Source organism: Quercus lobata, chromosome 2 (genome assembly GCF_001633185.2).
Source record: "Quercus lobata isolate SW786 chromosome 2, ValleyOak3.0 Primary Assembly, whole genome shotgun sequence".
In the NCBI taxonomy this organism is placed as follows: Eukaryota; Viridiplantae; Streptophyta; class Magnoliopsida; order Fagales; family Fagaceae; genus Quercus; species Quercus lobata.
In genome coordinates this window covers 22,920,112-22,992,200 of record NC_044905.1, presented here as the reverse complement: position 1 = coordinate 22,992,200, position 72,089 = coordinate 22,920,112, and the positions used below count along the sequence as shown (strand labels likewise).

At 36.5% G+C, this 72,089-nt stretch overlaps 6 protein-coding genes across 6 annotated transcripts in view; 3 read left to right on the top strand and 3 right to left on the bottom strand.

Moving 5' to 3' along the window:
* Positions 1 to 333, bottom strand: part of LOC115961401 — a 747-nt gene extending 414 nt beyond the window's left edge. Inside the window, exons 1-2 of the mRNA XM_031080392.1 lie at positions 174 to 333; positions 1 to 92 (exon numbers count right to left, since the gene is read on the bottom strand). The exon at positions 1 to 92 is cut by the window's left edge and continues 414 nt beyond it. Of these exons, the coding sequence (XP_030936252.1) occupies positions 1 to 92; positions 174 to 333 (252 nt within the window). The remainder of the gene's footprint in view (positions 93 to 173) is intronic.
* A 17,274-nt stretch (positions 334 to 17,607) lies between these two features.
* Positions 17,608 to 27,914, bottom strand: LOC115961393. Its single transcript, XM_031080383.1, has 4 exons — positions 27,911 to 27,914; positions 25,888 to 26,327; positions 23,787 to 23,987; positions 17,608 to 18,441 (listed from the first exon to the last, which is right to left on the bottom strand). The coding sequence occupies exons 1-4, from the start codon at positions 27,912 to 27,914 to the stop codon at positions 17,608 to 17,610; spliced, it is 1,479 nt and encodes a 492-aa protein (XP_030936243.1).
* A 1,308-nt stretch (positions 27,915 to 29,222) lies between these two features.
* Positions 29,223 to 31,034, top strand: LOC115961384. Its single transcript, XM_031080377.1, has 3 exons — positions 29,223 to 29,769; positions 30,565 to 30,736; positions 30,980 to 31,034. Exons 1-3 carry the CDS (start codon positions 29,223 to 29,225, stop codon positions 31,032 to 31,034), a joined length of 774 nt encoding a protein of 257 aa, XP_030936237.1.
* Positions 31,035 to 38,367: 7,333 nt separating this feature from the next.
* On the bottom strand, positions 38,368 to 39,913 carry LOC115961369. The gene is made up of 2 exons (XM_031080363.1): positions 39,623 to 39,913; positions 38,368 to 38,559 (listed from the first exon to the last, which is right to left on the bottom strand). The coding sequence occupies exons 1-2, from the start codon at positions 39,911 to 39,913 to the stop codon at positions 38,368 to 38,370; spliced, it is 483 nt and encodes a 160-aa protein (XP_030936223.1).
* A 9,662-nt stretch (positions 39,914 to 49,575) lies between these two features.
* Positions 49,576 to 50,651, top strand: LOC115961358. Its single transcript, XM_031080354.1, has 2 exons — positions 49,576 to 50,407; positions 50,524 to 50,651. Exons 1-2 carry the CDS (start codon positions 49,576 to 49,578, stop codon positions 50,649 to 50,651), a joined length of 960 nt encoding a protein of 319 aa, XP_030936214.1.
* Positions 50,652 to 67,929: 17,278 nt separating this feature from the next.
* Positions 67,930 to 69,444, top strand: LOC115961342 (cytochrome P450 94A2-like). The gene has a single exon (XM_031080341.1). It carries the CDS (start codon positions 67,930 to 67,932, stop codon positions 69,442 to 69,444), a length of 1,515 nt encoding a protein of 504 aa, XP_030936201.1.
* The last annotated feature ends 2,645 nt before the right edge of the window (positions 69,445 to 72,089 follow it).

Here is a 72,089-nt window from a genome sequence, read left to right as displayed (position 1 = left end):
CCTTATTTTCTTCTCTGGTGGCTGTACGCCTGAACAGCTCTTCACTGGTACTATAGTCAACACTCCTTTCCTTCTTCCTGCAATGAGCCTCTCTGGGGCAGCATGAATAACTTCAATTACCCCTACAGGGGGTGGAAGAGGGTTCCCCCTTTATCGAGTATCTTGCCCCGTACCTCTGTCCCTTGAGTCCAGCACAAATTCCTTTAAATGCTCGGCCTTAACCAACTGCCCGAGGTGATCCTTCAACACCTGACATTGTTCGGTAGTGTGACCTTTGTCCCGGTGATAGGTGCAGTACAAATTCTGATTCCTCCTAGATGGGTCTCCTCCCATCTTATTTGGTCACCGAAATTACGGCTCGTATTTGATCCGGTCAACAATCCTGTGTACCGGCTCCTTAAATGTCACATTTACTTCTCTTATCTGTGTTGCCGGTTCTTGAATCGTCAAGCCCCCTCGGGATCTGAGCGGAAAACCACTTTGTCGGGGACGATTCATCATCGGCGCTTTGCCCTTACTTTGCAGCCGGTCATCCTCCAGTCGTTTATATTCCTCAATGTGTCTCATAAGCTGCCTCATGTCTTCGGGAGGCTTCTTAGTTAATGACTCCCATAGTCCGGAGTCCTTAGGCAACCCCATTCTAAAAGAGCTTGCTGCAACCTTCTCATTATCCCCGCCTATCTCATTGTATAGCTCCCAATATCGGCTAGCATAACTACGAAGGGTCTCCCCTGCCCTCATTTTTATGGATAAAAGCACATCTACCAGTTGTGGTACACAGCTGCAAGTCATGAATCGAACGCCGAACTCCTAAATTAGCTCAGAAAAGCTATGTATGAAGCCCTTTTGTAGCCCATTAAACCACCTCAAAACGGTTGGTCCTAAACTCGGAGGAAATACCTTGCACATCAACGCATCGTTATAAGTATGTAGAGACATCATCTGAATATAATGACTAACGTGCTCTACTGGGTCTATTTTCCCGTCGAAGCAATTGAACGGTGGGCGGGTAAACCTGCTCAGCATTTCAGCCCATTCGATATCCTCTGAAAATGGGGACCGAGCTGCTTTTCGCAAAGCGTGACTCATAGCATCCATGGCAGCATTATGAGGCCACCTTTCCTCCAGGGAGACTGAATTCCTAACTACATGCTCCCGTGAACGTGAGTGATCTCGGTGTTGCCCTGACTTTCGGGAGCGTGACCGGTCCCGATGTCGTCGAGATCCCCGTGAATGCGAACGGTCTCGATGCTTACAGGATTCCCGGGAATGTGAATGACTTCGCTGTTGACGAGAACCGAACTGATTAGACCCCACCCCATATCTATTTCCCCCACTGTCGACTCTTCTGTCTTGGTAATCCCTGTCCTTTCTTCGACACCTGCCCCTTGCCTCCAGCTCCAAGTTTCTGACTAGTCTGCGTAGTCGTTCAAGCTCTCCATCTCTCTCCTCCCTTTGCCTATGTCCCGTAGCACCAGAGACTATCCGTTGGGTCTGGTATGATCCCTCTCCCATGCCAAACATTTCTTCTTGTTGACTGTGCTCCCTATCTTCTTACTCATCTTGCCTGTGCTCTCGCCAGCTAGATCCCCGAGAAGATCCTACGGATCCACTTTCCGCGTGCCTCTCCGAACGTCTTTCAGACATTTTTCCTGAGCTTGAGTCCCTTTAGAACCACAACATTGTAGGAGAGCCCCACGGTGGGCGCCAATTGTGTGCGCCAAAGATGAGGTTAACTTACTTGTATAGTGAGCTTGGATTTCCTACTTTGGGTCATTTTAGACACAAAGACTCAATGAGATCACTTCTCTCTCTCTCTCTCTCTCTCTCTCTCTCTCTCTCTCTCTCTCTCTCTGTGTTGCTTTTCTTTTCTATACTCTCTTTGTCTCTCTCTATTCCTCTCCCCAAAATTCCAACCCTTTCTCTTTCTTTAGCTTCTCCTATTTATAGCCAATTATTAGTGGGAGGGTTATCATTACTTTAAAAACTAGTGCAATGAGAGGTCCAATGTCATTAATTGTAAGTGGGCGTTTAGGTGAGAGTGGCTTTGGAAATGGTTCCCACTTCAGCAAATGTGCTCGGCGGCGACGTTCCCTAAGGCACTGTTGGGCACACAAAGGGTGGTGTGACCGAACAAATGCAACCTTGCTCGAGGACGACTTAATGAGCAAGATGCGAGCTAGAATCGGATGCCTGCTTCTTAGGCCTTTGAACAACACTCAGCTTGGGCTCGTAGCTTTTGTGGGCTCAGGGCGGGATCCTGAGCAGAGCAAAGGTTGGGCCCCTGGGTCATACTATTGACCCATAGTCCAAGGCCCAAATGGGCTTGGATATACGAGGCCGTACAGTACTCTAAACTTTAAAATTTAATAACCCACACCCTAATTTGGTTTTAATTTTCAATGTTCACCCACCCCAGGTACATATATATATATATATATATATATTTTGTGTTCATGTACAATGAACACAAAGAAGCCAAAAAAATTACAAAGGGAAAGTATTATGTATATAAAGGAAATGATATAAATGTTACAATGAAATCACCTTTCTTAAAACTCAACCAACCCATCATCGCACACCCTTGATGCAGTGGTCATTCCACAAGTATAAATGCTTGTGGGGTGTGGGGGGTAAGGGCTGGAGTTCAAGTCTCTAGGAGGGAGTTTCATACACATACACTTAGATTAGGCTAGAGTAGAAATTCTATCTTGTAAAAAAAAAAAAAAAAAAAAAACTCAACCGACCCAAAATTATAATAGCAATTACACCAAGTAACATGAACTTATATGATAATTTGGATGGTGAGTAGATATAGCAAAATAATTTCAAATTATTGTATTGATGACTATATGTTAAAGTTTAAGAGTGCATATTGCAAACACTACTGTTTTTTAGGGTTAATAGCTATTGTTAACCCCACTTTTGGGTGAATTGATAATTGTTAACCCTTCTTGATTTGAAAATCATGCGCCAACAATCAATGAAAACTAAAGATAATTTCTCCACTAAATTAAGAAGAGTACAATAAAAAGAAGGGTCATGCTAACGAGTGCCTTTAGGGTATTTGTTAACAATCTATTTTAAGAAAGTTTTGACATCACTTTTATGAGAAATGAAAAAAGTTGTCAAAACATTAATTTTTTTTTTCATAAAAATTTTCTTTAAATGGATTATTAACCAATGCCCTAAGGGCATTTGTCAGCATTTTCCTATAAAAGGAATTGAAAGGAACAACATTGATAGCTCAATAGGGTGCAAGTAAGCGAGTAACAAATCATCTTGTGAACCACAATAGCATAGTTTTCAAACAATACCTAATCATAAGCAATATGGATGAAATTTCACCACAACTTGACAAAACACAACTACCAAATAGTATTTACCAATTAATTGAAATGGAAGTAAGGCTGCCACTTTAGTCCCTCTTCTTATTCTTCAATGGACTTTCTTAGCATAGTGTGTACCACTTCCTATTAACCCTTGCTGACATGTCTCACATTTATTGGATTTTAATACTGCTAACATGGTATCATTTGATACTAAATAGATTTTTTATGCACAATGTGCTTGGGGGGTCTAAGGGGAAAGGGTTCAAATTGTAGGGTTAGCAGCATGTTATAATTATTTCTCAAAAAAAAAAAAAAAAAATACCTTCTCTATTCTCTAACCTTACCCTCATACTTTTCATAAAAGGCTGGTGTAGTAACAAATTCAAGAAACAATAATGTGTTAAACTTCAAGGCCGGCTCAATCACTAGGCATATTAGTTTGACTTTTGTTACTCTGTTAACAGGGACCATCGCCTTAATCTCCAAATCCTTCCCTGTGAGTCTATCCAAAAAAACTGGGATTTGTTATATCACTTATCTTTTTCTTTTTTAATTTTATCCTAGGATTTTTTTTAATATTAATATAGAACCGGTTCCTTTTATTTTAAGTATTTATTTTTATATTTTTTTAGATATGTTGTCACTTGTCATAAGTTATTATGCTTTTTAAAAATAACAAATATTTTAATCAAATCTGAATATCCATATAAAATTTAATATAATGAGAAAATATGAATTTAGAATTTACTTTGTATCAATATTAATTATTTGATAAATTAATTTTTAAGATATGTTCATTTAGTAAAGCTGCAATCTAAATTTATAATTTACTTTGTATCAATATTATCTTATTGATTTATGTGAGAAATTAATTTTTTAGATATGTTCATTTAGTAAAGCTGCATTCTTGCTTTGATAAATCAGGTTTTATTGTTTTATTCTTTTAAAAAAAAGTTCTATTATTTTATACTTTAAAATTTATTTTAATTAAATTATAGTTTTCCATTATAAATCATGTTTCATTTATTCATATATATTTTTCAATTATAAATGCCTATTAGAAAATATCCATTTATATATATATATATATATATATAGAGAGAGAGAGAGAGAGTGAGAGAGAGAGAGAGATGAAAAAAAAAAGGAAATTTATCTATGAATAAATTTGTTACTAGCATTTAAGAAAACACAACAAAACCAAGAAAAATATATTTTAAATAAATATAAAAATTAAATTAATATTATTTTATTAATATTTAAATATAAGATAAGAAAAAACCTCACTTAAAAGTTTCGCCTTATACCCCAAAATTGGTTAAGCTAGCCTTGTGTTAAAGAGCTAAAATATTCAAGCTAAAACTAATTCATGGATATGGCAAATCATTACCTATGTAGAACACAAGATGCACAAGTTTCCCCCACAATAGTTAAAACCCATGAGCCAATAGCCACTTAATTTATCACATCATTCAAAATAGAGGGTTAATATAAAATGTTGATAATTTGATTTCAACCTACAATTTTTCTTCTCCTAAACCTTCTCACCAAGCAATTATCGCACGACTTACACTCTTCCTCCCTCAATATGCTACACAAATTTCTTTAATCATAGATTTGAAATGTTATTCAATAATTATAAAACTAAAAAGGTACTTATTCAAAAGCTTATAAACTAAGAGGATGTTATCTTTTCCACAACTTTTCCAATACCAAAATGTTTTCCACTAATGAAGAATCCAAGGTTCAAGATTCCGAAATTTCTTTTTCATTTTTTAGACTATCCCGATCAAGGATGTCAATACCGTACCGGAGGCCGTACCGGTTTGGCCACCGGTACGATATATTTCGGATACCGGTCAATACCGGTGTACCGTTTCGGGTTTACCGCTATTTTTTATATTTATAAATATATATATATATATATATATATATATATGTATGTATGTGTTTGTGTATATATATATTATAATAAATATAAAAGTTTACCATAAAACATTTCCTCAATTTAGAACTAATTATTCATGGTTTTAGACTTTAGTATCAATTAAAAGGGAAAAAAAATAAAAAAATAAAATAGAAAGCTTAAAAGTTACCATTGCATACTAAGAAAACAAATAATACTAATAAGTTAATACAAATAAGTTACCATTTTGTCCTAACAAAAATTCAAAAATTACAAAACTTAAAAAAAAAAAAAAAACTTTTTTCTGTACCGGCCGGTACGCCCGGTACCGGCCGGTATTGCCCGAAATTGGCCGGTACGGCCGGTACGAGGCCGGTACGCCGGTATTTTTTCCGGTACGAAACAGGAGGGTCGAGTGTACCGGATTGTTGGCCGGTACGGTATATTCCGGCCGGTACGGCCGGTACGGTACGGTATTGACATCCATGATCCCGATACCTAATATTACCATCATTCAATTAAATATTCCCAAAATATTAGCACACTGAAAAAATGTGATACATTCCCACACTTCCTCCACCTCAAAAATTCATAATGTGGTATTTAAGTTCCTTTTCTTTTACACGAGCTCAAATATTCATAACTTGGTATTTCGATTTCTGTTTTTCGTACACCCCTCATTCGTACAGAGCTGCGCCTAAGATTTAAGAAAATCAAAAAATTTTAAAAGTGAAATTTAAATATTCTAGCTTATCATTTGCTACAATTCCTCGATTGGCAACCAAATAAAGCACGTGTTCCGGTGTTTAACAAAATCACAATTCAAAATATAAATAAATAGATCTGAAATTATTATTAGACTCCTATAAGATTTGAGCACAGAGGTACAAAATAACTAAGAAAGGAATATTTAATCGGGTAAAAATTCTGAGCCAATTGCTTATCATATTTACCACTTTAGGAGAGAATATCTCCTGAGACGAATGTGACCCACATGTCATTGAGACATAGGTCTTATGAGACCGTTTCATACAAGAATTTTCTCCACTTTATAGAGCTTAGATTTGTATTCCAAAATTTACATGGGATTTTTTTAAAAACTTTTTATGAAAAACGAAAAATTAATTCATTGTTTTAAATGCAAGGGTTGGATTAAGGGTGTCCTGTTACTTGCCTTATCCTTTCTTGGGAGAGGGGAAAACTATTGTGAGGCTAAAAAGGGGGCAGGTATGAGATACTTTCTCCTTGCCATCAATAATATGAGAGAGAGAGAGAGAGAGAGAGAGAGAGAGAGAGAGATAATATTTTGGAGTCTTTTGGTTGAATATTGCAAAAAAGTAAGTTTGTTTGTGATATGAGAACTGTTGAAAGTTCTTTAGCGAAATGAGGAAAGAAGTAAATTTTGGCTACACCGTTGCCGAAATTCTAACAAAAAGTATGAGAAAGGAGAAAGAAATGATGTGATAGATTGAGTGAAAAGAAATTTGAATTCAGTAACCTCATTACCTAAATTTCTGCCCAAATTCCAAAGCTGCCTAGATGAAGTGCTTGATAGATGAGTGGCCGAAAAGGAAAAAGCAATTGTGGTAACCAAGTTGCCAAAATTGTAGAGGAGGTGAGAGAAAATTTATTGGGAATTGTGGCAATGAAATTGCTGAAAATAGAGGAGAAAAAAAAAAAAAAAAGGAATTATGGCAATCAAGTTGCCGAAATTGGAGAAAATAGGAGAGAGAAAAATTGATTTATGGCAATGAAGTTGCCGAGAATTGGAGGGGGAAAAAAAAGAACTGTGGCAACCAAGTTGTCAAAAATTGGAGGAGAGAAATATTTTACCAAATTCTATGCAAGTACATAGATTCTTATTCTCCAAAAAAAAAAAAAAAAAAAAAAAGAGAGAGAGAAGAAGAAGAAGAAGTACATAAATTCTTATTCTGTGTTAATGCTAATATGTGAATATGTTGTAGAACCTATTCATGCATGCCCCCGAAGAGAGAAAATTATGGAAGAAAAAGATGATTGATGTGCTTATACACTGTAAAAAAAAAAATTAAAAAAAGAAGAAGATTTTTTGCATGATTTGCCACAAAGAAACAAGATTCTTGTGTTTGATTCTTTGTAGAGATTCTTTACTGACGCATTGACAAGATAAAAGTAAAAGTGAATATGTGTTTATAGTTAAGTAATTTGCAAAGAATCAAACACAAGAATCTTGTTTCTTTGTGGCAAATCATGCAAAGAATCTTTTTTTTTTTTTTTTTTTTTTTTTAAATTACAGTGTATAAGCACATCAATCATCTTTTTCTTCCATAATTCTCTCTCTTCAGGGCATGCATAAATAGGTTTTGCAACATATTCACATATTAGCACTAGTATAGAATAAGAATTTATGTACTTCTCTCTCTTTTTTTTTTTTTTTTTTTTTGAAAATAAGAATCTATGTACTTGCATAGAATTTAGTAAAATATTTCTCTCCTCCAATTTTCGGCAACTTAGTTGCCACAATTCCTTTTTTTTTTCTCCAATTTTCGGCAACTTGATTGCCACAAATCAATTTTTCTCTCTCCTTTTTTCTCCAATTTCAACAACTTGATTGCCACAATTCCTTTTTTTTTTCTCCATTTTCGGCAACTTCATTACCACAATTCCCATTAAATTTACTCCCTCCTCCCCTATAATTTCGGCACCTTGATTGCCACAATTTTTTTTCTCCATTTCCTGCAACTTCATTGCCACAATTCCCATTCAATTTTCTCTCTCCTCCCCTACAATTTCAGCAACTTGCTTTGCCACAATTGCTTTTTCCACTCCTCATTCGGGCATTTCATCTAGGCAGCTTTAGAATTTGGGCAGAAATTTCAGTAATGAGGTTACTGAAATTCAAATTTCTTCTCACTCCATCCATTGCATAATTTCTCTCTCCTCTCTCATACTTCTTAGAATTCAGCAACTGTGTTGCCGAAATTTGCTTATTTCCTCATTTCGTCAAATAATTTTCAACAGTTTCCATATCACAAATAAACTTACTTTTTTGCAATATTCAACCAAAAGACTCTAATATTTTTGGAGTGATAAGAAAATATGTACACAAAAATAATTATATAATAGGATATGTAGAAAAATATTAAATTCTAAATACAAATAATTTACAAAAATATTAAATAAAAAAAATATATACATTCAAGTTAGGGTGGCTTGAGCAAAACCCATCCTCTTGTCACTACTTTGGGGTTATTATCCCTGCTCACTATATTTTCATGAAAAATTATTTGTCCTTTGTTACGAAACACTCTATTAGCATTTCTATCCAAAATAAAGCACTTTTATCTCAACAAAGAAAAAATCCTACCAAATAGTCACTAGTTTTCTTTTTGTTTCAGCATAAAACATCTTTTGAAAAATGTTTAGTTCTTTTTCAAGTGTTTAGGGTGGCAAAAAAATTTAGTCTAACCGAAATCATTTTCTATTGACTAGGAAAAATACTCTTTTTAGAACTAAAAATGTTATGCCCCTTATGTAGGGGTGTGTATTCCACCAACTCAACCCAACGAAACCAACCCAACCCAAAGCCTAGGGTTTTTTCATGGATTAGTGGATTAGAATTTTTGTAAGCCTCTAGAGGGGTTAGGTTCGAGTTAGTAATTCTTTCAATCCATCTAATCCAACTCGAATTGAGATATACAAGAGCATGTTTGATAAACTGTAATAAACACTATAATATAATAGCTATTTCTATGGCTTAGATATTCGGTAGTTTAGTTATGTTTTTATTTTAGGGAACATGCATTTTTTATAAATAGCTATTCTTTAAGATTCTAATAGCTATGAATAGATATTCTAAAACATGTTGTAATAACTATTCATGTAATAATTTCAAAAATTAATATATTTCCAAATATACAAACTTTCCATATGCATATAAAATTATAAAAAAATATATCAAAAAAAAAAAATTCTCTCTCAATTTTTTTAAATAATATTATTATTTTTTTTAATATATAACTGTATAAGTAATATATTTCCTAATTATAGATCTTAAATTTTATTCTAATTTTACAACTTAGAATCAAGCCTATGAATAAGTTTAATTATTCTATTATAAGTTATAACACATTTATTCTTAATAATAAAGATTCTCAATAAAAAAGATTAATATTCATGTTGTAATTTTCATTCATTGTGCCAAACGCGTTTTAAGTGTATTTTATTACTATTTTTTTTAGTTTGATTTATTTGGTATTATGATAATTATTTTAATGAATTTAGAATATAATTTTGCATGTTATGGGAATTACAATGATTTTATTGGGTTAAGAAATGAGAATCTCTCAACCCAATGAGATCAAATTGGGTTGAAAAGCCCTCCTACTTCATCCATGCACACCCTCCCTTTGATATCTCTCTCTCTCTCAAGAAATGAGAATCTCTCAACCCAATGAGATCAAATTGGGTTGAAAAGCCCTCCTACTTCATCCATGCACACCCTCCCTTTGATCTCTCTCTCTCTCTCTCTCTCTCTCTCTCTCTCTCTCTCTCTCTGTGAAATAAACAAAATACAAAAAGCATTAAAATTGATTATTAAAAAAAAAAAACTTAAAATTTTCTAAATTGACCTAAACACCCTCACATGACTAAAATAACCCCCCCCCCCCCCCCAAAAAAATGACAAAAATACATAATAAAACCTTCAAAATGATAGAAATACCCATAAATTCTCTAAAATTGTCAAAACCTTTAATATGTTTGGCTCAATTCATTTTATACTATATATTTTTGGGGTCAATTTAATTCAATTTTGATTTTGACTAAATTGCATTAAACATTTTACGCCTCTAAGCTAAAACTAGTTTTGCGCACAAATTAATGTGACAAGAAATATGCTTGATGTCATATAAACAAGACAAAATAAATTTCTTAAATACTTTTTTGTGTAGCATTTAAAAGTTCACGTATCATTTTGCAAATCCAATGTAGTAAAATTTGTGATATTCCTAACATTACTCTTTTTCAAATGGTTATCTAATTGGCGTGTTACCTTTAAGGCATATAATTGCCAAATTCTAGCACTAACAAAAGAAGAACAAAGAGTAAAGCCCGAGTCATGAGAACTAACGAGCAGTGCATCTCCAACATTCTGCAACTCAACGTTGTATTTTGTTGAAAAGGTTAAGCACTCTGGTTCTTTTCCCACCTTTTGATTTAAAAAAGGCACGAATCTGCAATGTTGGTTGGAAGCATGGCTCACAAACAAACTATTAAATTTTTTTTTTCATCACCTGCCTTAATTTTCTTCTATCCCTCGATCAGGTGAGAATTCAGAATAAATATATAACAGCATTAGCCTGTGACAAAATACATTACAAAAGCAGAAATCAGGAGAAAACGTATAGATCATGGATAGATACAGGAAAATATTTAGATATGCTACTACCACATCATGAGTCACTCATGCACCCTCTCTTGGGAACAGGCTCAGATGCTTGGAACTTTTTAGATTAATCTTCATTAAAAAGGCCCCAAGAAAATCCCAACTTGGAGATTTGAGCCACCCCTTTCTAGTCATCTTTGCAAGACAACACTGTTGATCAGCTCATAGAACTGTAAAACAAAATCGCATTCCTATTATCAGCTAGTACAAGTTAAGATATCAATCTACATATCCATGTATTAGTAATCTAGTATTGCAATTAGTGATTTCCACTCATTTGTCTCCAGTATAGATCAGCTTAACAAGAAATGTGTCTAAGGGGTCCTCTTCAGCTTACTTTGATAAGGCTAGAGATGCAACTGATTCCATCCTCGCATCTTTCCTGTATAAACATTGTGTAACTATGCCCCCTTCAGGTCAACAAAACCACTTGGATTTTAATAAAGGTACATGATTTAGTACTATGAGCATTAGATTGACATCAAGACTCAAAATTGACTGAATACTCAAAATTGACATCACCATCCATAGGATATACTCATCATTTAAACATCCTAAGGAATTTCAATGTCAGACTTGAAAATTCTTGAGCATCATAATCAACCCACCGCTCCATTAGGTAATCAAATTCCATTCAAACATCTTATCGCATGGCTTATTTATTTGTTATTGGTAATTACTCACACAGGTGGGTCTTGAACCCAAGACCTCTTCCTCCAATGTGCTCTTACAGGGGATTAGGTGCCACTTGAACTTGAGTTCATTAGCATCCCTTTGCAAATTTCTCAACCCAATTTTAGTCTAGGACCAATGTGAACTCAAGCTGAGAGATATTGCAAATTCAATTTTCAGGCCACCATTTACAATGGTCCATCAATCACAAGACAGTAAATCTACAACTAACTTGGGACATTCACAAACCTGTCTGAAAAACTTAGTTCATGCAGTGATTTTTATTTAGTGACATCAATGCAAGAAGGGCAGCATTAAGTACAAGGAAGAGCAACTCCTAAGAACCCTTCTGCTAAGTGTAAAGCATTTGCAGGCATTAAGATACAAGACTCCTGAAATCAAAGGAAACAACAATGAATAAAAGATCTAGTATTCATCATAGTGTAGATGAAATGCCATTATCATATTCATCAATGGCATTGTTCTAAAGATACACCACCTTATCTGACATGAAAATATGTATCATCATATGATCCATAAATCCTTGTATCATTACAACTGCTAGGGTTAAAGGTAAAATTGTTTGACTGAGAAGTAGTGGAATATAATCCTTATGAAAATCTGTTACTGCAATGAACTAAATTGAACTTACTTGAGCACTCAAAGAAAGTTTAATTATAAGACCGGACATTCACAAACATCCACCATATACTGTAAAATCAATAAAATATTCACCCAAAACCCACTTCAGATCCCAATCGTAGAGCTGATAGAAGAACTAAAAAAAGCTTGACCTGAAAACCAAATGAAAGTTGTAGATGGAAATGACTTCATGTCCAAACTCCACATATCAAACTAATTGATTGCTAAAGTGCATCCAACTGAAGAAAAGAAATCGCAGTTGCTTCAATTAAAAACAAAAACAAAAACATAATATGATGAACACTCTGATCAATATCAAAGCTGAAAAAGGGAAGCAACAATAAATCAAAAATAAAAATAAACATCACAAGGAAAATACTCCTATCCACATCCATATCTTCCTTCAAATAACTGAAACTTATGTTCACAGAATTGGGATAACAGACATTTACATCATTATAATGAATAATAGGATAGTTATTATTATTTTTATTAAAATTAGTATAGTCATTATAGTTATAAAGTGGAACATTTTTTATATATTAATTAATTTTATAATATATATATATATATATTATGAATAATTTTTTAGGGAAAAACTGTAGTTAAAAGGGTAGTTGACTTTACTGTCGCTTATAAAAGTCAAAAGCCAAAATACCTTGTGGGCCGGGTAGTTGACTTTAATGTCGCTTACAAAAGTTAAAAACCAAAATACCTTGTGGGCCTGATCTCTGCACAAACATCTACTACGTAAATGCTGTAACCTTTGTTCCGCACTCAATTCCTGGCAAAAATGGCCCATTACCATCAATTTTGGAAATAATTTGCTCAGAAATACTGTTTCCGAACTATATAGCAATCTACCACTTTTTCGGGCCTATAGCGGCGTTTTCCTGAAAATTTTTTTTATAAGTCCCATAACAGGTTCAAGGGGCCCTATAGTGGCGTTTTTAAGCCCTATAGTGACGTTTTTGGGCCCTATAGCGGCGTTTTCCTGCAAAATTTTTTTGTAAGTCCCATAACAGTTTCAAGGGGCCCTATAGTGGCGTTTTTAAGCCCTATAGTGACGTTTTTGGGCCCTATAGCGGCGTTTTCCTGCAAAATTTTTTTTATAAGTCCCCATAACAGGTTCAAGGGGCCCTATAGTGGCGTTTTTTAAGCCCTATAGTGACGTTTTCGGGCCCTATAGCGGCGTTTTCGAAAAAAGTGGTATTTCCCTAATTATTTCCGAAACAGTGCTCTGTTGCTAAATATTTCAAAAATTAATGCTAATGGGCCATTTTTGCCCTCAATTCCTTCCTCCAATTCTTTCTTTTCAACCAGGCCGTTATCAGCAACAAGTTTTCAAGAAATGTTGATCCTTTACAACTATTATCACCTTTTGAGGGTACACTGTTCTTCAAAGTGTTTCCAGAATTACAATCAAAACATCACTAAGCATTACAATTCAAAAGTCATAACTAGTGATTATATGACTCATAAGTTCAATTAATTATGATTTTCTTAAGAATCACACATACATTAGATGCTTTTTTTAAGGGAAAAAAATGGGAAGGTAATCCTAGATAAGTCCTTGTCTTGTCAGCTGAATCGGTAATCTAATATAGGGATAATTACAGCAAACCTACCTGGGGTTTGGCTTGTTTTCACTTTACTTACCCGTGGTTTAAAACTTTACACTTTGCCCACCTAAGGTTACTTCTGTTAGCCTTCCATAACCTATCTCTCCGTTTGTCGTTAGAAAAACAAATTTTTAGGCAAAAACAAATATAACAAGAATAAAAAAGTTAGGGTTTTTCATTGTTCTTGAACTTTAATGAGAACAAATTGGAGGAACAAACAACAAACCCATATTTAGTCCCAAAGAAAAAAAATAAATTTAAACCCAGATTAATTGAAATTCCCTTAAACATTCCCCAACCCATAACAAACACAACTCCAACTACACAAAAATCAATCCAAACCAAACAAATCAACCCATAAAAATCAACCAAAGAATTAACCCAAACCAAGTAATCAACCCACAAATTTGGATATGCGAGAACGACTACAAAAATCGACCAAAGAATCAACCCACAAATTCCGATTTGTGAACATGTCGAAGCACGTCCACCCACCATGCACCAGCAACCACCGCACCCACTTGGGAAACCACCACACCCACCGCAAAAATCAACCCAAAAATAATTACAAACCCAGTAACCATCTCACAAATCAAACTAAACCCATCACCCACCGACAAAGCAAACAAATATCAACACAAACCCACAAAAATCAACCTTCAGACACCCAGATTTGCCATTACCAATTCAAACATCTACTACCACCAGATCACAACCAAAACTTAGTACCACCACCACCTATTGGTGTTGATCAGTGCATATGGGAGAGAGAGAGAGAGAGACAGAGTCAGGTGAGAATAGAGAGTGATTCAGCAGGGAGAGGAAAAGGAGGAGAGAATAAAAAACAGATTTATTAGTAGTAGTGAGCAATATGTCTTAATCTGGGGATAGTCCAAGTATCCCAGGTTGGCAACATCGAAGAAATCGAATAGAGCTCGGATTTTGAGATTCCTCTCGTCCTTGGTCTCCTGCAATGCCTGAAGCATGTGATCCATGGAAATGGGTCCACCTTTCTTCTTCTTGCTCTTGCTGTTCAGGTTGGGGTTGGAATTGGGATTTAGATTAGGACGCCATTGGTTTTGGTTTTGGTTTTGAGTGTTAGTTCTTGTGGGTCTGTGTTTGTGTAGCTAGGTGTGGTGGGTCTGGGTTTTGAAGAGGGATTTGCTTTGGTTTTGGTTTGAGATTTGAGAGAGAACTAAGGTGAAGCCGTGTATGATTTTTGTGAATGACTGAAAGTATCTGAAAGGATTTTTGTAAAATTAGAGTAGAGCACTTTCAAGTGTAGGATTTTTGTAAATGTTTTTTAGGATTTGTACGAATATGAAAATTTTATTTGGATTGATTGGCTCAAGTCTGTTCATGCAAGACAAAGTGTGTTCTTGAACCCAAGCTACAAAACCCCCTCTTTGATCTTGTTTGTTTGAGTTTTTTCTGTTATTTTTTGTTTTTAAAGGAGAGAGACATAAAAGTGAAGATAAAATACATTTTTACTCTTGATTTTAACAGAGGTGGGTAACGGATTGAAGTTCAGGTGGACAAAGTGTAAAGTTTTAAACCATGGATAGGCAAAATGAAAACGGACCATATCACAGGTGGGTTTACTGTAATTATCCCTCTAATATATGTATGGTACTGCTATTCTATATGCGTGTGCTCATTGTGGACCATTAGTAAAGTTGTTGAGCCTAATTTTTCGGGAAAAAAAGGAAGTAAGGTCATTAAGCCTAAATTACAGAGTGAAAGAGGCCATGTGTTACTACTTACTAGTGATAAACAGTAATATGACTACGAAGTACAAAGGGGAAAGTTCCTAGAAGGGAAAGGAATTGGGAAGTAGTGTATTAGAATGGAGCCACTGAAATTCTGTCACAATTCTTTAATAAAATTACGAGGGAGCAAGGGGCATATTCATTAACAATGTAGGACTTCTACAAAAGTAGGTCATCACTTAAGTGATCACATGTATGATAAAATCACTAAAGAGAACATTCACATCTATTAAATATGGCAAAAAACTAGGAATTCATACCTCATTACGTTTTCCAACTTTGAAGAAATAATCAGAAATTGATCAAAATTGACAAAAATTTATCCAGGGTTATAAAAGACAATTTTGTACAAGATATAGACATGCAATATAAAAGAAAATACTTATTATACACACACACATAAAAGAAAATTTTACTAATGTGCATTATTTGAACTAGAAGTTTATAAGAAGACCCTCCGCAATAAAATTTTTTCTTGCAGCTATGTCAAAGATTAGTTTTTTGCATTGGCACAATATGTGTCCAAAATTCCCAGCAGACCTGAAATGAACTATAGTAATGAACCAGATCATATAATGATTTTTTTTTTTTTTTTTTGATAAGTCCAGATGATATAGTTGATACCATTAGGTGGTCATGTGATTTCTCATGTAACAAATTGGATGCAGTTGCCCCAATGTTTAAGCAAAGAGTAACGCACCAAAATCCAGCATCATCTTTAGACCTTTGGAAGCAAGGCATGCAAGCCAAGAATTTTGGCCCTAGAAAAAGCAGCGATTCATCAATAGCATTCTTAAAACAGAACTCCCAATGCCATTCAAATGCTGAGGAAATCGAGCCATAGTCTAATAAAATCCAACAAAATGTTCATAGGAAGGAGCACAAGATAGATTTCCTTTACTCCTTCGCTTACATAACAAATCAACTAATGTTACAACTTCACCAAAATCAAATTATATTCACAATGAGAGGAAGAGATAAGCACAACTTCTATAGTCCATAAAAAAGATCTCAATAGCCAGGATTCGAACTCCACTCATGTCAACCAGTAAAAAAATGTAGAGCTTCCATGTTCTTATAAAACCAGACAAGCAACATGATAACAGACAGGCATAATGGTCTAACATTTTATGCAAACATACAAGCATAGTGAGAAAGAAAAATGTCATCCCCATGTCCAGAACATAAGATAAAGAACCTTAGAGGCTGTTTGGATCATTTTTTTTATTACTCAATTTCTGTCACTCATCACTTAAAATACCCTACCCCGTTTGGCACCATCACTCATCACTCATTACTCAATATTTTTCACACTATTTGTGGGCCCCATACCTATCACTTAGTGCAGATTTTTTTTATTTTTATTTTTTTATAAGTACCAAAACTCACCGAACCCAATGAAGAAAAAAAAAAAAAAAAAAAGAAGAAGAAGAAGAAACCCAAAACTGAAGACCGAACCAATGAAAGAAGAAGGGAAAAAAAAAAAAAAAAAAAAAAAATAGGAAGAACACTAAAGACCGAACTAGGAGAAGAAAGGAAAAAAAAAAGTCAAAAGGTGGTCAAAAAGTGTGGCTGAGTTATGACTAGTGGGTCCTATGTGTGTTTAATTACAAAAATTCCATTGAGTTATGAGTTTTGGAAACTGAAAATAGCTAAAATGTGTTTTCAATTTCCATAACTCATAACTCAAGAATCAGAGAATTGAGTGATAGAAACAGAGTTATCGTGCGCCAAATGGATATTGAGCATGGATCCCACCATTTTTGAGTTATGAGTTATGGAAACAGGCCATCCAAACAGCCTCTTAGCTTTTCAAAGCTCTCTGTTTCCTCTTTTTTTTTTTTTCAAAGTCAGGAGCTGCAGATAGAGAAGTTCATAAGAACTTTCTCAAACAATATGGCAGCCAAACTTTCAAATGATTGAAAAAGAAATTCAAGAGTTTTGCTGGATTATAATTACATATCATAAAAGCATCCCAGAGTACAAATAAATTAAAAAAGAAAAAAGTGGGAAATAAAGCACTGCAATGAGGCAAAGAATATTCATTCCTGTACAAGAGTAATTGGGTACATAATTTCCAGATTTGAAAACCAAAACCAATACTACAATATGTAACCATTCTTCCTGCTTTTAACAAAGATGTGATTTCATCAAACTACAGAATATCCTATTCTAATCTCCTATCAACCTATCCCCCCCCCCCAAAAAAAAAAAAAAAAACACAATATGCCTTGATAAAAATTTAACTAAGATGAAGGCCATACGCAGCTGATTTTAGATTTCTTATCTCCATCAAATGTTCATCATTCGAAATATTGAATGAAACACGAAGATTTGTCAATAGAGCTTCTTGCTCCCAACTTAAGGGCCCAGAAGCATATATTGCCTCCAGAGTGCTGCGATAATCATGCAACTCTAATCTATTGATGCTTGTTGCTAAATTATCTTTCAGAGAGAGGGGACCTCTTCCTTCCTCATCTCTACAATCATAACAGGAATCTGCATCACTATTAAGGGTATTGGCATCATGAGGAGGACATGATAAAGTGTGACTTGACAACCTATTTGAACTATCAGTAACAACACTACAACTACCAACAGAAGACGCATCACCATCACAATGAATTGGTTCCGAAATTCTTCCATGAAAAATCAAAATAGAACCATTCTGATTTACCCTTTCCAAATCAAAATATCCGGTTGTTTGTTTATTAAAGGAATCATGCGTGTATTTTTCACCCAGATTTACTTGTGGGTAAGCTACAGCATCTACCTTTTTCAGCAAGGGGGATGTAGACTCTGAAATGACTCTTTGACGCTCACCCTCTTTCTCAATTCCTCTCATTTTTCCAGAATATGCTTCAGTATGAGTAGAGCAATAAGGGGACGCTCTCTTCAATGTTCTGGATGAGACAACATGAGCCTCCTGCAAACAAGTATTGTCTTGAGCAGCTAAACAAGTATTTCCTACCTGCATCTTTTTCCTTGAATCGCGTGGCAGAAACTCAGAGGTCATCTGATGAAAGTTCAAGCTAGATGGTTTGTTGGACTTCACAAGCAAAGAATTACAAGAACCCTGTGAACAAAAGCCAACATAAATTAGTCAATGCAAAGGTCAAGATTGGGAATAAAATGGTTCCATGGCTCTTATTCCCAAAGACAAAACGACAGCCATGATAGGCATTGAACTTCTAAATTAAATGTATAACTATTCATTGCCTATTGCACAGAAGTAGACATCTGATTATTAACACCAGCTTAGTAAAAAAAAATCAGACTCAAACTCAAATAAACCCAGGAACCAAGTAAAAGAAAGGCAGGACTGATAGTTTTTAGACCCCTTAAAAACACAATTGGATTAACCTAGGTAATTAGCTAAGTTGTTACTTAGTCCAATTTAACAAATCTAGGTTATTATAATCACAACAATCATATCATGCAAAGTAGCGGAAAGATAAAGAACACAATGATATGATCACTCAGGAAACCAAACCGGTAAAAATCTGGAGAGGATTTAACCTAGCTATTCTCAAGGTAAACCTGAATCCACTATCTTGAAAGAATCGAAGTTCATACAATAAGACTTACAAGCCCCCATGCTCGATTTCTTATTGCTATCCACCAGTAGAACTTACTGACCCGACCACGTGCAAACTCCGAAACCACGGACTCCTTCTTTCCTGGATTCTCTAGCAAGTATAAGCACACCCGCTTGTGTTTCTTTAAGCTCTTATGGCAGCAACTGAATAATCATCAAGATCTTGAAGAAATCTACTTCTTGATAATCCTAAGCTTGTGTAAAGGAAAACTCCTCACAGATCTCACAAGAGATTTACACAAACAGCAATATGAGCAACACTAAAACGTGGCTAGGGTTTGCCTTTTATACCTAGGGCAAATTAGAAAACCCTAAACGTTTTAAACAAACTAGGGCTGAGTTGGAATTCTGCAAAAAAACGCATCTGACCCGATTTTTGATTGATCGAGCCTAAGCTTCGATCGATCAAACCAGGCCGAGAAGCTTAAATAACTTCTGCAACAGTTTATTCCAACTTTACATAAATGAACCAACTTTGAGCAAGTCTAAACAAGACTAAACATATTTTTTTGATCATGGTTTGCGAACAATACACATTAGAGTTCTAAATACATAAAAAGCTAAGTCTTTAGAACCTAACAAACTCCCCCTTTGGCAATCCGTGACAAAACACAATTAAAAGCTCAAAGTTTACAAAGAAAAGCCCTTTACAAAAATAATGCTCATAAAACAAATTCAATCCTAACTACTATCCATCAGTTGCAAGTATAGATAGCAGCTCAATTGAATCAACCTGTATATTTCCTCAAACACTAAACAAAATGCATAACCGCATGTGTGGAAAATACAAGTAAACAAAATAAATTCTTGATTTCAAACAACACACAATAAAGACATATATCAATGAAAAACTCGTAAATATAAATCAACAAGCAGTTGAAACAAGAAACATATAAAGCAAAAAAAAATCTCCCCCTAACATGAATACTCCAACAAAAATATGGCAAAAGCTAAAAAGATAAAATACAATGTGAAGCATCTAGATACAATCTAAACTCCACAAGCTCCAACCAACAAAAAATACTCTCCCCCTAAAAACAAAACTCTACAAGTGCTCAACTATGTACTCCCCCTTTTTGTGACAGAATGCCAAAGTGCAATCAAAATCCATCATCAAAAGGAGGTGGCGGTGAAGATCGTCAAAACTGTGCCAACTCTGCATGCAAAGCATGGATCTCATCGAGCACGTCCACCAAAATCTGTCCATGAGCCACTTGAACGGTCAAGACATGATCCAACATACGTCAAATGTCTGAATCATCCGAAGTAGTCGGTGGAGGAATATCAGCATCAGCAGCACCACCACCAAACGCCTCAGCAGCATCAGCAACTGTAGAAGAGGGAGGAGGGGGAACAACACTAGATGACGCACCTCTAGGACGCGTAGGATTAACTCTTCAAGTAAGCAACCCTCTGCTTAAGGAAGGTGGCACCTATGGGAGCTACAACGTGAACGAGCTCACCAGAAGGGAAACTATCTAGACCAAGATACAACAAAATCCTATGAATGAAAATAGGATGAATAAGAGCATGTCCTACGGCAGAACTCCTATGAACCTCGTTCAAAGAACGAAGAAATAGATGTGGAAAGCTGATAGACACACCAGAATCAAAAGCGTACAAAAACACACATCGCTCTAGAGGGATGGTGTGGAGATAAGAAATGGGCCACAAAGAATGGCACGCTATCCTAAAGAAAAGATAGGCAGTCTCAGTAAGTTCAGCAGACGTGATCCGAGGATCAGAACCCCACTGGATAGAAGACCTAGTAATGTATGACATGACATCATCTAAGGGTGGAGACTCCTCATATGGATAGTCAGGCTCCCTGTTGACCGGAACCCCAAGAGCATCAACCACTACCCGAGGAGTAATGGTGAACTCAACACCTCGTATCCAACTCCTAACAAGGGTGTTGGAATCATAGATGTGGCAAGAGGGATTCGAGAAGAACTCTCTAATTAGGGTGATCAAGGGTGGATGATCTATCTCTAATAGGGACAACCAACCTCTAGACTCAAGGCTTGCCCTAATGGCCAGATTAACCTCATCTAAAACCACAGAATGCTTAGCCCATATCTTATATTACGTTTATAGTTCAGTTTCTCAACGGCCTCTCTGCTTTTGTCATTCCTAAACACCTCACTCCTATAAAGAGACTCAGAGGAAGTGGAAGGGGTCCTATGGGCTCTAGTTTTCCTAGGTATAGTGCTAGGATAAGGACAAATACACAAAGCAAGATAAAACAAAAACCAAAGGCAGACTGCAAGTTAGCACAAAAAAAATATAGAACAAAAATCTATATGATGCATGAACAAATTAAATGACATGATGCATGCCCTAATGTAGTGAAAATAAGTTCAAATTTAGTTCAAGTTCACAAAATTTGGCTTGAGCATAGAGTTTCTAACAAAAACCCCAAAAAAATTGAAAAAGCACTTGATTCAACAAGCCAATTTCATCAATTGAAACCAATTTGAACAAAATCCCCAATTCGGGTTCAATACAAGCCCTAGAATTTTTTATTTTTCATAAATCCCCAAATGGATTAAATTAACCAACAGATATCATGAATATATCATTGTAGCAACAAAACCCATTGATCAAATTCATAAAACAAGGCTTGATTAATCAAAAATCCCAAATAGTGCATAGTTCGAAAATTACCCAAAAACCATGAGATAATGCATGAAAATGTGAAAATCAATGCAAAAGGAAGCGTAATATAGACATACCGACTTAGGGAGAAAGAAACTTAGTAAAAAATTTGGAGGAAAAAGACAAAAAATTCTCTGTGGAGCCTTGCCGAGTCAGAGAGAGAGAGAAAGTTTTGAAAAAGTGGTTTGAACAAGTCAAATATGATTTTTTTAAAACCTGATTCACGAGTTTCGATTGATCAAAACAGACAAAGACTTCTCAAAAATGTTAAAACAATTTTAAAGACACTTTCGATTGATCGAAAAACAAGTTGGATCAATCGAAACAGACAGAGACTTCCTTAAACAATTTAAAACAATTTCGATTGATCGAAAAGCAGATTGGATCAATCAAAACTAGCAGAGGCTCACAAAAATTTAAGGAAAAATACAGTTTTTGAAAAAAAAAAATTTAGGAACAACTCAAAGCATGGAAATTGATGAACAAAATACATGAGTATGTGATGATATGATTTTCAAAAACAAGAATTTAAGCTCAATTTTCCCAAGGTTAAAATTTCTTACATTCTCCATAAATTTTCAAGCATCAAATCAGTTTTGCACAAAACTCAAAGTATTTGCAAACTTAGTTGGTCAGACCAAAGACACTCAATTACATGTACAATGTTTAACAAAGACTTGAGATACATGTGAGGTGATATGAGTATAGAATTTAATCACAAAGTCTACAAAATCCATCATATAGAATTTGAAAGAGACTATTACCAAAAGAGTTACATCATATAACTCCCACATCTCCTAGATCATAAGTTTGCAATCATGTAAGTTTCTTGATTTTGCCTCATATTGTACACACAAATTTTAATTATTCAGAAACTTATTAAAAATAGCCGAGATAATGTACACACCAATTTTAGCATTTAAACCAAGGCTACACCTTATGATCTTTTTGTGCATGTGCTACACTTTCTCGAGCACAAAATTTTATGATATGCACTAAGGTGTTCATGATTAGCTAGTGAACAGTGGTAAGATGGTTATTTATGCCTTTCTCTAAAGGTTCAAGTTCGATAGTAAAAAACTTGTGACTTCAAGATCAAGACAAAGTGATAAAAACCATAAACATCTTTCCCACAACATGCACTACAAAACTTTAACTAGTAAAGTGCAATAAGTAAGCCCATCAAGGCTAAACAAGGTACAAAAGACATGTTATGTGAAAATAAATTTTCAACCTTGTTCTCAAAAACCAAGAAAAAATAGTGCAAAACACAATTTGCTTCCTTTTTCTTCCCCCTTTTTTTTTATTAAAAAAAACACCTAGAATGAAATGCATGAATGTTATGCAATGCAAATCCTAGAAACAGAAAAAACAAAAATAAAGAACAATAGTCACAAAGAGTAGAGTAATGAAGCACAAGGACCATGTCAGAAAGACTTAATTAGTTCGAGTCTTTTGCATCCAAAACCTTTAGATGCACCATAAGCATTGGAGTTCTTATTCACATGGGAATGATTACCAACTCCAGGATTGGAATAAAAGTTTAAAACCTTTACCAATTCACCAATGAGTACCATAGGATCTTGTGCTTGAGGCACAGGTACTTTTGGTTTGTTTGCTCTCTTAGCAGCTTGCAGCTTGTAATAGTTTGGATAAATGTGTCCAGACTTTCCACAAAAATGACAAACCCATGCAGGTTTATCATGTGACTTGTCCTTAGAAAGGGTAGGCTGCTTAGGTTTAGATTCTTTCAGATCAACCCTAATCTTCCTAGATGATGAAACTTCTATGTGTTTGACAACAGGGGGTTTGACAGTTTCACTCACAATCTCACTCACAGAAGGTTCAGAAGAAGATGACGGGACAAAGTTTGTGAAATGGGGAGTAGACACAGAGATGCTTTCAATAAAACCTAATCCAGATTTGTCAGAAGGGGACTTTTGAACACTCAGCATTTGATCAAGTTTAGAACTATCAGATCTAGCAACAGATAAATTAACTTCTAGTGATTTAACTTTATCAAGCAATAGCATATTCTCAGTTTTCACATTTTTCAAAAGTTCATTAGCATCAAACAGTTTTACAAGCAAATTCTTCTTATCAAGCTTAAGAGATTCAATTTTCTCCAGGCCAAGTTCAACATTCATAGCATCCTTTGTAGCAACTTTGCAAAGTTTATTGTAGGCTCCTTGAAGATCTGCGTCCTCAGAGAGTTCCCCATCAGAAGGGTTCTCTTCAGCAGATATGCTTTCATTGACTATAGTAGTAGCAGTGAAAGTAATGAAGTTTCCATCCTTGTCACATCCAAACTCATCATCAGAAACTTCACCATCACTAAGGGTTACAGCCACATCCTTACTCTTAGACTTCAAATAGGTAGGACATTCAGATTTCATGTGACCATATCCTTGACATCCAAAACACTGAGGACCCATAGAATTATTTGAAGATTGTCTTACTTTTTCTCTAGGTTTATCATTATTGTTAACCATAGTGGGATCATTCTTCCTAAAGTTTCTAGGTTCAGCAGTATTCGTATCTCTTGCCCTTCTGTTACTATTCCTAAGAAAGTTTCTAAAGTTCTTGGCAAGATAAGCAATTTCTGTAGTAGAGAGCTCATCATCAAATCCACCAACCTCAACATTATCAACTGACTTAAGAGCCGTTGATTTGGATTTGCTAGTTTTGGGTAGGTCTAACTTATAGGATTGAAGTGATCCTACAAGTTCATTAACAGGGATGGAGTCCACATTCTTGCTCTCAATGATGGTAGTCACCTTGGGTCTAAAGTTTTCAGTTAAGGATTTAGGAATCTTACTAACAATTTTAGGTTGATTATAGATTTCACCCAAGTTATATGCAGAATTAACAATATCATTAAGTTTAGCATAGAATTCATCAAAAGATTCATTATCAGACATCCTAATGCTTTCAAATTTAGAAGTTAACTGCTGGCATTTGTTGATTTTGACAGTCACAGCCTTTGTGCCTTTATGCACAGTCTGAAGGATATTCCAAGCAGTATGAGCAACCTCAACATTTGAGATTCTCTTAAATTCCTACATAGAAATAGCATTAAAGATAGCATTCATAGCTTTGCTATTGAACGCAGCTGCTTCTTCTTGAGAAGTTTACCACTCACTAACAGGAGTAGTGGGTTTCACCCATCCGTATTCGACGGAGTTCCAGACTCTCTCATTAATTGATTTCAGGAATGCTTTCATCCTTACTTTCCAATAAGCATAATTATTCTCATCAAAGTGAGGAGGAATAACAAGAGAGTGTCCGTATTCCATGACAACAGGGGTCAAGGATCAGCTCAGTGATCAAAAGATCAACAATAAGAGAAAACCTGCTCTGATACCACTTGATAGTTTTCAGACCCCTTAAAAACACAATTGGATTAACCTAGATAATTAGCCAAGTTGTTACTTAGTTCAATTTAACAAATCTAGGTTATCACAATCACAACAATCATATCATGCAAAGCAGTAAAAAGATAAATAACACAATGATATGATCACCCAAGAAACCAAACTGATAAAAACCTGGGGAGGATTTAACCTAGCTATCTTTAAGGTAAACCTGAATCCACTATCTTGAAAGAATCGAAGTTCATAAAATAAGACTTACAAGCCCCCACGCTCGACTTCTTATTGCTACCCACCGGTAGAACTTACTGATACAATCACGTGCAAGCTCCGAAACCACAGACTCCTTCTTTCTTGGATTCTCCAGCAAGTACAAGCACACCCGCTTGTGTTTCTTTAAGCTCTTATGGCAGCAACTGAATGATCATCAAGCTCTTGAAGAAATCTCCTTCTTGATAATCCTAAGCTTGTGTAAAGGAAAGCTCCTCACAGATCTCACAAGAGATTTAAACAAACAGCACTATGAGCAACACTAAAATGTGGCTAGGGTTTGTCTTTTATACCTAAAGCAAATTAGAAAACCCTAAACATTTTAAACAAACTAGGGTTGAGTTGGAATTCTGCAGAAAAACACCTCTGATCGATCGATCGAACCTAAATAACTTCTACAATAGTTTATTCCAACTTTAAATAAATGAACCAACTTTGAGCAAGTCTAAACACGACTAAACATATTGTTTTGATCATGGTTTTCCAACAATACACATTAGAGTTCTAAATACATAAAAACCTAAGTCTTTAGAACCTAACAAAGACACTTTAAAAATTATCACTGAATTTTAACTTAATATTAAAAATAATGACAATTTAAAACAAGATCAAAGTAGAAACTTACCTTTCTGATCACAACCCATTTGTCATCTTGCCAAACTTGACACACCCGGATGTTAGATTTATGAACTCTGAACCTCTCAGAAGATCCCAATAGCCTAACCAAATGATAATCCCCACCCAAAACCCTCAGAATCATAGCCATTCTCCAAGAACCAACGTTAAACACTTCTGCAACATCTCCAACTGCCCAATCCTCCATAGTTTCCATGGGAGGAGGGCAAGGCCTAATAGCCTTCCTTGGCACTCTCTCCACAACTACCTCAGCTGTAATTTCGAGAGAACCTTCGTACATAACACTATAAGTGTGCCCATTACCAAAGATAATCTTAGCACAATGCCACTCCCCTGAAGGCACCTGTTTATTCTTTAGTTCCTCCACCTTGCTACACTTTAAGAATCTCATGATTGCTATGCTAACATAGAACTCAAAATCACAAAAACCTATAAGAACCAATAAGTTAATGTTAGAATCGGATAAAAATCTTTGTATAATCAAAAACTACTATCCAATGATTCTGAACACTACATATAAGGGTTTTTTTTTTTTTTTAATAATAAAAATTTATTATTACAAAAAACAACCATTCAAAACAAATGACAGTATCTAATAAAATCACAGGAAATTAGTAATTACTTGGTGATTAAGAAAGGACCCCTGAAAACAAATCCTATGACCTAAAAGAATAAACCAAATTAAACATAAAAAACCACAGAATAATCTTAAACCCACCAAATATACAACAAAAGTACTCGATCGGATAACATGAAATATAAATCATAACAAACAGATCAAACGCAACCACAAAATTTTTTTTTAAAAAAAAAAAATTGATTTCTCAAATCACACACAGAACATCAAACTTCAAAATATGAAAGAAATTATGGGATAGCAAAATTATCGCCTCAATATAAATCGAGAAACTAACCTTCCTTTCTTGATCAGTGCCTTTTGGATTTTGATGGCTTTCTTGAAAAAAATCACATCAAATTTGAAAGATATGGGTTTGTTTTGTGATTGAGAAAACATACAAAATTGTTTTATATATCAATCCCTTTTATTATTACTGTTGTTTTTAAATTGAGGTGGTTAGGTTAGCTTCATCTAATTCCTTTTCCAAGTAGGAAAGAGAGAAAATAAAAAGGAAAAGTGTTTTTTTTTTAATAAAAAAATGAGGGGTGCTTAGTATGCACACCAAGGAAGTTCCAAATCATGGCTCTAGTGCAGAGGTGCGATACACTACTATGCTGTAAGGAGGATATCCTGGGCATTCTGAAGTATATGATAATATGGAAGCCAGAATGGATAGCTTCCAAAAGCCTTTTGACGAGGATGGGATGGAGTATGGTGGAGTCGGCGACAATGAGTGCTAACCCACCTGAGATTGAGGTACCTTTAAGCCAATTTGTCAAAATGAATATTTTATTATGGAATTGTAGAGGAGCCTTGAATGTTGATTTCAAAAGAAGAATTTTTGAAATGACAATTAACCGTCACCCTTTAATTGTGGTTGTTATGGAGACGAAGGTTGGTGGAGATAGTACATTACTACAGATACTATTGGCTACACTGGGGGTTTGTGGATGCTATGGAAGACGGAGGATGTTGAAGTGTCTCATCTTTCAAGCACAGAGCAGGAAATTCATGCCTCTATTAAGGTGCACTCTTCTAACCTAACCTGGCTTATTTCTGCAATTTATGCTAGTCCTAGGTTAGCTGAAAGATGAATTTTATGGAATAATCTAAAAACTATAGCTCAACTCCATAATCTACCTTGGTTGATGCTGGGGGACTTTAATGAAGTTCTGTGTGGAAAAGATAAATTTGGGGGAAACCAAGTAAATCTAAATAGAGCTCTTGAATTTAAAGATTGTCTAGATGAATGTAATACGCTAGATTTGGGCTTTGCGGGCCCTAAATACACTTGGACGAACCGTAGGCCCATCACAAGCCTTATTTTGGAAAGAATTGATAGGTGTTTTGCAAACTCGGGGTGGAGACTTCTTTACTCATAAGCTATAGTTACCCATTTGCCTAGAACCTTTTCAGAACATTGCCCAGTACTTGTGGAATTATGTAAACCTAGTGCCAATAATTTTAATAAACCGTTTCGATTCCAAATGATGTGGCTTCTCCATCCGGATTTTTATAGAGTAGTGCAGCAAGCTTGGTTTGAGGATAGAGCACTACAAAGAGCAGTGTCAAATTTTGTTGATAGAGTTAAAAAATGGAATGTGGAAGTGTTTGGCAACATTTTTGCAAAGAAGAGAAGGATGCTAGCTAGACTAAATGAAGCACAGAAAGCCATTGCAGAGAACCCTAATGATTTTCTGTTGAATTTGGAAAATCAGCTTTTGTCAGAATATTCCCTTATTCTAATGTAAGAGGAAGAATTTTGGGCCCTCAAGTCCAGACTTAATGCAAACTCTTTTAGGAAGCGCAACACGTCGTTTTTCCATGTCTCCACTGTGGTGAGGCGACATAGGAACAAAATGAGGTGTATCAAGGATGCAGTAGGGAATTGGTTAACTAAGGAAAATGAGGTTAAGGAATATATAGGGAGTGGTTTTAAAAATTTGTACACCACGGAGTTGAGGTGGTCCACTAAATCCTCGAATGTTTCTAATTTCTCTTGCTACTACTTAACAGACGAGGATAGAGCTAGGATTGATTGTGATGTTACGGTGGAGGAAATTAGAGCAAGTCTTTAGGCTCTCAAATCGTTCAAAGCCCCAGGACCCAATGGTCTACATGCGGGATTCTACCAACATTTTTGGATGGAGGTAAAAAATTTTGTTTGTGAGGAGATTAGAGGAATTTTTATGCATGGTGTTGTGCCGAGTTATCTAAATGAGACATTAATATCCTTGATTCCGAAATGCCAAAATCTAGAATCATTGAGCAACTATAGGCCCATCAGCTTATACAACTCTAATTATAAAGTAATTTTGAAGATCATTGTGGCCCGAATTAGACCCCATCTCAACAGCTTGATATCTCCTGTGCAGACTACTTTTGTGCCTAGCCGAAGAGGAACTGATAATGTTATCATCACCCAAGAACTCTTCCATACCTTGGACAAAAAAAAGAAGGGAAGAGTAGGTTTCATGGCTATCAAGTTGGATTTAGAAAAGGCATATGATAGGCTAGAATGGAGTTTTGTGCATAAAGTTTAAGAAGCTTTCCATTTCCCACCAAAACTCACTAAGATTATAATGAGCTATATTGCGACGACAAGCATATCCATTTTGGTCAATGGGGGTGCTTTACAATCGTTTGAGCCATCAAGGGGTATTAGACAGGGAGACCCTTTATCCTTGTACTTTTTTATATTAGGCATGGAGTATTTGGGCCACTTTTTTGAGAAAAAGTGTGTAGATGGAGTTTGGACCCCTTTGAAGGCCTCCAAGGATAATTTAGGCTTTTCCCACCTTTTTGCGGACGATATCATATTGTTTGGAAAGGTTGAACCTGTTGCCTGTGAAGCAATATTGGAAGTGCTTGGGAAATTTTGTGCTGAATTAGACCAAAAAGTCAACTTGGAAAAGTCCTGTGTATATTTTTCCCCAAATGTTAGTGAAAGTTTAAAGGAGGAAATCTGTGACAAATTGGGCATTCAGGAAATGCATGATATTGGAAAGTACCCTGGGTTTCCATTAAGGCACAGAGGGGCTGCTAGAAATCCATATAAGTTCATAGTGGAAAAGGTCATGTGTAAACTAGCAGGGTGGAAGGCAAAGTATTTATCCATTGCCGAACGAACGGTTTTACTTAAGTCTGTGATGTTCGCCATCCCTAATTATGTGATGCAAGGGGTGGCTCTACCAGTCCATGTTTATGATAAATTGGGTAAAATTAATCGGGATTTTTTATGGGACTCCACAAGTGAGAAAACGAGGATGCACATGGTGGGGTGGAGCAAAATTATGCTGAGATCATGAATGGAGATGGGAACTCCTATCTTTTGAACTACCAGACCCAATCAAGAATAAAGTTAAAGTTATCCCACTTCAATTCTTTGGAAGTAGAAAAGATTCTATCATGTGGAAATATTCCAAATATGGTGAATTCTCCACTAATTCAACCTATCAATTAGCCAATCAGCCTGATTCGGCAGAAATCATTTTAAAGAGCAGTGGATTTGGAAATTGGATATGCTACCAAAGATAATAAACTTTCTCTGGCCATGTGTACATGGCAGCATACCTGTGAAGAGTGTTTTGGTAGCTAGGGGTATTAATTGTGATAAGGTTTGTCCTATGTGCAAACGGCATGAGGAAACCATTATACATCTACTGTGAGATTGTGAGGTTGTGCGTGATTTGTGGTGCAAGTTGGGAGTTCCTCATCCTCATATAAACTCCTTTAATGAGAATTTTGCTAATTGGCTTAGAATTAATAGTTTGAGTACTGTTAGGCACAACACACATATCCCTTGGTGCACGGTGTTTTTATTTGCGGTTTAGTTTTTGTAGAAAAATAGGAATAATGTGATGTTTGAAAATGGTATACCAAGTCCTAAGTTAGATAAATTTTGCCTTGGTCAAGCTAGGGAATTTCACTTTTGTGTGAGTAAAATCAACCTAGTCTCCTCTAAAACTTCCATTCCAGTCAGGTGGAATAAGCCATCAATTGGTTGGCACAAATTAAATACTGATGGTGCTTCTATTGGAAATCCAGGTAAGGCGGGCGGTGGAGGAGTAATTAGGGACTGTCATGGTGTTTGGGTCAAGGGGTACTCAAGATCAATTGGGTATACCACTAGTGTGTTTGTTGAATGGTGGGCATTGCGGGATGGTCTGATCTTGGCCATTCAATTGGGTATAAACCAGCTAGAGGTGGAACTTCTAAGGTGATTGTGGAGTTACTCAATGGTGCTGAATGTCCTAACCAGAGTTACTCTCCTTTGTTGAATGATTGCAGGTCCCTCATAGCAAGACTAGTGCAAGTTCGAGTGGGGCAGGTATATAGAGAGGCAAATCAATGCGCTAACTTCTTGGCCAAAAGGGGCTGTTCAATGATGGAAAATTTTGCTGTTTTTGATTTCCCCCCCCCCTACTAATATGAATATTTTGATTGACTCTTATAAAAACAGGTTGTACTATTATAGGCGTGTTGCCAATACTTTGGCCTCTGTGGTCAGTTTGTAATGGTTGTTGTTGTTTGTTTAATATAATATATCCATCCTGTTAACCAAAATTTTTTTTTCTTCTTTCTTCTTAAATTCCTTACGATTAATCTATAATCTATAATTTATCAAAAGAAAATAGTTTATTATGTCCCTTTTTTAAATAATCTAAAAACCTTATATTAACAGCACTAAGCAAGTAGACATTAATTGTATTTTCAGTCAACTCTAATTAGTTGATCGAGATCATATTGGGCTACAGCCTACAGGTACTGCACTTTTTCAGCTTATTTTTGCTACTATTCATAGGTCCTACTATACTTTTTAGTACTATTTAAGGGTTCCACTGTACTATTTCAGCTAACTTTTACCTTTATCTATAGTACTTTCAACAAAAAGTTTTCACTTTCAGCAAAATAAGCGGATCCCAAACGGATCCTTTATAGGTGAGGATGACAATGGGGTAAAGCAGGGTCATATTATGGGTGTCATGTTCCCGTCTCTTCTCCTCTTTAGGGTGAGGATAACACATGCAAGGCAAAAGCTGGATAAGTCAGGTTTAGTCTACCTTTGGATTGCATTAAAATTATTTTAGTGATTTCAGTGCCTGCGTTTGGCATTTTTCTGTGGGTCTCATGCATTGTTCACGAGACCTGCAAGTACGATTTCAGCAAATCTAACTTTAAAACTAGGTCCCAGCACTATTTACACATTTAAAATTTATTTCACTACAGTATTTTCAATTTTCAATTTTCAATAATAAGTAGTATCCAAACAGACCCTTGGTGTAACTTATAGATTTTTACTAATTCTAATGAGAGTGATGAGATAAAAATGTAATAAAAATAAATAAAGAAAAAAGAACAACTGTAAGAGTATTAGGTGAGAAGAGACTAATATTTTAGAAATGATAATAAAATACGTGCTACGAGAGGAAAGAAAAATATTTTACAAATTCTTTAAATTTTTTTTTTAAAACTCCTTTTATGCTATTTTTTTTTATGGGATTTTATGTTATATTATTGATTGATTACGATCTACTGCAAATTTAGCTCCTCAATTTTTCACATAGTTTAAATTGTGTTAAAGGAAAAATTATATATATATATATATATATATATATAATTGTTTTAGGGAGAATATGTAATAGCTAATTCTCGTATATAAGTTTAGTGATTATCAAACAATAAATTGTTACAGCTTTGTGTGTATATTTGTATTTTAATAATTTGAGAGTTATAGCTTCATTTCATAGTTCTTATGTAATAAAATGGAAACAAGGTTTTTATGTAATGCTCATTAATTTCTCCAAAAATTAAAAATAATATTAGCTTCCATATGAAATAATCAAAGATTCATTGCATGTTCTAATGAAAATTATATATTCTTAAATTTTTTTTATTGGGTTGTGTTTTTATACATGTCTTATTATATTATAATTAAGTTATTACAAAATATCTCGTCATATATAATAACTTAAAGTAAAATGCATGGTTTTAAAAACCGGTATGGTGAAAGAACCGGAAAAGGAGCTAATTACCGGTTTTATGGTCGGATTGGGGTCCAACCAATGGTCGAACCAGTGACGTCATAAATAATTTAATTATTATTTATTTAAATTATATAAATAATTAATAATTTTTTAATATACTAAAACTAACAAACCAATAGTAATAAATATGTTTCCTTTAAAAAAAATACAAGTGTACAAGTATATAATATCTTTTTAAAGAATTTAACATAATAATATTACAAAACAATCATCCTTAACATAATAAACTTTCAACAATTTCACTCAACAATTTCAGACTGGCCAAGGATTGAACCTTAAATCTCTTATTCAATCATCAGAGATTTTACTAGTTGAGCTAACTGAAACCCACAAAATCTTTATTTCTTAGTTCATTTAAATAATTATTTTTCTCCTTTGTCTCTCCTCTCAACATACACAGCCACCACCACACCATAGCCAGCCACCACCCACCACAGCCGCCAGAGACCACCACCACCATTTACAACCCAAATTTAAATAAATTAATAATTGTGTATTACACTTTAAATATATTCAAAATACAAATAAATTGAGAGAATAAATTAAAATGATAAGAAGGTGCTAGGTGGAGAAACATGGGCTACAAATCAGATAAATGCCTTCAGCTCCATGATCCAAGTTCCAACACCTTCATTTGCTTTCTCTTCAGTTTTTTACCTCCACATCCTTATCTTTACTTTTTGACTTCTCCACTTCTCTTTTTTCCTATCTTTTTTTTCAACTTTTTGTCCCCCCCCCCCCCCTTTTCTTTGCTTTGTCTTCCTCATGAGAAATAAGGAAGTTTCCACCTGAAACTTCAGCATTTTCTAAGCAATATTCATGACTTTTTGTTTTTTCTCTTGGACAATTTTCGGCCTCCATTCGCTTGGTTTTTTAGGCTTACAGCGTACCTGTACAAGTTTGTGTGTGCATTTCCTTTATATTAGTAGTATTTTAGGTGAACTTGTACTAGTTTTTCTTTAAGAGAGTGAGAAATACATTCTGGCTGAATTTTGATTTCAGTCGGTATTAACTGAAACTGTAACATGAGAGCGAGAGGACAGATCACTACAGCAAAACCGGTTCGACCACGCCGGTTTTCGGTTCTCAAGTTGAACCAACCGATTTGCACTATTTATGTTTTTAAGGTATTTTCGGTTTTTTGCCATAACCGGACCGAATTGAAGGCCGGTTCCCAGTTGAAACAGTCGGCCGACCAGTTCGGTTCAGTTTTTAAAACCATGGTAAAATGCATTATGTTTCATTACCATTAAAAAAAAAAAAAAAAAAAAAAAAAAAAAAAAAAAAAACTCTTACACAAATTTAAAACACTTTCAAATAACAAATATAAACAACTTAACTTACAAATTATATATTATACTATATTAATTCTACATTATTTTAAAATGGGTTTGGGGATGCAGGAGTCTGCGACTATAGTTCTCCTAAAAGGTAAAAGCTTTTGGATGGTAAAAGCATTCACATTAGTTTCCTCAAATTTTTAACTAAACTAACACAAAAAACTTCATTTTTTTTTTCTAGTTTAGCGATCTAAGTTTTTTTTTTTTTTTTTTTTTAATTTTTTTAATACTCATACATCAACTTCAATACTACATTACTATTTCAATTAAATATTAGTTCTTCGTATTCACATTTTTAACTCAAAAATCCACCACTACCCTTCACAATTGCACCATCACCCATCACAACCGCATAACCCACAACAAACTAGCACAATCCATAAACCCTAACTACCACAATGTTGCCACCATGGCTTAACCCATAGAACCCAACAACCACCACCCCACAAAAACCCAAAACCTCATGCAACTAACCCATCCATGCCGATCTAAACCCAGCCACCATCGGACCCAGCCAAAACCTAAATTAGACCTAACTATTGTCACCAACCTTCAAACACCCAAATCCACCACCATCAAATCGCAACCAAAACTTAGTACCACTACCACTAATTGATGTTGATCAATTCATGAGAGAGAAAGAGGTAGAGAGTTAGGTGATGAGAAAGAAAGCGAGGAGAGAGAAGAGTGAATGAGTTAGCGGGGATAGGAGAGAGAGAAAAAGAGAATAAAAAAAATTTATTGGTAGTAGCAAGGAATAGTGCCTTGCTAGTTATAGCGAGGTAAAATTGTATGTCAAAATTTTTTGGTGGTATGTTGAGACTAACGTGTGGGTTTTTTTTGGGTTTTTGGTTATCTTTTTAACCTTAAGCTAGTTCACTGAGACCAATGCGAATACTTTAAAATATCCTCAAGATTGCACATGGTGGTGGAGGGAAATTCTCAAGTTAGGGGATATTACTTGCCCCACATGATTGGTGGCATCCCGATTGTTTCCTTAACCTAAAGTATGGTCATAGGGTGGTGTATAATGCGGCAATCTCTCTTAATGCTAAGGTGTCTATTGTTTTAAATGAGGATAATTGGATTTGGAATCTAGCTCACTCATAGGATTTGCTAAATATTTGGAGCAAGCATTGTTTGGTTGAAATTAGTAATGAAGACAAACCAGTTTGGATCTCTAAGAAATCAGGTAATTACTCTTGTGCACGCGCATGGAACTGTATAAGGAAGAGGTATTTTTTGCAAAATAATATTAATTTTCAAACAATTTCATTAGTTAGCAACATTTCCAAACTATTTAGGAAACTAACATCTCGAGTTCACTGTAACAACTCAAGTTTAAGAGATTTAAGTTCCATGTTTTGGCACGTTGACGTGGAATTTTAATCCACATGGAACTCGAGTCAATGAAACTTCCATGAGACTCGAGTTCCTTAAAAGAAATCCAAATCAAGCACAAAAAAAAAAAAAAAAAAACTAACCAATCTTCCTATCTATCTCTGAACCTTATTCTCTCTAGTTTTTTCTCTAGATCAAAGCCCAAATCAGGCCTCCAAGGCCAAAGCTCATCACCGAAGTGGTTCTCTCTCACTCAATCTTGTTCCCTACTGAAGCTCACCTCCGACTCACTTTGTTTTGTTCCGCACCAAAACTTACCTTCGATCGGAACGAGGTGGTATTGTGTTTGTTGGGTTTGGGTTTACAGGTTTCGATCGAGATGAGGTGGTGGTGCTATTGTTAGTTTTGGGTTTGTAGGTTTTGATCAATATGAGGTGGTGGCACGTTTGTTGGGTTTGGGTTTGCGGGGTTCCAATTTGCTGTGTATTTTGTTGGGTTTGATTTTGCTTGTAAGCATGGTGGTGGCGTGACTGTTGGTTTTATTGGGTTTGGTTTTCTGATTGGCTGTGTATTTTTAGGTTTGCGGGGTTTCGATTGTTGGTTTTGCGTGATTGTTGGTTTTGCTAGTGAGGACCTGTGAGGAAGGTTTTGATTAGATCAATATGAGGTGATGGAGATTTTGCTTGGATGGAATCAATTGGACCTGTAGAAATTCTGTAAGCAACTCGAGTCTCATAAGCTTGAGTTCCATGTGGATTAAAAATTTCCATGTTAGCGTGGCCAGAACATGGAACTTGAGTCTCTTATGCTCGAGTTACTACAGTGAACTCGAGTGTAATAGACTCAAGATATTAGTTTTCTAAATAGTTTGGAAATGTTGCTAACTAACGAAATTGTTTGAAAAATTGTGTTATTTTGCAAAACAAATCCAAGAAGTACCCTGAAGTTAAATGTGGAAGCTCATTTGGTTTCCCAAAGCTATTCCAAAGCAGGTATTTATAGGCTCATTGGTGGTCCACAATAGATTGGTCCACCCAAGATCTTTTGTTGCAATGAGGTGCTATTTTGGATTCTCAGCGTAGTTTGGGTAGAATGCGAATTGAAAGTAGGGATCACTTATTTTTTGAGTGTTCCTTTTTGATGAGATTATGGAGAACCATAATGTGTTGGTACTTAATAAAATACCTGAAGTTCTTGTAACAACCCAAGGAAAAGCGCTAGCCACATTTGTGCTATACCTCAAAAGGACTAATCACAATTGAGGTTCCTTGTAGTTGTTAATAAAACTCAGTTCAACCCAGTAAATATCCAATGTAGGACTCATCACATAGCCACACACATCACGCAATCAATCAAATTGGGGCATCACAATCTCCCCCACTTAAATCCCTAATGTCCTCGTTAGGGCCCACTTTGTGGGGTAGTGTCTTCGAGCCCACACGGTGTTACCGAGCCGGCTCTGATACCATATGTAACGACCCAAGGAAAAGTGCTAGCTACATCTGCACTATACCTCAAAAGGACTAGTCATTGAGCTTCCTTATAGTTTTTAATAAAGCTCAGTTCAACCCAGTAAATATTCGATGTGGGACTCATCACACACCCACACACATCACACAATCAATCAAATTGGGGCATCACAGTTCCAATAGCCAAGGATTATAAATTGGGATGAAAATCAGTAGAAAGGTAAGAATATGAAATTTGCTATTTGTAGATTGACAGGGAAGATGGCCAAATACCACCATTTTGCGAAATTTGTAGCAAAAAAAACACTATTTCGGAACTTATTAGTGATCTACCACTTTTCTGGTACTCGAGCTCTACAAACTCGAGTTCCAAATGGTACTCGAGCACAGTAAACTCAAGTTCTTAGAAGTCCTGCCACTGTGGCACCGTCTGACATGGAATTTGGGATTAAAAAATTCCAATTGGTACTCGAGTTTCTTGGACTCGAGTATTGTGGTAGTCTATACCCGAGTCCATTAAACTCAAGTATTAATCTGTATGTGAGACCCTAATTTCTTAAAATCATGCCAATTGATACTCGAGACCATGAAACTCAAGTACTGTGTTAGCAGTACCTGAGTCCATTAAACTCAATTATCAATATGTATGTGAGGCCCCATTCTTGAGTGCAAAGCAAAATCATGCAGATTAATACTTGAGTCCATGAAACTCGAGTATCAATCTGTATGGGAGGCCACATTCAAGCCTTCTTCATTTTGTTTTACCTAGTTGTTTTATTCTATTGCTCTCTCACTATTTCTCTACTGGGGAATGGCAACAAAATGATGGTACAATATAACCTATGGAGATTATGTTTTGTACTTTGGATAACATTTTGGCACCTCAAAGTACAAATGTACACAAATTGGTATCTAAGTAGTTCCTTGCAACAATGGGACTTCTTGATCCAATGAATAATAGGTAGGCTCTTAGAGTAGAGTTCGAAATGTCTTTGAAGGCGTCATTGACATCGATTGCCTGTAATACCAAAGTTTCAGGAAATGGAAGATTAACTAGATTGAGGAATGGAAGATTACGCATCTTCAAGTTTGGCAAAAACAAATGTTTTTGTTGCAACACAGTAGTTTAATTTCAAGCTGTCCTTGTATTTAAAGGAGGTAGGGAAAAAAAAACCAAAAAAAAAAAAAAAAAACTGAGGAAAAAATAATGATTATCATGGTGTTCCAGCATTGTATTTGTACCCATTGAAGAACCGAAATATTGACAATTAGTCATCAGTTGAGAGAATCGTAGCCTAATGTAGTTGGAAATCACATTTTGATGGGTGCAAAATCAGCCATTATTGATTTTTTATGATACACTAAACAAGAATATGTCTCTTGGATATTAACTCACAACTCCAAAGTTGATGGGATGCAAAATCATCCTTTCTCCTCATTAATAATTGCAGATAAATTTAGGCAAATTTCAAGAGTCCAACCAAAAGAATATGCTAGATTTATCCAAAACAATGCCTATGTTGACAATCCTATACTTAGGAGTCCAGTGTACTCCATTCTTCATGCAATATGCTGAGCCAAAGTAAGAATCTTGACATGCTCTTTCTTCCTCAGCTCATGAAGGATAGGCCCAAAAACTCTAGTGCCAATAGACTAGCCTTGCTTGTCAACAAGTACCACAACATTATCATCAAACTTCACCTCACTGCCATCGCAACGACCATGTTGCATGGTAGCACGCACAACCACACCAAACACAACTTTTCCTTTCTTGACTTTTCCATTTGGATGGGCTTCCTTGACTGATGCAACTATTGTATCTCCCAATCTTGCACATTTCTTCCCCTTCAAAGCTTATATGCATATCACATTTTTTGCCCCTAAGTTGTCCACAACTTTGAGAACAGTCCTTATATGAATGAAAGTCCTGCATTGCTGTAAAATTGCAAAGAGAAAGATTAAGTTGATTAAGGTGAGAACAATGGACCTCCAACAATAGATCTTAGAAAAATGGAATTCTTAACCCTTTGTCAAAATCATATGAACTGCTCCACAAAAAGGTGTTATGAGCCTTTGTTCTTTCAAACAGAATGTATAATAGCTTCCTTCCAGCATTTTAAGGGAGATGGTTAAAGCAATTCTTCCTTTCAAGGCATAAAATGGTGCTAATTGGTCTCTGAACAAGTTAACTTGATAACCAACCTATATTCTATATTCTCTTAAAACTAAGTTGTACATGGTAAATAGATCAAGTATAATAAAAAAGAAACATGCACACACAAAAACACATACAGAGCAGACATTCAGATATGGCCCAGCATTACCTAGCTATTACTAGAAATAGCCCTAAAACGAATAAAAGTCTAGCATAGGCTTTTATATTTATAAAAGTTCACCTTATCCATACACACACACACAAAAAAAATGAAACAAAACATAAAACAATCCAATCTTAAATTGGAGAAAAGAACACTCACTACTAAACTACTGTTGGATCAGCAGTCCAAAAATGCTAATTAAAAAGATATGTAAATCCGTGCACATGTATTCATGTAGCCCACAAGTTATTTTAGGTAGCTTGTATTGAAGAAATAAAACTTCAACCTATTTCTGTAATACACATTAAATAGCAAGAACATCAACTAGAACATCAAATTGTAGACAACAGGTTAAGCATATATTGAAAAAATAATATATCTTCAACCTATTTCAGCAATAGACATTAATGATTAAACAACAAGAACATCAATCATAACATCACATTCTAGGCAACTGGTTTTTAATATCATCATTACTGAATCAGGCAGGCATTAAACCTTCACAAGCAAAGAAATCACTATAATAGAAGTAGTAAACTGACTAATTGGTTGTGAGCATAAAAATTTAACACCCTTAATTAGCAATGTACTTGAATGGTAGGGTACTTGGTATTCACAAACTCAGGGGGGACAGCACCAGGGGTGGGCATGAATCTCATCTTATCTCTACCATATACATCTACGGGGGTAGTGCGAGTAGTCAGTAAGGGAGACGTACGAGTGGTGGGTAACGGAGATGTAGTAGAGGATGTGGATGGAGATCGATATGTGTCCCCATGGGCAAACGTATGGGATGGACCCACATCATCGTATGCCATGAAGCCCATGTCATAACTAGTGTCCAAATATATCTCAAATGCTGTCTGACTTGCCTCTTCCATGGTGTGGTAATGCACGGGTGTATGATGTCGACTAGATGTGGGCACAGGTGTGTGACACTGACCAAATGTGGGCACGGGTGTGTGATATCGACCAGATGTGGGACGCCAACTAGATGTATGACACTGACTAGGTTGACAGCCTCCATGCCCTTAACGTCCACTTGCTTGCCAACCACACCCTATAGCCGGTTCACTTGTGTTACCTGCAGCGCGTGCATCGTCCAAGGTCAACCGACTGATCTCTTCAACATATTGCAAGGCATTAATACAGTCGGTGTAGATCTTAGACCTTGGTTCGCACTTCGTCATAATCCTCAATTGTGATTCAACCTGTCACAAGTATACAAAAGTAGTGTTAGTAGGTTGAACTAAACTAGGCGAAGCAAGGTACATTTATAACTTCATAGTCTTTGTAAACTTACCAAAGTGTCCCAGTACGAGGTCTCTTTTGTAATATGGCAAAGAGTGCGGGGATGAAACCATACCATATACTCGTCATTGTAGCTCATCTCCCCATGGAAGGGCGGTGCATCGACAATTGTGGCATGCACATTCCAGTTAGCAATATGTGTGGCATGTACTTCATCTCAGTTTTTGTCTTGCTTGCCCTGTAGTGTTATCTTGTGAAGTTTAGTTGAAGTATCAACATCGACCGGTATGCCTTGCTTCATCCCAAACTATTGGAGAACACGTTCGGGGTGATGGCCTTCAACCACCCAAAGATGTATAAGCGGCACGATAGACCTCCATATGTGTTGGCCTGTTGTACAAAATGCAGGCAAGGAACCCAAATAATTTCTGTATGGTTCCCAGACAATCTACAATGATCCAATAGATGCAAACAACCATATTAACAATATAATTAGAATAAATGTTTAACAAATGTGTACAATACATGGCAACAATGTTTAACTCTGAAATAAAAAATGTTTATTCATTCCAAAGTGAATTGTAAGTACAACAACTACATGCCAAAGCAATTCCCACTTATAAGGCACGATACCTGATTTGGCCGTAGGGAAGCAAGTGACACACAATAGGCACGTAGGACGTGCATTGGATGTTCAGTTGTTATCTTAGCCCCTTTCCATCTAGCAAACGACACAAACATAATCTTTATGTTAGTTACTTACATAGTTTCTATACAAAAAAAGTTAATGCGGAAATGTAAAACGGTAACTATCTAAGATCCTACATACCTGATAGCAAGTGGACCTGAAGGCAGTGCCTGGGGTGGATGCATCATCATAGGACATGTGTGGAAACCTCGCCCACACCTATAACTGCACCAATAGCAGTGCACTGCCAATCTACTTGGTTGTCTTCTCTAATGCCTTATAGAAGTGTCTATATAACCAACTTAGTGCTGCACTACCCCAACTATAATTCTTTTCGTTGCTGATTGGATTGAAAAATTGTAGATTCATAATTGAAAGCCGTTCGCCAGACTTGTCCATAAACAGCATACCACCCAACATCCCCATTAAGTAAAACCGAGCATACTGCTGCACAAGCACCTCAGTGGCGTCAGCTGGGAGAGGGTTGCTAAACCGCTCATCGAACCATTTGGCTTTTACCCTCGGCCCTTCCATCACTGCAATGTTCTTACTAGCACCGACTACGCTATTCAGTGGCCTATGCCCTAGCAATTTGGCGCAGAGGTCACCCCAATCGTCCATACGGGTAAATCCCACCACCGACAAGCCATCTACAGGTACTCTCATTATAACCATCATGTCTTGTAGCGTAATGGTCATCTTACCGTGGGGCAAGTGGAATAAGTACATCTTCGACCGCCATCTTTCCACCAACATCGTGATCAATGCATGGTCAAGGTCCATATGTGGGACTTTAAGTAGCCCATCTAACCCTGCATCTGTGATATAAGCAGCAATCCGTGGATCTAACCCACCTTCAAGCAGACCTTTCTCTCGATGACAACAAGTCAGTACACCTGGCACTTCCTGCAAACAGAGTAGCTTAGTATTAATAATAGCATTCACTAAGCACATAATAATTATGCTTCAAACTTAAATGCCAAAAATCTTTCTACTACATATATTGACTACGATTTTGGACAAGTGCATACCTCACCTGCCAAAGGAGCATCCCAAAGCAAACTTAAATGATGCACAGCCTACCTCATCAAGACAGTCCCTATAAAGGGTCCTGCTCGATGTGGGTCCATATCTGGTATAAATTAAAGGTGATTAATGGCCCATTAAGTGACTACTGGCCCATTAGGTCAAATGCAAAGCATAAACATTCTAATTCTCTTTTTAAGGAGCATGACACATGAGGAAAATTCACATAATTGAGTTTCTACTTTTTCTTTTTCTTTAATAAATTTCTTTTATAAGCGTGAATTTCATTCAAGAGAGAGTGGCTATATACCTTACAAGCAGATTCAATGAACTACTAGACAAAGAAAAAAGTGTTATTTGTGTTATAGTTTATTGGCAAATTTAAAAGAAAGAGAATTGCAGTAGGGTAAAGTGAAGCCATTTGTTTTGGATGTGTTTATGCCTGGTAGGTAAATAGAGTTATGGCATTACAATGGCAGGGTGTCTAAACTACAAGCATGATCTTTCAAATTGGTATTGCAATTCACAATTAGAAGTTGAAAGTATTATGCATCTTTTAATAGGTATTATGCAATCCAAACACACATCTTTTACTTGAACATCTAAGGGTTATCATGCATTTGGTGACAACAGTGATCTGGGAAAATTCACTTCAAATACATAAATTTTCTTCTTCTTCTTATTTATTTATTTTTAATTATAAACATATTTGACTGAAAATGGGAATAATATATATCTAATGTAGCCTTCACTGATTTCATAAAAAAAAAAAAAAAAATTGAATTAAACTTTAGAATGTTAAGCAGATTACAACATATTCAGCTAATAGGAATAGAATACTTCAGCATACAAGATAAAACATTTTCACCCCTAAATAAATAAATGAGAAAGCCACAAGTTTCAGATGGAAGAAATTTCTAAAATGAAAGTCTCTCTACATTATTAAAATCTACCCTCACTTTAATAGTCCAAGCATCCTACTCATTATTCAACAACACCAAGCCCCAAAAAAATTTAGTCTCTACACACTAATAGCTATTGCATATATTCTAAGCAACCTACTCAGTCTCACAAATCAAATATGGCCTCAATGAGAATGCTAACTGTGTCCTACAATGACTGATTGCTCTAATAACATATGAAAATGTTCATTAAAAACAAAAAATTCAAAAATTACACTACAAATACCCACAAATACCAACATAGACCCACAAATAACCCTAACCCCCCAACTGCTTAAACAAATATTGAGATAAGGAGACATACCTTGCGATTCCAAACTGAAGATGCAGACCAAAAGTGAGAGTACAAAGCGTGAGCAAGAGGGAGAGTACAAAGCGAGAGTACAGAGTGAGAGCGAGACTGAAAGCAAGAGGGAGACTGAGAGTGAGAGCAAGAGCGAGACTGCAAGGGAGATTGAGAGCATGTGGGAGAGTGAGAGTGAGATGATAGCGAGATTGAGAGAGTGAGAGTGATGAGAGAGTAAGACTGAGTGGGAGAGAGGGAGATTCAGAGAGTTTAAAGTGTGGGTGTTAAAAACAAGGGCCATAATGGACTCAGGTATCTAACTAGCATAATACTCAAGTCCAAGAAACTTGAGTACCAAGTGGAATTTTTTAATGCCCAAATGCCATGTCAGATGGTGTCACGGTGGCAGAACTAGCACAGTACTCGAGTTTACTATACTCGAGTACCATTTGGAACTTGAGTTTGTAAAGCTCGAGTACTAGAAAAGTGGTAGATCACTAATTAGTTCCGAAACAGTGCTTTTTTTGCTACAATTTTTGCAAAATTGTGGTATTTGGCCATTTTCACCTATTATTATTATTATTATTATTATTATTATTATTATTATTATTATTATTATTATTTTTAATGAATGAGTCGGTTAGGGTTAGCTTTGCTTATCTATTCCTTTTCCAAGTAGGAAAGAACTGAACAAGAAAATAAAAAGGAAAGGTACCTTTTTTTTTTTCTTCCATTCATAAGAAAAATATGTATTTGTATTTTCAGTCAAATTAGTCAATGTCACATTGGGCTAGGGGCACTAGTTTGATTTTAAAGGGATTTTAATTAATTATATGGACTCCATTTTTACATAATATTAAAAAAAAAAAAAATTAAAAAGTAGGGTTAAGAACGTAGGGATGGCAATGGGGCGAGGTGAGGTTGGTTCATAGGCGTTCTATCGGGTGTGTCTTCTCTTTAGAGTGATGACAACACATGCTGGCTAGGAGCAAGGTAAGTTGGGTTTGGTGTGGATTGAAGATGTTTACTAATCTATATATATCTAAAAGCTGAAACGTAGTATTTATTGTTACTACGCTCCAGTTGAGCCACATCATCGTCCACCTCATTATCATTTTCTTTCCAATTTTCCTATAATTATTTTTAACATTTACTTTTTATTTTATTTTAATATTTACACTTTTTCCACACTTTCTCCACCCTTACCTTTTCATCTCCATGCTACCTTCTACATAAATATTATTCTTTTTCTTTTCATCTCCCCACTACCTTCTACATAAATATTATTATTCTTCTTTTCATCTCCTCACTACCCTCTACATAAATATTTTCTTCTTCTTTCTCTTCATTTTCCTTTATTTTGTCTCTTCTTATTCACATTCTCTTACTATAAATTTGTAACTATCTATTCCATTCTATGCATGGTTTTCTCTCACAAAAAAAAAAAAAAAAAGGTTCTCTCTCTCTCAATTTTTTTTTCGTTGAATTTTTTATACATTCTTCTATTTATGCCAAATTACTAATCTTTGGGAATCCTTTCTTTTCTTTTCTTTTTTTTTTTTTCTACACAAAAATCATTATGCTCATTTTCTTATTTAATTTAATTGGGTAGTTTTCCAGAATTCAAAAAAAGGTTCTCTCTCTTTCTCTCTCAATTTTTCGATGAATTTTTTATACATTCTTCTATTTATGCCAAATTATTAATCTTTGGGATTTTTTTTTTTTTCTACACTAGAATCATTATTCTCATTTTCTCCTTAATTTGATTGGGTAGTTTGCCAGAATTCAAGTAAAACCAGACAATAAGGAATTTTATGGCATTGGAGAACGCTTGAATATATACTAGCCAAAAGTTGAAAGTCAGCAAATTAGTGGAGCTATGATTAAGCTTTAAACAAGATTGATGGTATTGCCAATGTTCTTTAATTAGCATCCTTATTTCTATTTCTCTATATATGTTTCCTAGAATTAGTATTAGGCTCATTTTTATTTTCTCTATTATATTCTAGGTAGACCAAGAGTTCTTTAAAACTCCACATTGGTTAATGCCATTTAGATTTGTTTTTTAAATTGTTTTTTTCTCTTTAATTGTTAAATGTTATCCTATTTTTGTTCTTTCTTATAACTCTAATTAACGTTGATGGTTTTTTTTTTCTTTTTTGTTAGTTAAGGTTGATGGTTCTTTCTTATAGAGGAAAGAAGAAATTGAAAACAATTGAATTCCGTATAAACCTGTACCTAAAGGGGACGGGAGCCTTTGTTTATTTCATTAGAGACAATATATTAAAGGGGCATATCCTTTGGTCATTGCATTGCATTTCTTAGAGGTTAAAAGATAAAGCTTGTCATTATAGGAAAACATTTGGGGTGGATATCATTTTAATATTTTTTTTTGTGTATTTCATTAATATTTTTTAAGTTGAACCATATTCTTCTAACTTTGTTTTAGTGTGTTACATTTGCTTAATATATAACTCATCTCTTATGGAATAAGGAAATTACCATAATAATAAAAAATCATCACAAAATTAGAACTTAACGAAAATTAAAATAAAACTAAAGAAATAAAAAATAGATTTTATAATAATTTATTAGTCAAAAAATTGGTAGGCATATTCAAATTCCTATTTCCAAAAACAACTAAGTATTAATCCAAACCAAAATTCAATGAAAATTATAAAAGGGAAAGAAAAGACTTTCTAATGGGAAATTAAAAAAACACAATACTAAAACACATATTAAAAAAAAAAACCATCAATCTTAATTAGAGTTATAAGAAAGAATAAAAATCTTTTATGTGCAATTGTTCTCTTTATTGGTATTTATTGTAATATATTTTATTTTTACTTTTTTTTCTTCTCATCTTATGTTATTCAACAGTTAAATTTAGTCACATCTATATATATATATATATATATATATATAATAATTAAACATGGAATATTTTATTTAAATTTAAATCAATAAAATTATCCTTAAAAAATTGTACTCTTTTTTTTTTTTCATCTACACTTTGTCCAAGCTTTTTCCTTACCTTTATCTTTTCATCTCCCCACTACCTTCTACCTTAATGTCACTATTCATCTCCCCACATCTTCCATATCATTAAATTATTTATATTTTAATTTATCTCCTTTTTTTATTTAAAAAAATTAAAATTTTAAAATTTTACTTAAATTCAATAAATAAAAGTGTCCTCATACTAGGGACATACTCATTCTCAAACCCAATACATCAAAGAAAAAATATAATACAAAACAAATGCCAATTGGGAAACACTAAATTAAAAAATAATAATAATAATAATAATGAGGATATCAAACCAAATATAATATAAAGAAACTAATAGTTATGGATATACTTGCCCACAAACTTGCAAGACGGGCTATTAGAGATCCTTTTCTTGTCTGGATGGAGGCTGTTCCTCCAGATATTTTTGATGTTTATCAACTTGATCTTTTAAGGATGCATTAATAAATTATTAACCCAAGGGGGTTGTTTCTCAAAAAAAAAAGAAAGTTATGGATATACTAACTTAAGGGTAGCAAAATTAAATGAAAGAAAAAAAAAAAAAAAAAAAAAAAAAAAAAAAAAAAAAAAAAAAACTACAATGCATATTTAATGCAATAAAATAATCATCAAGTTTTGGAAAACAATAGGTTGCCTATGGAGAGAGAGAGAGAGATGGTAAAAAAAAAAAAAAAAATCAAATGTCAATTAGTAACTATTAATTGGAAAATAAAGAGGTTGTAAGGAGAAGTAAAAATAAAAAATATATATGACCAATATGAAGAACATTAAAAACTTTACAGTGTAATAAAATCAACTGTTACATTCACTTAAAAAATTGAATCAATAATCAATAATTAAACACAATCATAGCAATATATTTAAACTTAAAACCAATCAAACTCTAATTCATAACTAAAAGGAGATGTTCTCATGTAATAATAGAAATTACATAAGAAATGAAATTATGATAATAGTAAAAAACATTATAAATGAAATTTTGAAAAAAAGTGATAAAACTAATTAGCTAATATCATTATGAAGTAGTAGTCTATGATTTTGCACATCTAAAGAAGTGGAATATATAGAGTTTACTTAAGGTATATGTAAAGATTGACATTAAAAAAAAGATATGTAAAGGTTAAAAAAATGTATATTCTATAAATAAATAAAAAGGTATATGTAAAGTTTTTATTAACTTAGAAGAAAATGAAAAATCAATTATTAATAACAGTAACAACAACAACAACAACAATAATAATAATATAGGGGTAATTACATTCCCCTTTCTTGAGGTTTGAAGAAATGACACTCTACCCCAAACTTGAAAGGAAAAAATATTTTCACCCTTTACATTTGTTTGACCAAACTTTGTTAAATTAATATTAAAATATTGTGTACTAACTTGCATGTGCTTAAGGTAGGTTCCAAAATTAACCTTAATTTAAAATTAAATTCTCTTATTTTAAAATTTTAAATTAAAGTGTATTTCAAAATATTAAGTGTGGGGGCCATTCGATCAATAGGCCCATTAAGGTCAGGATCGTTGGGCCTGTGGCCCATCCGAGGATGTGTATCCGTCCGAGGAGGTCAAGTTAGGTCATAAGTCAATTACCGAGGGGGGTGGTAGTCAATATCACGAGGGTAGAGTTCTGTATTCGTCCGAGGACGCCATACTCCTCGACAGTATGCGTCCGAGGACGATCAGGACGCGGTCTTGTTGCAACCGGACCTCAGAATTATGTCACCACTGAAGATAGGATAACAGACTAAGGGTAAAAGGGAAAAGACAAACAAATATCTATAACTACAGCTGCCTCCACATTAATGACCTCCCAACCAACTCTCTGGCCGCATTAATGTGGAGGTGATACCTGAACAGTAAGGATGCAGCCTTACAGCTGCCCATAGGAAGTTCCAGGAGGTGCTAGATGGGACAGAAAGAAATCCTCCGAACCCAACCTACACGTGTGTGGTGAGGATGGAACACAGAGTGGTATATAAACTAAAAGAAGAACATGCAAGAGAGGATCAGAAAAAAAATAGAAAGAAAGAAAACAGAAACAAAAAAAGAAGAATGAAAAGAGAAAAAGAACTGTATCGATTACCAAAGAAAACGATCGTTGTGCCAGCTCTGAGCCTTCGATATACGTGAGGGTGAATCTTTTTATTATACAAAAGTTAACGTAGTTCTTTACACCCACGCTCTACAAATCATATTGTTTGGGCCTATTTACGTGCGAGCCCAGTATCGTGTTGGGTCGTCACAAATTGTGTCCCTACAATTGGCGCCGTCTGTGGGGAGAGCTTATGTTAACTTAAAGGACTTCCGGTGCAACATTTCTGATGGAGGAAGTGGGTCCACATCACCCCGCGGCGGGACCGCATCAAGAGGATGTCAATCTGCACCAGGCAGAGTCAAGGGGCTTCCAGCATGGTGATCCTCGAAGGAGTCCCGAACGGAGAGAAGGCCATGAGGGGAGTGTACGTACAACTCATACCATCAGGAGCCACTCTCGGGGGAAGAGTCACGTCTCCCACGCGAAGCATGATGGGAGTCTGCAACGTGAGATTACAAATTTGAAGAGAGAGTTGTGCCATGCACGGCGGGAACGTTCCCCACCTTGCTCTGAACCATCATCTGAGGAGTCGGATGGAGCTAGTTATAGGCGGAGATCGAGAACTCCGCCAAGTGAGACTTTCTCCTATGAAGAGGAGCACCGCCATCGACGTAAGTGTAGAAGCCCACCTAGCAGGGGCTTGGGAAACGATGCCATGAACAAAGCCTTGAGTCAAATTTCCAAGTCACCCTTTACGAGAAACATAGATGATGCGATTCATCCTCGGCGATTCCATCAGCCTACGTTCTCTCTATATGACGGCCATTCGGATCCGGTGGAACATGTAAGCTATTTCAGCCAGAAGATGGCTATCTATTCTAGAGATGAGGCTTTGATGTGCAAAGTTTTTCCATCGAGTTTGGGTCCGACGGCGATGAAGTGGTTCAATGGCTTAAGGGCCAATTCTGTTGGATCTTTCAAAACCTTGACTCGGGTTTTTGGTGCTTGCTTTATTACATGCAGCAGGACCCCTCAACCTTTGGGATCTTTGCTGACTCTGTCTATGCGAGAGGGCGAGACTCTCAAGAATTACTCGGATAGGTACTGGGAAATGTTTAACGAGATAGAGGGAAAGAACGATGCTGTGGCTATAACCACTTTCAAAGCTGGTCTCCTAGCTGACCACGATTTGAGGAAATCCCTGACGGGTAAACCTGTCACCAGTGTGCGCCAACTGATGGACAGAATAGATAAGTACAGAATGGTAGAGGAGGATCAACTTCAGGGAAAAGGAAAGGCCAAGGTGATCCCTCAGGAGATGAGGGATTTTAGGTCAGACCGTTATAACAACAGCCGACCACGGAGGGATTTTGTTGGGCAGTCGGGTTCGGCGGACGCCCAGGTTGTTAATGCAGTATTTCGGGAGCCAGTGCAGCAGGTTTTAGAGAAGATAAAGAACGAGCCATTCTTCAAATGGCCGAACAAGATGGCGGAAGAGCCTAGGAAACGCAACCCGAACTTATATTGCCACTACCATCAAGATCATGGGCACACGACGGATAATTGCAGGAATTTGTGGGATCACTTGGAGCAATTGGTCCGTGAAGGGAAATTGAAACAACTCTTGCATCACTCCAATGGAAGGGCGAGCCAAGCAGGTTCAGAGGTGCGTGGGGACGCTTCATCAAGGCTCCCTCTGGGTACGATTAATGTCATCTTTGCGGCACCGGGAAGGACTGGATCTTGCCCCTCCAGAGTATTGTCAGTGTCCCGATCCCCGACCGAGGATCATTTCCACGTAATGAAGAGGGCTAAAGGGCGTGTCCCCCTGATTCTAGGCTTTTCAGATGAGGATATGGTTGGGACCATACAGCCCCATGAGGATGCTTTGGTGGTAACGTTGAGAATTGGCGGATACGAAGTCAGAAGAGTGATGGTTGACCAGGGCAGCGCTGTGGATGTGATGTATCCAAACTTGTACAAGGGGCTAGGTTTGAAGCCAGAGGACTTAACAACCTATAACTCCCCTCTAATAAGTTTTGAGGGAAGGTTGGTCACTCGCAAAGGACTAATCAGGCTGCCCGTTCAGTCAGGTACGGATGTGGTGGAGGTGAACTTTATTGTCGTAGATGTTTTTTCTCCGTACACGGCAATTATGGGTAGACCTTGGCTTCACACCCTTAAAGCGGTTTCATCTACTCTACATCAGAAGGTGAAGTACCCATCCAGAGACCAAGTGTTGGAAGTAGTAGGGAGTCAGGCGGCTACTCGGCAATGCCTAGTAGTGGCTATACAGCATCGGCTAGAAGCAGAAACCTCAGCTACGGCCGACAATGAGTTATAGCAATTAAAGTCCCCAATATCAGGCTTAGACGTGCCAGCCAATGGGGTAGAGTGTGAAGATCTGGAAAAGGTAGTTGTTACTGATGATCTAGAAAAATTCTTCTAGGTTGGGGCTAAATTGCCTTTACAAGAGAAGGTGAAGTTGCTGGAATTCCTCCGAGCCAATGTGGACGTTTTTGCATGAAACCCGTATGAAGCCCCAGGGGTGGACCCGAATTTCATTTGTCATCGGCTCAACATGAATCCTGCCGTTATGCCCAGGAGGTAACCTCCTCGGCAACCATCGAAGGAACACGCCGAGGCGGTCAGATGTGAAGTTGCCAAGGTCAAACAGGCTGGGGCTATCAAGGAAGTTTTCTATCCTCAATAGTTGGCTAATACGGTGGTAGTAAAAAAGAAGACTGGAAAATGGCGGGTGTGCATGGACTTCACGGATCTTAATAAGGCCTGCCCCAAGGATCCATTTCCTATGCCGAAGATCGACCAGTTGGTGGATGCGACCGTGGATCACCCTAGGATGAGTTTCTTGGATGCCTTCTAAGGGTATCACCAAATACCGCTGGCCGCCGACGATCAGGAAAAGACTGCTTTTATGACCTCGATTGGGAACTACCATTACAAGGTGATGCCATTCGGTTTGAAAAACGCTGGATCTACCTGCCAACGCATGATGACGAAAATGTTTGAACCACAACTGGGTAGAAGTATTGAAGTTTATATCGATGATATGGTTGTGAAAAGTAAAGTGGTGTCCGAACACGTGGAGGACCTCACGAGTATCTTCGGGATACTGAGAAAACATAAGTTGCGCTTGAATGCTTCGAAGTGCTCCTTTGGTGTAGGTTCCGGGAAGTTCTTGGGGTACATGGTGACCCATAGAGGAATTGAGGTGAACCCAAACCAGATTAGGGTCATTAACGATTTGCAAGCACCTCGGAATCCAAAAGAAGTGTAGAAACTGACTGGAATGACTGCTGCGTTGAATCGGTTCATCTCCAGGTCGGCTGAGAGGTGTCGTCCTTTTTTTCACCTATTACATAAGTGGCAAGGATTTGAATGGACTGTGGAGTGTGCTGAAGCATTCCAGCAGTTGAAAGAATACCTGTCCAGACCACCTATCATGTCTAGCCCTGAGGTAGATGAGGTGTTGTTTGCTTATTTGGCGGTAGCCCCTTATGCAGTTAGTTTCGTCTTAATACGAGAAGACAATGGCGTCCAAAGGCCAGTTTATTATGTAAGTAAATCCCTCCATGAAGCCGAGGTGAGATATCTTTCATTAAAAAAGGCCATACTGGCGGTGGTCCATGCAACACGCAAATTTCCGCACTATTTTCAAGCCCATACCGTGGTTATCTTGACTCAACTGCCTCTTAAGTCCATACTCAGAAGTGCTGATTACATCAGAAGAATTGCCAAGTGGGGCACGATTCTGGGTGCTTTTGATATCAAATACATACCTCGCACCTCTGTGAAAGGCCAAGTTCTTGCCGATCTGGTGGCTGAGTTCGCCGAGTGCCCAGAAGAAGTTAATATGAATCAAGGTCATATGGATGAAAAATCGGTTGGCCTAATATCCGCACAAGGTGAGTCCTTTTGGAGGGTGTACGTGGATGGGGCCGCAAACCAATGGGGAGTAGGATTGGGATTTGTGTTGATATCCCCCGAGGAGGTCATCATCGAGAAGTCGTTAAGATTAGGGTTCTCGGCTACTAACAATGAATCAGAATACGAAGCTTTGATAATGGGAATAAGTATGGTCCATAAAATGGGTGGAAAGGCAGTGAAGTTATTCTCAGACTCGAGATTGGTAGTTGGCCAAGTGAGAGGAGAGTTGGAGGCCCGAGACCCAAGGATGTAAGGGTATCTGGACCTGGTTAAGCGTATACGAACAAAGTTTGAGTCTTTCGACTTATTGCATATTCCTCGAGGTGAAAATACCCACGCTGATTCCTTGGCGACCCTTGCCACATCCTCAGTACGAAATTTTCCTCGGGTGATTATCGTCGAAGACTTGTGTACCTCCACCTCACCAGAAAAGGAGGTTTGCCAAATCAATCAAACCAATCCGTCGTCAAGCTGGATGGATCCCATATTAAAATTCCTTGAAAGTGACATATTGCCCGAAGATAAGGTGGAAGCTGAGAAAATACGAAGGAAAGCTCCTCGGAACTGGTTATCCGAGGATAAAAAGTTATACAAACGGTCCTTCTCTAGGCCATACCTGCTCTGTGTGCCTCCTGAGACAGCAGAGTCGATACTGGAGGAATTGCATGAGGGCATTTGTGGAAGCCATACAGGAGGAAGGTCTCTAGCATGTCGAGCCCTCACACAAGGATATTGGTGGCCAAATATGCGAAATGAAGCGCAGGAGTACATTAGGAAGTGCGATCAGTGTCAAAGATATGCTCCAAATATCCACCAACCAGGAGGAGCTCTTAACCATCTCTCTAGCCCTTGGCCTTTTGTCCAGTGGGGGCTGGACATTGTCGGCCCTTTTCCTAAAGCCATAGGAAACAAGAAGTACCTGCTGGTCGGCACAGACTACTTCACTAAATGGGTCGAAGCTGAGCCCTTGGCGAACATCAGAGACGTAGATGTGAAGAAGTTTGTTTGGAGAAACATTGTTACGCGATTTGGAATTCCCCGCACTCTTGTCTCAGATAATGGGCTCCAATTTGATAGCAATGCCTTTAGGGAATATTGTTCAGAATTGGGTATAAGAAACAGATATTCCACTCTGGCTTATCCACAAGGCAATGGGCAGGCTGAAGTTGTTAACAAAGTGATAGTCAATGGGCTTAAAAAGAGGCTGGATGACGCGAAAGGAAAGTGGGTGGAAGAACTGCCACATGTGCTTTGGACGTATCGGACAACACCTCAATGCTCAACGAGGGAAACTCCCTTTTCCATGACCTATGGGGCCGAGGCCATCATTCCCCTGGAAACTGGATTCCTAATGTTAAGGACCAGTACATTCTCTTCGGATAGTAATGATGCGATGTTGGAGAAAAGTTTGGACCTGATTGAAGAGCGGAGGGAGAGCGCGATGGTTCAACTAGTTTACTACCAACATAAGCTCAAGCAGGGCTATGATAGTAATGTAAAGATGAGGCCACTAGCGGTAGGAGATTTGGTGCTGAGGAAAGTTCTGGGGGCCACCAAGAATCCAAATTGGGGAAAATTGGGACCTAATTGGGAGGGGCCATATCGAATCACTTCTGTAGCGGGAATAGGAGCTTATTATCTAGAAGACCTAGATGAAAAAGCCGTACTTCATCCTTGGAATGTAAATGATCTCAAGAGAAACTAAGTTATGCCAGGCCCTCGGATCACAAACTTGGTGGAAATTAATGTCCTGTGATGTATATTGAAATGTTAAACAGAAACTAAGTTATGCCAGGTCCTCGGATCGCAAATTTGGTGGAAATTAACATCCTGTGATGTATGTTGAAATGTTAAACAGAAACTAAGTTATACCAGGTCCTCGGATCGCAAACTTGGTGAAAATTAACGTCCTGTGATGTATATTGAAATGTTAAACAGAAACTAAGTTATGCTAGGTCCTCGGATCGCAAACTTGGTGGAAATTAACGTCCTGTGATGTATATTGCAATGTTAAACAGAAACTAAGTTATGCCAGGTCCTCGAATCGCAAACTTGGTGGAAATTAATGTCCTGTGATGTATGTTGAAATGTTAAACAGAAACTAAGTTACGCCAGATCCTCGGATTGCAAACTTGGTGGAAATTAACGTCCTATATTGTGTATTGAAGTGATAAGCAGTAACTGAGTTATGATAGATCTTCTAATCACAAACTTAACGAGAAATAACGCCCTGTAACACTCATTGGGGAATCAAAGAGAGATCTTTGGACGTAAGTTGGCGTACAATCAAGGTACTGAAGGTATGATTTTATTTAATTTATGAATTTTCGTAAAAAATTGCAATTGATTGGAAAGAATACGTGCATATCTAAAACGTTTCCCTAAGACCCTGTTGTATTAACGCTTATTGCCTATTGCTAATTATCGATTGACGATATGTATGAGTAAAAATGCCGCATACGAGCAAAAGATAGTTGAAATGAACCTATCTAAATTACAATAACACAGTGAACGAGTACAAGAATAACATAAAGTAGTGAAAGCGATAAGAAAATGAGCAAGGAGGTCCCCTACTAGATATCTAGTTAAGCTACAAAACAAGCTCTACTTTTTTAATTTCAATTGTATCTGTGGGTTCTGGCTGGCGGGTAGGTCTGCCTCCGAAGTTGTGAGTCCCTCTTTGGCTTTGGTAACACCCCCAGTTGGTAGAACTGTGGAGTCCAAATCCCGTTGAAAACCTTGAGAGGCCGTCTCTGCCTCCGAAGCGGTGGTGGTCTTGTTTGGGGAAGCTCCTGGAGGGGCAAGTCCCTCTTTAGCTGATTCCGATTGGCCACAGGGAGGAGAATTGCGAGGCAAAACCTCCTCGTTGAGGTTAATAACTGAAGAAGGAGCATCAGCCTAGTGGGGTAGAATAACTGAGGGGCGGATCGCCTCGGGATAGAATACGTTCTCTAGCTTACGTAACTCAGATGAGGCTTCAACCCCAACACGGTTAAGAGCCTCACTCCAAGTTCTTGCGCAGTAGATACGGCATACCTCCGGAACCTCGACTCTCAAAGCCTTCTCAGTTTCAGCTATACCAACCTCGTAGCCTCTCTGCTCAGCTTCGTTCATTACCTGTTCGGCACAGATCTTTGCTTTCTCCGCTTGCTCCTTGGACTTTTCAGCTCGCTCCCTTAGCTTCTGAGTTTCCTCCAGGTGCTTCCTAAGAACTAGGACTTGCTCTTGAGTCTTCTTTAGCTCGGCATTCGCCTCCTGCAGAAGTTTTCCTTGGTTCTCGGCCTGCTTTTGGTAGCCTTCTAATGCCGACTCGGCGCTCTTGTGAGCTTGCTCTTCGGCCTATAACTTTTCTTTGCATCGGCCAAGTCCTGTTCGAATTTGGACAAGGTCTGTACAGCCGTTGTCCGTCTTTTTCTCTCATCGTCTAGCTGATCGGAACAAGCGTTGAGCATCTCATCTAGCTTGAAAGTATTTTGGATGATCTATAAGAAAAAGGTTAACACTATAGTTAATAAAAAGTGTATATTGGTAAGTAACAGTCACAGAATGAGAAAGATAAAAGTTAGCTCCTTACCATACCCAAATATCGTCTGTTGTCGAGGACAAGTTCATTATTCCTCATGTTCTTTATTTCGGCCATATCTTTTGGGAGCAATAAGGCTTCCTCTATGGCCAAGGCTACATGACATCCTATGCCGCCGTTAAAGTCCCTTATAGATGCATCATCTCGCAGGGGCTCTCCACCGTGCATAGGTGCTGGCAACCATGCTTGTGGTTCAGGATGCTGGGAGTCAGATTTCTCCTAGCCCCGCGCGGCTTGGTGCTTGGTTTTCTGCTGCTTTATAGCTCGTTGGGCATCCTCCTCTCGAGTTGGACGAGACTTGCTCGTGTCTGCCACATCCTTGCCCTTCTGTTCCCTGCGCCTTTTCTGCTCGACAGCGTTAGGAAGCGCTGGTTGTGGTGATGACCGAGGAGGGTGGCGAGGAGCAGGAGGAGGAGACCTAGCTGGAAGAAATGAAGCCTGGGATGGTATTGTTTTTGCAGGCACATTCTTTCCTGGTTGACCTTCCATCAGCTCCAGCAAGCTTTTCTGGGGTTTTCTTTGTATCCCAATCTCGTCAGGATCTTCCTCGGGGCTTGTGGGTTGATCAAAAATCCCGAAATCGTCCGAGGACTCAGATACTGTTACAATCGTTTCCTCGCCTTTCTCATTTCTCCTTCTCCTTTTTATTTCCTTTTCCCTGAGGGAAGGTAAGGGTGAAGAAGTTCCCACCGAGACGCTGGCTACGATAAGAGGCTCTGTGCGAGGTGTGTACTGGGGAAGCGGAATACCTTCTGGAATAATGAACCCTTCGTAGGCAACACTGATACGGTGAAGCCGAGGATCGCGTGCTCTAATCACGCACTTCGGCGCCTAAAAAGCAAAAGAAAGGGGGGTATAGCCGAGAATTATGTGTGCTGCCCAGAGCTGACCGTCAGCCTCATTCACGTATATTTCGGCCTTCAATAACTTATCCAGGCTCGCCTTATTGACTAACTTGAGATTGGGCTTTGTGTAGCGTCTATCTACAAAATCGTTGAGTCTAGAGTGAAAATTGTAGGAGACAAAAATAATGAAAAAGGAAAAAGTAAACGAAATGTGTTCGCGAACTAAATAGTATAGATCTATGACTACGCCCCCACCTGGTGTTCCCTCTACTGTCGGACAAGGCAAACCATCATGCCATTCCCCAGAGAGAATAAGGAAATCCTCCTTTAGGTTCTTGTTTGAAGTGGGAAGGCACTAAATTAGCCTTACTTCAGGATATCTCGACTTGAGATAATATCCCTGACCAGTTAAGCGATGGAGGCTGTACACCCAATTCACATCATGATGGGTTAGGTTTAAGTACATTCTCTTATTCAGAGCATCTATACTTCCCAAGACCCTAAACATGTTTGGAGCACACTAGGTGGGGGATAGCCTAAAGAAATTGAGGTAACTCCTAGTGATACTACCCATGGGGATAGTCATCCCGCCCTCTATAAAGGCAATCATGGGGATAACTACTTCCCCAGTTTGTCTGGCATCAACCCATTCCCCTGGGGCTGCATACTTCATCCCTACCGTTGAGGGGATTTTATACTTAGAGTGAAAGTTTCTAATACCTTCCTCAGACTCAACAAGACATCGAAATGGATTCTTTTGTTTCCCCATTTTCCTAAAAGACTTAGCAGAAAAGACTGTTGGGTTTGAAATAAAAGTGGTAAAAACTTCAAGAGGACTTACAGATTCAAAGGAAGGACCTCGGACAAAGTACGATTATTTGTAGTCGCCAGGAAAATAACGAAAATAAAGAAAGGCAGGTTCAATGTATGAACTCTGGAACCACGTAATCATCGAAGGTAAAGTACAGGGTTAATTTTAAAATGCCTTTATAGTCATATGAGGGTTGTGAGCGGTAAAGTTCCCACTCACAAAACAAGGGAAGCCTTCTACCGTTTGATTTAGATCTCACCGTCGAACGTGGGAGACAAAGGCGTTGCCAAAATTTAATGCTGCCAAAATCGGGATGCTGAAGCGTTAGGGGCATGCCCCAAAACACGCATAGGTACGGGCTTATGACGTCAAAATCCACCTTCTCTCCCGAGGAGTCGAAAAGTAGGATTTTGAGGGGCTATTGTGGGGGCCATTCGATCAATAGGCCCATTAAGGTCAGGATTGTTGGGCCTGTGACCCATCCGAGGATGCGTATCCGTCCGAGGAGGTCAAGTCAAGTCATAAGGCAATTACCGAGGGGGGTGGTAGTCAATATCACGAGGGTAGAGTTCTGTATTCGTCCGAGGACGCCATACTCCTCGGCAATATGGGTCCGAGGAAAATCAGGACGCGGTCTTGTTGCAACCGGACCTCAGAATTATGTCACCACTGAAGATAGGATAACAGACCAAGGGTAAAAGGGAAAAGACAAACAAATATCTATAACTACAGCTGCCTCCGCATTAATGACCTCCCAACCAACTCTCTGGCCGCATTAATGTGGATGTGATATCTGAATAGTAAGGATGCAGCCTTACAGCTGCCCATAGGAAGTTCTAGGAGGTGCTAGATGAGACAGAAAGAAATCCTCCGAACTCAATCTACACGTGTGTGGTGAGGATGAAACACAGAGTGTGGTATATAAACTGAAAGAAGAACATGCAAGAGAGGATCGGAAAAAAATAGAAAGAAAGAAAACAGAAACAAAAGAAGAAGAACGAAAAGAGAAAAAGAACTATATCGATTACCAAAGAAAACGATCGTTATGCCAGCTCTGGGCCTTCGATATACGTGAGGGTGAATCTTTTTATTATACAAAATTTAACCTAGTTCTTTACACCCACGCTCTACAAATCATATTGTTTAGGCTTATTTACGTGCGAGCCCAGTATCGTGTTAGGTCGTCACAAATCGTGTCCCTACATTAAGTAATGTCTTTTGCTTTTTTTTTTTTTTTTTTCATTTTCTTTTCCCAATGAGTTATGGAGAGATTTGTCATTTTAAATATTTTGGTATTTTATAAATTTGTATTTTAATTCTAAAATTATGAGTAATGTCTTTACTAACCATGGTTAAACATTTATAAACAGATTCTTAAATAAAGTTAAAATATTTTGTTATTATTATAAACAGAATGGAAGAGTGTTATTACTTATTACCCTAAATATATTTAATAAGATCACCCTAAAAAAAAAATTATCTCGCGCAATGCACGGGTTTGCGACTAGTTCTAATAAAAATGAAACATAAAGGGAAAAAACGACCGTAAGAGTACTAAGAGAGAATGTGATACAAGTATTTCAGAAATGATAATAGAATATGTATAAAAATAAATAAATTATAATGGGATATGTATAGAAATGATTAAATTATATGAATGAAATAATTTAAATCTATATCACGTAAAAGATGATTATTTGGATGCAGAGGAAAGCTAGTACTCACCAAGGTAGTGTTCTATATGAAGAGATCATTGTCAAAATGATTAGATAGGGAAGTGAAGAGTAGAATAGAAGGTGTTGGCTACTGCAATACTATTCAAAACAGGGTAATATGCTGTCTTTGGGGCATTTTCAGTTTTTTTATCAAGTAGCAGTAGTTAATAGCTTTATTTTGTAATGTGCCTGAGTTTTGAGCTCTTTGTGTTCCACTAATTTTTTTGAGCTGACTTAGTTTTGTAGCCTTTTGGTGTTGTAGTAGTCTTGGTGCTGTAGTTGTGTAGTGTTGTTCTGTTTGGGTTCGAGTCTTCAACTGATTGTATAGCTGTTCTTTTAATTTCGCTCAGTCATCGGAAAAAAAAAAGTGTGTCGGATTAAAAAAATATGGCATTAGAAGGTGAAAACTACTCCAAAATCAATCATATTATTAAGGATTCAAAAGAGCTGATCACAACTCAATATCAGGAATATAACTCGTGGACAGAAGTCGGAATCACATGGCAGTGGCACACAGGCTTACCAAATAAGCTCAATTTAATGACTTAGTCTTGTTAATTTCACTGGAATATCCAACTTTTCATCGATTTCATCCTATATTTATTGAAAACAATAGGTACATGCACCTTCTACCACTACCCATACTTTCTCTCCCTACCTCCTCCAGCTTTTATTTATTCTTTTTGACCAAATTACATCTTTTACTGGTACGAAAGAAATACACTTTCTTTCTAAATTACATCTTTTAGTGGTAGGAAAAAAAACATAGAAATATATGTGCTCAAATGCTACAGGCACAACAAATTTCACTACTTATTGAGGTGACAAATTGTGATTTGTGAAATAGCACTCTTAGAGCATTTGCAGCAGTGGAGCTATAATGCTATAATGCTAAAATTTAGCTCCTCAAACCCAAAAACCTTGCTGCAGCAGTGGAGCTAAATCTAAAAAATTTAGCTCCATTGCTACTGTGCACATCTATAAATAGATGTGCACTGTTCATAACATCTAAAAGAAAAAATATTATTTTATTAAATTCCTCTCTCCTCTTTTATTAAAAAATTATTTTTTCCTTTTTCTTTTTCTTTCTCTCTCTCCGGTGTCTCTTCTTTCTTCCTCTTTCTTCCTCTTCCAGTCCTCCATTTTAATCAAACCGACCTCAGTCCGTTGCTCCAAAGCCCAACGCCGACCACTCCTCACTACCCAGCGCCGATCGCCGATCGAAGTTCATCCCAGCGCCGACCACTCCTCGCTGCCCAGCGCCGATCGCCGATCGAAGCCCAGCCCAACGTCGACCACTCCTCGCTGCCCAACGTCGATCGCCGATCGAAGCCCAACCCAGCGCCGACCACTCCTCACTGCCCAACGCCGATCGCCGATCGAAGCCCAACCCAGCGCTGACCACTCCTCACTACCCAGCGCCGACCGAGCTCCACCCTCTCTCTGCAAGGCCCAGCGCCGATGTGGGTTTGTGTTTATGTTTTCTGATCTGTTGTGGGTGTGTTTGTGTTTGTGGCAGTGGACTTGTGCTCGTTGCGGTTTTTTTTTTAATGCTGTGGACTGCCGGTAGTGGTGGTGGTGGTGGTGGTGTTGTTGGTGGTGGTTGTCTGTGGTTGATGGTAGAGGTGGTTGAGGTTGGTGGTGTAATATTTTTTTGGTAGTAGAATATATTATTTTATTGTAGTAGTTATAATATTTTATTGTGATTTTTATATTATTTTATTATGCTGAAAGCTAAAATAGATCCACTGCTGCAGTATGTGTGTAGGTAAAATAGATAAAATAACTTTTGGTGGAGCTAAATTGTTAAAAATTTAGCTCCACTGCTGTAGATGCTCTAACATCACTTTATTGTACATCAGCCACAATCTACCATTTCAACATATATGAAAAATGTTATAAAATTTGTTGTCATTGCGTTTATTAATTTTACAAATGAAGGCAGATCAGATCCTCTTGCCTAGCATTGCCAAATTCTAGCAGCAACAATAGAACAGAATAAAGCCCAACTCATGATATATACAATAGCATTAGCCTGTAACAAAATATATTGCAAATGAAGAAAACTGGAAAGAATGTATGGATCATGGATGGATACAGGAAATACTTGAGATACGCTACTACCACAACATGAATCAACCACACTCTCTTCGGAAGACACTCAAAACACTTCAAACTTTACAGATCATTCTCTATTGAAAGGCCCTAAAAAATTCCCAACTTGGATATTTGAGCCACCCATACCAAGCCATCTTTGCAAGACAACAGGTCATTCTTCATTATAAAGGCCCTTACAAAATCCCAGCTTGGAGATTTGAGCCACCCATTCGGCTTCAACTTTGCAAGACAACGCTGTTGATCAGCTCATAGATCTGTAAAACAATATACAATATCCCATTCACATTATCAACTAATACATGTAAAGTTAAGATATTAATCTGCATATCCATGAATTAGTATTGCAATTAGTGATTATCATTCATTTGCTCCAGTATTTACTCAAATTAACATGAAATGTGTCTAGGGGGCCCTCTTCAGCTTACTTTGACAAGGCTAGAGGTACAACTGATACCATTTCTACATCTTTCCTAACATTGTTTAACTATGTACTCTTTAACTCAATTAAACCACATCCACATCTTCCTTCAAACAAAGGAAACCTACATCCACAGAATTTGGGATAACAGACATTTGCAACATTATAATGAATAATAGAACAGTAATTATAGTTACAAAATGGAACATTTGTTAATAATGAAAAATAAAATATAAACTATAAATTATGACAAATTCATTAAAACTATAGTCTAACATTTCAAAATGACAAGTACAATACAAAAATAACTATTTAAATTCTCAAATGCTTTATTCTTAATAATCATTTTTAAAAGAGCTTAATCCCTAACAAAACAGCCTGACAACGTTTAGGTCTATAAGGCCATAAAAGTGGCAATAAAAATAAAAGTGGTTCATCAACAATGAAACAAATGCTATCTATTACATATATAATGTATTCACCCCTGCATCAGTGAGCACTTGAATAACATAGTCATACCTAACGTCCCCAACAATGAGTAAAAATAATCACATCTACATGTATCAGCCACAAGCAATTCTCCAACTTTGATTCTTTCTGATATAGAAAGTCTTTCGATTTTCAATAGCTTATTGAATACTTTTATTCTTCTTTCAACTTCCTCTGACTCAATCTTGAAGCAAGATGCAATGGTGGCCATATGTCCATTAGTTTCTTCATACTTCTTTCCAAAGTCTTTCATTGTCTCCATTAAGGTCTCAGTTAGTTCATCATTGGATCTTGGCCTCTTCTTATTTAGATTCTTTGTGCTAACACCTTGATTGTGTATTTGTGTTTTGGAACCATAACCATTTCCATTGATCTCTTCTATACCAGCATTTTTGTCTGTCTCAACTTCATTTTTAGGAGCTTGGTTTTCTTGTCTACTAGCTAACTCCTCTATTGCATCTATAGCATGTTGAGCTCTATCCTCACTGGCCCTATCTTTACCAAACACAAGTGCTAAGTCATCAAAAAGAGGGAAGCACCTATTTTGCAATCCTTTAGCATCTGGATGACACTGATAGGAAAAAAAAAATATATATATATATATATATAAATTCAATAATAAAATAAAAATTGGTCTTTAAAACATGAATGACAAAACAAAAACAAAAAATTACCTTGACCCAATCTTCAAAAATTTGTTTCTCAACTGCAACCATTTTCTCATTATCATTCCAACCAAAACCACTGGTATTTAGACCAAGCATGTCAGCTATTGCCCAATATTGTCTTTCTTAAAGTTTTGTATCTAGATTCTATATGTGGACTTGCCTTTATACCACATCCCAGCAGTTTCTTCTCCATCAATTCCTCTAATTTAGCTGTAAAACCAAGCTTAAAACCATTATTTGCTTTGCATTTAACATCGCCAGCCAGTTCCAATAAACACTCAACCAACTTATCATCTTCTTCAGGTGTTCATTGGAATTTAGTTCCTTTCTTTCCTTCATTGATAGGTTCACTGGATGTATTTTCCATGTCTATGCAAAAGTTGAACGTTATACATAATTATCCAAATAAAAATGTAAGTACTGCATTTTTAAGAAAAGAATTATACAAGAAATTCACGATGGTAATTAAGATCAACAAACTTTGTAAAAGAACTAAAAACACAACAACAAAAATACCACCAACTGAAATTTTATTATAAAACAAATTCATGGAATTTTTAAATAAATAACAAAAACCATATTCCAAATTGAACATAAATGGTAAATGAGAAAATTACAAATTACGTAACTCTAATGTCAAATTGAGTAGCACCTAACTATATAATAGCATTAAAAGATACCAAGTAAACATCATCTCCAATTCAATGCCTAGAGGCCCTCCATTGTTCATACATTTATTCAGCCGACTAATCTCTCCAATCACTCCATGCGTCAAATGTCTCCACATACCTTTGGCATAAATCCTAAGACCTTCCAATGCATTTCAAAATCCAAAAACATGCATACAAATCTGATGAGTTGTTAAAAATAAAAAATCTACACATTCTATATCATTGTATAACAAACATCAAAAGCACCAGATGAGATACAAATTATTAAAATTGTAGAAACAAAGCCATTAATCTAAAAAAATAAAAATAAAAAACAAAAATCTAGATGAAGCCACCAATCCAGATCTATATTTCTAGCAACTAAAAAAAAATCAAGATCTGAGATACAAATAGGTACATTAGCAAATTTCCATGAAAATAGATCCATTAATAATTTGTTGAGCAACACACACTCAACAATAGAGGGTTCCCTTCAAACTTTTTTTTTTTCACACGTGAAACCTAAATAGAACTTTGTTAATGAATATAGCAACAAAGTTGTCTATCTTATTTATGTTGTTTTGGTGGGAAGAGATAAAAACAAAGGAAAAGATATTAATGATTCGTTTTATATTTTATCTCAATTGCTTAAATGATAAGAAAAAATGGTTAAAATTGTCAGTTTATAAAAATACAATTTCCTTTAAGCTTGAGAATCTAGATACTCACCTGTTTTAAAGGGAATCCACATTCTTAATGAAAGGGGGTTAAAGGGGGAATCCCTAGTATGATTTGCAACCAAACATGAGAATCTTTAGACATTTCTAAGAATCCTAAAATATTACCCCGTACCAAACGCCACATAATAGCATTTACACCAAGTAACATAAATTTATATGCTAATTTGGATAGTGAGTAGATGTGGCAAATAAATTTCAAATTGTTGTATTGATGACAAAATGTTAAAGTTTAAGAGTGCATATTGCAAATACTACTATTGTTTAGGGTCGATGACTTAATATAGCTATTGCTATTGTTAACCCTTCTTTTGGATGAATTGATAATTGTTAATTAACCCTTCTTCATTGAAACCAAGATAATTCCCCATTGAAATTGAGAAGAGTACAATAAAAAGAATTGAAAGGAAAAAGATTGATAGCTCAATAGAGTGAAAGTAACAAACATCTTGTAAACCACAGTAGCATAGTTTTCAAACAGTGCCTAGTCGCAAGCATGATTAAGATCATTGCACCCAATGCAAGGCAAACATCATTCATAAAAAGATCAAAACCAACACATTAAGAATAGAATTACAATCAAATACGCATGGTACTAATCAATCTGCAACATATATATATAAATTGGGTTCAAGTTACACCTAATGTAACTCTAAGTAATGTTACAGCACTCCATATTTTTTAATTGGATGCGAATATTGACAAATCCACCATTAGATTTACATTATCTTTGTATATTCTTCATGCTTGCAAAATTTCAAGGTGATCAAAGATTAATAACCATGCTATCAATCAATTGTTAAAATTCAAATTTTTGTAATTTAAAATAATGTATAAAAGATGAGTTTATAGATCAAATGGTAAATAACATCTAATTGATATGAAAATTGGCATGCATGTTAAGAACATATAGAATATGTAATTCAACGGTTGGATTTTCACAATATTAAGTCAATAACAAGTTATTGGGTGGTGTAACATTGCTTAGAGTTACACCAAGTATAACTTGAACCCAATCCTATATATATATATATATATATATATATATATATAATTAACATATTACCAAGTCCTTGACAGCAAATCATGGCAAATTTTAAACTGAGAGCGGCTTGTTGGACCATATATAAACAACCGAGGTCCATTTGAAGTTATTGTTTCTTAAAAGGTATATTGTTCGCAATGATTTGTTGTGAGATTGGTACAGTTTTTTGAAAATGGGGTTTTTATAAAAAGCTATTTTTTAAATAGTTTTTAAAAAAAAATGGACTGCTTGAAAAAAAAAAAAAAAAAAAAGGCAGAACTACATTATTAGTCCTTGAAGTTTACCTGTCGAGCGCATTTAGTCCCTAAAGTTTCAACTAAGCGCTATTAGCCCCTAAAGTTTCAAAACTAAACAAAATTGGTATCTCCATTAACTACTGTTAGTTTTGTGCTTATGTGTCTAATGGAAAAATGAGTAGGCATACTTTTAATGACATTGCAACATTTTTTATTTTTTAAAATCCCAAAAATGTCTCCTCTTCACTACCTCTCATCCTCTCTCTGTGTAACTTCAATAAAATCCATGTCAAAAATCTCCAGAGGCAACAAGACAAGGAGATCCGCAAGCGAGAGTTTTGTACATTAGTGCACAGCTAGTCCTACATATATTCAATACCTGGAGCAAATCTCTTGTTGTGAACATTTAAAATTAAATTTCTCAATAACCCAATAGGACCCTTTCATTTTCTCCATCTATTTCTCTCTTTTTTTAATATTATATAATTTGTCTTGGTATTTGACTTGATCATTGGCCTAATCTCTGCGCAAAAATTCAGCTTGAGTTGAACAAGAAAACTAAAACAGTTTAGGTAAATTCTTTGAGCGTTACTTTCCTGAGATTTATACGCTAAAAATTGGGCTTCGTGAATGTTTTAGTTTAGGATCTTATAAGACTTCAGGTGTGCTGCCTCTCTTTGAAGATCTGAAGGTCTTCGGAGACTTTGTTTAAAATTTACAGAGAAAGAAAGGAGTGCCAGAGAGGAAAAGAGATTTTAAGGTTCCGTTAGAATTTTGGTGACTTGGTTCTGGGTTGTATTTTTAAATGAAGTGTCAAATTTTGATTCGGCCACTTAAGTTACATTGCAACGATTTTACTTTTAGACATTGCAGCTGATATGACAAGGTTGCCACGTCATTAAAAATATGCCTACTTATTTTTTCCGTTAGACAAGTAAGCAAAGAAACTAACGGAAGTTAGTGAAGTGAGCAATTGTGTTTAGTTTTAAAACTTTAGGGACTAATAGCGCTCTATTAAAACTTCAAGGACTAAAAACGCTCACCAGGTAGACTTTAGGGACCAATAGTGTAGTTTCGCCAAAAAAAAAAAAAAAAAAAAAAGAGTTTGAAGGTCAATTTACTCGAAATGATATATTGTTATTTAATTAATTTCATTTTTTTTAGGGTTTTGCATTCATTTTTATGACGCTGATAACAATTATTATTGAATTTCTCTCTCTCTCATTTTTTTATTTATTTTTTATTTCAATATTTAAGTTTATTTTTATCGATATTCAATCTCTTGCTCTTAATTTCCATCGGAATTGCACTTTTAAGCCATACCATGAGCATCAAGGCTGTATTTGTCTTAGTTTCATTTGTCATTTCATAATTTTTCATTCATTAGATGCTAATAAGGACTTTTTTAAAACACTAGCTTAAATTCTGAATAAAATATTGTAACTCAAAAGCATCTTCAAATTGTATAGGACACTCCTTTATTAGACTAAATTCACAAATAATGAGCTAAATATTGCAACCAAGACTGATGGTTGCAATACATTCTAAAATATATTCTTCTATATATTTTAACTCTGTTGATGGTTGTTTTTTAGATTAATTTTCTACCAGCCGAATTCCAATTTCCAACCAAGACTGACTTCCTTGAGGTCCAATTCATATATTATATATATATATATATATATATTTTTTTTTTAAGTATGACCCAAGGTCATGCGACATCATGGAGATTTGAGGGAATGTAGTTAGGAGGGTATAAATCAACTCATTTTGAACATTTGCTTGAGCCTAAGCTATGTGTGCTACTAAGTGGGCTGCGGACACTTGTAGAAACTTAAACCTCAGGGAAATGGTCAAGCACCCGAAATTTTCACTCAAACGGAGACCTATAGCTCTTGTTGTATGTGGCTAAAGCTTTAGACAAACCTCTCTTAGGCCCTTGAAATTAAGCGAACTCATTGGCCTAATAACCAAATACTTTAGAGCATTCATATCAGTTCGTGTGTAAAAAAAGAAGTGTAAAATTTACATAGTTTTGTCTAATAATGACCTATATCAATTTATATATTGTGTAAATTTACACTGACACTATTTATTTTGTATTTAATTGTTTTTTCTTTGCGTATTTCGAGAATAAAGATTGAGGATGAATAATGGTTCATATGTCTAAAGAAAGAAAAATAATTAAAAAAATTAAGAAAATTTAATATTTTAATAAAATATAGTATAAAATAGATAATCAAATGGTTGTCAAAAAAATTGAGTACATAAAATAAATAAATAAATTTTAAAAAAATTATTCAAATTTTTGTACCAATTCATGCGAATGTTTTTAATTTGAGTCCAACCATCATGTTACTGCAACTTCAATTCCTACCGCTCATCCTAATTCCTTTACTCTCAGTCTTCTTCTTCTTCAATTCCAATTCCAGAGTCCCCAAATCGTACCCTCTAGTGGGTTCATTCTTCGCCCTCCTCGCCAATCGAGACCGCCTACTCCCATGGCTAACAGGTATCATCCAAGACTTACCCTCCAACACCTTCGTTCTCCGCCAATCCTTCGCCACCGGCCACGTCACCTCCGGCAACGCCGCCGTGGTCCAACTCATCCTCATGACCAACTTCAATAACTACGGAAAAGGCGAAGATTCCCGTCGAACTGTCTACGACCTTCTTGGCGAAGGCATCTTCAACGTCGACGGTGAGTCCTGGAAGTTCCAAAGACAAATCGCCATGCAAGAATTCAACACCAAATCCCTCCGAAAGTTCGTTGAAACCGTTGTCCACACCGAGGTCTCTCAACGCCTCATCCCCACCCTCACCTCAGCTGCCGAACATGGAACTGTCCTAGATTTCCAAGACATTCTTCAAAGGTTTACTTTTGATAATATCTGTAATATCGCTTTCGGGTTCGACCCGGCCTACTTGTTGCCCTCTCTTCCACAGACCAAGCTCTACTTAGCCTTTGAAAACGGTATTAAGTGTAGTAGCGAGAGGGGGAATACGTTATTCCCAGGCGTTTGGAAAATCAAGAAGTTGTTGAATATTGGGTCTGAAAAGCGTCTCAAAATCGCAATCTCAGAAATGCGAGGGTTCGCCATGACCATAATAAAAGAAAAAAAGCAGGAGCTGAGAGAGAAAGAGAGCCTCGATTCCGTGGACCTGTTGTCAAGGTTATTGAACTCCGGTCATTTAGACGAGAACTTCGTGATCGATTTTGTGATCAGCTTTATACTTGCTGGGCGTGACACTTCGTCGGCGGCTTTAACATGGTTTTTTTGGGTTCTATCGAAAAACCCAAAAATAGAATCCGAGATTCTTAAGGAAATCGAAGAAAAATCGGAAGGGCCTGTTTATGATGAGGTGAAAGATATGGTGTACACACACGCTTCTCTATGTGAAAGCATGCGGCTGTACCCGCCAGTCGCGTTGGACGCGAAGGAGGCAGTGAACGACGACTTATTGCCGGACGGGACAGTGGTAAAGAAGGGGATGAAAGTATCGTACTTTCCATATGCTATGGGGAGGTTGGAGAAGCTGTGGGGATCGGACTGGGCAGAGTTCAAGCCCGAGAGGTGGCTGCAGAAGGAGGAAGAGAATTCGAAATCATCATGGAGGTTCGTGGGGAGAGACTCGTACACTTACCCAGTGTTCCAGGCAGGTCCTAGAATTTGTTTGGGGAAGGAGATGGCTTTCTTGCAGATGAAGAGTGTGGTAGCTGGGGTTTTAAGGAGGTTTAAAGTAGTGCCAGCTTTTGAGCAAGGTGTACAGGAACCAGAGTATGATTCATTTTTATCCAAGATGAAAGGTGGGTTTCCGGTGAAAATTGAGGAGAGGGAGAGGCATCATCTTCATTATGAGAATTGAGTATTGCGATAGCCAGAACACTGCATTGCACTGCACTGGACTACCTAAGCGTGTGGTTTATTCACCTTACTTTTTTAAGTGTTTCCTATAAAGTTGGTACCTTTAGGGGACTAACACACGTGCGAGACTGAAATTGTGTGTTAGCTTAGCTGTGTATAATAATTAATAAATACTCTCTTACATTGTGATGTGAAATGTGTGCAATACTTTTTTTGGTATTAGAGTTGGACTAACTAGTCGTTAACCGTGCGATGCACGGGATAGTTAAACAAAATTTATATACATTCATTTTTATTGGTATAATCATTTGAAAATAATTCTAACTAATATTCAAATGTAAGAAATATATTGACTTACTATTTAAAGTAGCATTCTGAAGAATTTACACATATTGTGCAACTGAGCCTTAATTTCTCATCAACAATAAAAATATGGAAATTCAAAACATGGAAAGAAAATAAAAATTACAACAATTAATTCAATTATCTTTCATGCTATACTTTGTAATTGTACGAAATTAAGTCAACTCAATTTAAGTAGTTGTAATAAAATTGGCTTCTACTATTCTCTATTCTATAGAGATATGAACATATTAGATTTCTTAAACAATTACCGGTATTGCAATAAAATGATTTATTATTGAAAATAAGAAATAAAGAAAATCTGTCTATAACTTAAGAAACACAATATAATAAAATTAAAGAGATAAAATTTTCGGAGGACAAAATATTATAGATAATTTTAGAAACAGATTATACACTTAAAAGGGTTAGTAATTTATAGCACTTACCCCCCACTAGTAGTATACAGATACCAAGTGCGGTCGTCGTAACCCTTTGAAAGAACCTTCCCCAATTGGACCCTATCAAAAAAAAAAAAAAAACACCCAATTAACAAAATTGATCCAAAAGGGTCTAAAAAGCACACAAAATCAATTCAAAAAACAAAAATATGAGACAAAGTAATTACTTTCTGCTGCCAATGAAATCGTCTTTTGTATTGCTGTTCCAAACTGCAATACTTATCTCTCTAAGGCCTTCAATTAACAAAAACACAAACTTTTCTTAGAATACTGGAGTATTATGACCATCTATACACACACACACACAAAACAAAATCAGCATAACTCACTATAACTCTATAGAAACCTCAAAAATATAAAGAGAAATTAAAGGGGTTGAATTTGATATTTACGTTTGGAGAGAGAGAGAGTTTGCAGAAACTGTGGCTTTATCTTTCTTAACTTGAGAGAGGGGTAAGGTTGCTAGGGTTTTGAGATGTTATAATGTTTTTTATTTTTATTTTTTATTTTTTAAATATTGTGCTGACGTGGAAAATTGTGGTGCCAACAGAGGTTTCGGTTTTATATATATATAGATTATGTCTAAAGGGTAAAGTGTGCAATATTAATACTTTATACTAGTTTGGATATTTGTCATATGTACAGTAAACTTTAAAATTTAACAATTCACACCCTAATTCGGTGTTTTTTTTTTTTTTTTTTGAATCATAATTCGGTGTTATTTTATTATACGGTTCACCCCAAAGTCTAATTCAGGGTCCACTCAAGACTATAAGGTGGTTAAAGGTAGTGGCCTATGGCCTCCAAATTAAATAAGGCTCCCTCCCTCCATTACTCAATAGAATATAATTAAGGTTTTCTTTTTTTTGAGAAGTAATTAAAGTTTTCTTATCTTTCCAAAAATGAAAATAAAAATTAATGGTCCTAGAATGCACTATCCCAATTTTTTTTTTTTTTTTTTAAATTACACACTCTTTGAATATTATGCACTCTGTCTAATGTAATTTAAGAATGTAAATTTTTTCACTCCCTCGTACCAAAAGGTGAAGAGATTCTTCATTTCTAATACCTATTCAATATTTGTTCTTGTAAGGACAAGATTTTGTAACGAACCGTAACAGTATTGGGTTCGCACGTAAAAAAGTCCAGACAATATGATTTGTAGAGCGTGGGTGTAAAGAACTAGGTTAACTGTGGTCTCTCTTAAAAAGATTCACTCTCAAGCACGTTAAAGGTCTAAAGTTGGTACAATGAACGTTTTCTTTAGTGATCAGTGCAATTCTTTTTTCTCTGCTCTTACTTTCTTCTTTTTTGTTCATGTCTTTTTCTGTTTCGATCCCCTTTTCTTCATACTCTTCTTTTAGTTTATATACTCCCATTTGCGCTCCATCCTTACCGCACACGTGTAGGTTGGGTCCGGAAGATTTCTTTCTGTCCCATCTGGCACCTCCTGAAACTTCCTATGGGCAGCTGTAAGGCTGCTTCCTTACTGCTCAGGTATCACCTCCACATTAATGCGGCCAGAGAGTTAGTTGAGAGGTCATTAATGCGAAGGCAGCTGTAGTTACAGATATTTGTTTGCCTTATCTCTTTCATCCTTGGTCGGTTACTCCATCCTTTACGGTGACCTAATCCTGAGGTCTGGTTGCAATAAGACTACGTCCTGATCATCCTCGGACGCATACTGCCGAGGAGTAGGGTGTCCTTGGCCGGACGTGTATCCTCGGATGGGCCTCGGGCCCAACAATCCTGAATCAATTCTGAACTTTATGGCCCTATTGATCGAACGGTCCCCACAATAGCCCCTCAAAATCCTACTTTTCGACTCCTCGAGAGAGAAGAT

Coding starts and splice junctions, on each gene's coding strand:
- LOC115961393 (XM_031080383.1), bottom strand. Junction 23,988..25,887: donor AATGGGTTGTGATCAGAAAG/GTAAGTTTCTAC, acceptor ACCTATTTGAAG/TCTAAGAGTAAGGATGTGGC. Junction 18,442..23,786: donor CCTACAATAAACTTTGCAAA/GTTGCTACAAAG, acceptor TTTTGTTCACAG/GGTTCTTGTAATTCTTTGCT.
- LOC115961384 (XM_031080377.1), top strand. CDS start 29,223: ATGGAGTATTTGGGCCACTTTTTTGAGAAAAAGTGTGTAGATGGAGTT. Junction 29,770..30,564: donor TTTTTTATGGGACTCCACAA/GTGAGAAAACGA, acceptor TTGGAAATCCAG/GTAAGGCGGGCGGTGGAGGA. Junction 30,737..30,979: donor CTAGAGGTGGAACTTCTAAG/GTGATTGTGGAG, acceptor TTATAAAAACAG/GTTGTACTATTATAGGCGTG.
- LOC115961369 (XM_031080363.1), bottom strand. CDS start 39,913: ATGGAAGAGGCAAGTCAGACAGCATTTGAGATATATTTGGACACTAGT. Junction 38,560..39,622: donor CCAAGTACCCTACCATTCAA/GTACATTGCTAA, acceptor TAAGCTTTGAAG/GGGAAGAAATGTGCAAGATT.
- LOC115961358 (XM_031080354.1), top strand. CDS start 49,576: ATGGTAGAGGAGGATCAACTTCAGGGAAAAGGAAAGGCCAAGGTGATC. Junction 50,408..50,523: donor CAGGCTGCCCGTTCAGTCAG/GTACGGATGTGG, acceptor ACTCTACATCAG/AAGGTGAAGTACCCATCCAG.
- LOC115961342 (XM_031080341.1), top strand. CDS start 67,930: ATGTTACTGCAACTTCAATTCCTACCGCTCATCCTAATTCCTTTACTC.